General features: G+C 42.2%; 1 protein-coding gene across 2 annotated transcripts; it reads right to left on the minus strand.

The window, feature by feature from the left end:
- Positions 1-24,050: 24,050 nt before the first annotated feature.
- On the minus strand, positions 24,051-34,922 carry LOC148036658 (uncharacterized). 2 transcript variants are annotated; one of them, XM_087678698.1, is made up of 14 exons: positions 34,593-34,922; positions 34,128-34,280; positions 33,574-33,635; positions 33,324-33,411; positions 33,084-33,145; positions 32,908-32,992; positions 32,091-32,585; positions 31,512-31,985; positions 31,316-31,387; positions 30,985-31,074; positions 30,785-30,871; positions 30,481-30,640; positions 25,158-25,209; positions 24,051-25,035 (listed from the first exon to the last, which is right to left on the minus strand). In XM_087678698.1, exons 2-14 carry the CDS (start codon positions 34,224-34,226, stop codon positions 24,573-24,575), a joined length of 2,289 nt encoding a protein of 762 aa, XP_087534824.1. In that variant the 5' UTR covers positions 34,227-34,280; positions 34,593-34,922; the 3' UTR covers positions 24,051-24,572. The 2 variants fall into 2 exon arrangements, with proteins under 2 accessions (XP_087534824.1, XP_087534823.1); XM_087678697.1 differs by having other exon boundaries at positions 31,235-31,387; positions 34,593-34,920.
- Positions 34,923-72,089: the final 37,167 nt, after the last annotated feature.

The raw sequence follows: 72,089 nt of genomic DNA on the forward strand, positions 1-72,089 counted from the left end.
CTCAGTAAGAGCCTGATCTCTGTCAGTCAGTTGCACGTTACAAGATATTATGTCTCTCTTGGGGATACTTCATGGAAAATCCATTGTGGTTGCTTGGTATTAGCCAAAGGTGCTAGATATGGTAGTGATTATGTAGTGCATGTCTCTCATGTGGGAGATTCTATGGTTGCAGTTACATAGTTACCACATGCATTGTTATGGCATTGTCGCCTAGGCCATGTACGACACACTGAGATGGATGCTTTATGTGATATGGGCTTATTGCCTGCTCTTCCCCATGCTACTTGCCCTCATTGTACTCATGGTCCATGCACAACCTCTTTAGCTTATGGCGATTGTGTGAGGCATGCTCCTCTAGATCTAGTCCATGTTACAATATATGGACCTATACCTTCCCAGTCACTTGGTGGAGCATCGTATTTTATGACCTTCATGGATCATGCTACCCACCGTGTTTGGGCTTACCCTTTGGTACGGATTGAGAATATTGTTACTATGCTTGACAGGTTTATGGATTCTTTTGGTAGCAGACCTAAATGCTTGCAGATGGATTATGAGAGTAATGCTATCTCTCCCAGCTTACGGATCTCTTATCAGCAATATGCCATTGATTTCTTGTGCCCACGGTATTATGGGATTGCTCATGGCATATGCCTAACTTTACAGGTAAAGGTTGCTTCTATGCTTACCACAGCTAGGTTGTATGGCTTTTGGGCTGAGGCCCTTATGACGGAAGTCTACTTAGTTAATCAGATGTCGTGTTTCTCTTTGGATGTTATTACTCTGCATGAGGCATGGAGTGGCATGAGACCCTCCTATGATCACTTGAGGATGTTTGGCTGCCAGGCAGTCAGTATGCCACATGAGCCTATTTCACACAGATGCATACTCCTTGGTTATGGAGATGGTGACTTTACAGCTTACAAGTTTTGGGATTTAGATGCCCAGTTGGTTCTATGCAGCCATCATGCTGTCTTTTATGAGACGCAGACACCTCTCATGCGTCCTCTTGATGCGCGTTTAGTGCGCTTTATGGCTAATTCTACAACCATATGTTAGTCTTCCACTTTGCTGAGGCCGCATATTGTCTTGAGACCCCATCTGACTTGTATCCGAGATGCTGGCCCTCTTTCAATGAATGCTCTCTGATGTCTTATATGCACCATGCTGATGCTATGCGCTACTCTAAAATGATGATGTGCAGCCTTGCACTCATGAGTTGTGTTGGATTGCTCTGTTGTATGGAGCTGCGGGATCACTTGCCTCCTGGATGTCTTGGACTTGGAGATTCCTGACACTTATTGCATAACTCACTTTCCGATTGAGCATTGGGTGAAATGTCATGATTCCTCACCCTGACTCTTTTATTTTGTTTTTTGTTTTTTCACTCCCTGGCCCATTGGCCTTTTAGTGGGAGGTTGTTTGGGTAAAAGACCCTTGGGCCTGACCGTGTACAATGACCGCCCATATTCTTTATTCATATATATATGAAAGTGCAATAAGTCTATCATAACATTGTTGACAGCACCTGCATTGTGTGTGTTCTTCTCTCCCGCATCTCCTGCATCCCTTTCAATGTGCAATTCCTCCTTTGTGAGGATGCGATCTAAGTGGGGTGTTCCTAAATGTGTTCTTCCATGGGTCGGTTACGAATGGTTATCAATACCCTATTAGAGGTTGGAGCGACATAATTTGAGTCGTACTCCGATGTTTTGACTGCGCATCGTTGCTCTTCATTTGTCATGATCTAACATCCTTCGAGCTCCCATTGAAGTCAAGAGCGTACCATTTCCTTAAGAAAGGGAAGTCACTGTCAGCAAGATGTTTCAAGTCTTCTATCTCTTGATCGTTGGCATAAGTTGTGCGCTTGTCATATGAGGTGATGAGGCATTGTTTCTGTGCTTGTTCGCGGGAAATGTTGATGGCAACAATCATCTCCTCAGCTGCCTTGAAAGCCTTGACAAACACAAATTTTGATTCTTCCCAAGAACAAGGGAGTGTCTATACTTCCTTTACTATAGGCTCGTCTAAGACTCCCAAGTCTAAGCAGTCATAGCTTTTACCAAGTGACATGAAAGTGGCATCTAAGCATCTGAGACAAGCAACCAAGTCATCCCTTATGTTCTCCGATAAGTCCAGGGCCACAGTCAAAATTGATCATCTCTCATAGGAGGGTCTAAGGCCCAGCGAGGGGCTGGGGTTTGACAGAACTAGAGAGTTCAGCAACTAATGGTGGCCGCTTTGGTTGTTCTTGAGCTTGCAATTGGGCCTTTTGTATAGTAGGCTGGGTTACTAATGGTGCATTGCGACATTTGGGTGACATTCCATGAGTTGTAGGACTAGTCATGGCATGTGTGTGAGTAGTAGGCTCTAGTTTGGGTCGATAGACTTGCTCAGTATTCACTAGTTTGTGTGTTTGTGATTCTAAAGGTTTTGAATCCAGAGGCCTTTGCAGCCTTGGCCTTGGATATGTCATGTGGCCTTGTGTGGTCAAGCTTGAGGGCGGCGTTCGATTAGTACCTCTGGCCATTTTGGCCTTAGGAATCCATATCTAAGCATTATCCTTGTGATAGTCTTGCACTTGCAATAGAGTCTTGGGGACCATTGCGGCTTGACTGTACATCAATGTCTATAGTTGCCTCTTGACCTCCTAGGATGCAAGGTGGGGTTCTTAGTCTTGCAAGGTTGTGGGTGTATGCTCCTAGGTGGCGGTCCTTGCAATTTAGGCATCCATTGAAGCTTTTGCTCATGGGTTTTAGCTTTGACTTTAGTGATTTGCTGGTCTTGAGGCTTGGTGGGTTTGACGAAGCATTGCCCCCTCCTTAGACTTGGTGGGCGGGTTTCTCTATCGGTGGCTTTGCGGACTTGGAAGGAGTCATGCAACCCTTGCTAAAAGCTGTAACTATATGGATGTTGCCCATGGCTAGGTGGATACACTGTGACTCTTAGTCAAAGGTTTGTCCTAACAGCAACTCAATGCCTACATCTTTAGTGTTGGGAAACACATAGAAGATCATTTACATGCTTTCAAACTCAATAGAAATTGCAGCCTTGCACTTTCCCAAGAGTGCATATGATCACCCCCATATGGGCTGAGTTTAGCGTTAGTGAGCTATAACTGTGGTTTGTCAATTTGGGTCCAATGATCATGAGTTAAGGCATTAAATTCAGCTCCCTCATCGATCAATGCATTGAAGGTGCATGTGTGATTGGCAGTGATTGTTATGCTTAGGTAAGCTGGTTCTATAGCTTCCTCATCTCATTGTCCATCTTATTGATAGTGGCTACTCGTACATTGTCAAGGGACTCTAGCATTGGAGGCTCATGCAGTGGGTGCATGGGAGGGTAGTACTTCTTTATGTGGCTGCCATTGAAGAAGCCTATGCCCTCACCTTCTAGGCTTTCGAGTTCTACATTGCCAGTTCGACTAATGGCCTGAACTCTGAAAGGTCCTAACCCCCTAAACTTAATTTTCTATTTATGTCCCTTGACTAAGTACAGTAGTACTAAGTCGCCCTATTCAAAGTCTCACTGCTTGACATGCTTGTCAAACTAGCTTTTGTCTCTTGCCTTCTCGCATATTAGCACATGGGTGGCTAGAAGCCGAGTTTTCGATAAGCATTCGAGCTCAACCAAGCGTTCCGTCCATGCCTCCTTCCCATCCTATCTCTCTTGAAGGGCTATTCTCAGGCTAGGAACAAAGAACTCTAAGGATATAATTGCCTCAGTTCCATAGGTCAACCTAAAGGGAATCTAACCCACTGCTATTTTATAAGCCATGCAGTAGGACCACAAGGCCCCCATCAACTTGTTATCCCAATCTCACTGCATGAAGCAGAGACTTCCTTGGTTAGGACGTTCACCAAGATTTTATTTGTGAATCTAGCTTGGCCATTTGCGTAAAGGTAATAAGGTGAATATTTCCAATGGATGATTAGGAAGGTGCATAGGAGATGAGCTATCACTTTTTTGATGAAGTGTGTGCCTTGGTCACTAACAAGTTCGATGGAGGAGTCAAATCGTGAGATCACTTGCTCCCATAAGAACTTGGTAGTGGTCCTAGCATCATTTTTTCTCGTAGCTCGTGCTTCTACCCATTTCATTAGATAATCGGTGTGGCAAAAATGATGTACTTAGCTTGTGAATATTGTGTTGCGGGACTAATGGGTCCGATGAAGTCAATCCCCTATTTATCGAAAGGTTATCGTACAATAATTGGGGTTAGCTTCATGTGATCCTTATGAATAGGGACCTTAGTCTGTTGGCACTCATCACAATGCTTTACGAATTGTGCTACATCTCAAAAAAAGAGTGGGCCACCACAACTGGGACTGCAACACCTTGCAGATTGCCGTGTCTCCACTGAAGTGTCCTCTTGCGATTCCGTTGTGTACCTCTGTGAGTACGTCATGCATTTCATGGGATGCATCTGCAACAACCCATCTTGCCCCAACCTATAGAGTTGGCCTGCTAGCAAACTGATAGGGTTGGATCTTCAAGATGAATCGCCTAAGTTGGGCCTTTTCTATTAGTCGTTTGAATAGTCCGTACTCAAGTACTTGGACTATGTCATCTGCCTAATACATCGTCATTTTGGCTCTAAACAAATCTCTTTCGTTGGATAAGCTAAATAGATGCATGTCTGACAGTTCGTCTATAATGCCTTGTCCACATCAGCTTCTATGGAGATGCAAGATATATGGTCAGCCATGTAGTGTTGCTTCCCTTTACGTACCACCACGGAGAAGTCAAATTTTAAAAGTAAAAGTAGCCATCAAGTGATGCATCCTTAGCACAAGGTTTATTAACGAGATATAACAAGGATTGATGGTCAACAAATAAGGTAAAAGGCGTAGCCAAAAGATAATGCCGAATTTTCTTTATAGCAAATACCATGGCCAAACCCTCTCTCTCCATTGTTGAGTAATTCATTTCAATCCTAGTGAGTTGTCTGCTCGCAAAGCTCATTGGGTAATCTAGGTTGTGTTCACGAGGCTGGCATAACATAGCTCCTACGGTGAATTTCAAAGCGTCAATGTGCACATGAAACATGAGTGTCCAATCTGGGGGCTTGTAGAATTGGTACAATGGTGATTATGCCTTTTTCAATTCCTCATATGCGTGCTGACATTCCTTAGTCCATTCGAATAGAGATCTAGAAATCAATGCATAGTTCAACACAAACCGTTGATAATATCCTGTATGGCCTAAGAAGCACTAAATGCCCTTGTAATCAATTGGGGGTGGAAGGTCGACAACGACTCTGACATTTGAGAAGTCCGTGGTGGAAATGCCATTCTTTGACACTACGTGCCCTAGGATGCATCCATGCTTTATCCAAAACTGGCACTTCAAGGGATTCAACAAGAGACGATATAGTCGACACTATTCAAAGACTGTCACAAGTCATCTACAAAGACCTCTAACTCCTTCCTAAGAATATCTTTGAATATAGTGCACATAAGTTGTTAGAAGTTAGCTAGTGCATTAATCAAGCTAAAAGGCATGTATGTAGGCAAAAATGCCCCACTCAGTGGCGAATGTGGTCTTATGCCTATCATTAGGATGCACTTACACCTGATTGTATCCAGAGAAGCCGTCCAAAAAATTATAAGCCTCTTTTCCAGCCACTCTCTCAAGAATGTGCTTGATGTATGGCAATGGATAGTTATCTCTCTTCGTAGCAGCGTTTACCTTCTTGTAATTGATGCACACTCTAATATTTCTATTCTTCTTCAATACGATGTCTATGGGCGAAACCCAGTCCATGTGCTCAATTTTGTAGATGAATCTTGCTCTCATTAGCTTGTCAATTTTTTCCTTGATGGTGTGGACATGCTTTGGATTCATGGGATACGATCACTACTTGACCGGCATTGCGTCAGGTGTCATGGGTATGTTGTGAGTCACTACACTCAGGTCTACCCCTTTGAGCTCTTCTTGGGACCAAGAAAAGATGTCTATATACCCTCATAAGAGAGCAATGAGACTTGCTTCCTCTTCCTCCTCAAGTCATTAGATATAAAGACAGGTCGAGGTGTCTCCCCTTCCCCGGTTAAATTGACCTCCTTGACCTTGGCGGGTCCTTCGATTGGTTCACTTGCTTGCCCCTATCGTTTGGCTCCTAGCAAGATCACTACCCTATCTCTTATTTTGAATTTCGTGAATCACTTTGATAGATCTTGAGATTTTTTTTGCTCTTGTACCTGCGTATCCTTAGGTAGCTTCAGTCGTTCCTCCCTTAACCCTCGGCGCCTTAGGTAGACGGGTAGGTCCCCCTTGGTGCATCTAGTCTTGGAAGGTCAAGGTATCTCAGGATCACTATTTGAGTTGACTTCCAACTCAGAATCAAACTCTTCATCTTCGCACTGGAAGAGAGTCTCTCTTAGTGGTCTCGCAACAGCTCAGAAGGTGAGTCCATTCTCAACAATGGTGCGGCACTTGATTGGGCATGCCTGCTCATAGTTGATTGCGCCTATGTGCTCCAATCAGGTTCGATCGCAATCCATGCACATGACTCCTCTCTCTATCCTAAAGTCATTCTTCTTGTGTGGTCTGGAGTTGGCTTGTATTTGGTTGATTACACATCCCTCAGTGTCGTATTCTCTAGTGTTTATTTCCCCTTCGCTCTTATCACTGAAGGAACATCAGTTTTCATATTTGTCATCAAAGATATCTTTGTCCAACTTCTCATCATCTCCCAAGTCCTGATATGTCTCTTCTCATTGGTTGGGGACTAAGGCCCAATTGTACATCAAGTTTAAATCGTGTACCTTGGACTATCGCCACTTAGGCTCATCCAAGAGATCTTGGAGTGGCTTGAGATTCATTGCTAGATTGCTAGCCAACTTATCAGACAAATATCCTAGGATCTCAAGGAGCTCTCACATCTCTTGTTTGGGACTTGGAATGTGACAAGGTTGGGTCTTAGTCATAGGCTTCCAGTCATCATGCAGACTGGTACTGAGAGGGTGTGTCCTTGGGCTTGCCAATTATCTTGATGGCTTCTTCGTACTCCTCATTTTCTGAGCATGGCACGTCAATGGTAGCAAGAACATGCATCCAGTCTCACTTGTCCACAGGACACGGGATATACTTGGTTAAGGGCAAGTAGGATTTCCTAATCTGGCCGTCACCCTTCAGCATGGTGGAGATGGCATCTAGGTCAATGACGTAGTCTTCCAAGTATCCATCTCTACTCTTACAACCTTCGTTCGATTGTGTAGGAAGATGAGACCGTTGCCCCAGTCTTATATGAATCTCACGTTGCACATCCAGGGTCAGCCTAGTAGGATGTCGTAGTCCACTCCCTTTATGACTATAAAGTCAATAGAGAATTGGACTCATGCAATCTTCACTAGCCAATTGCGTAACACACCGAATGGTTTCACCTTCATTCCGTTAGCTAGTGTGATGTTGAATCCAGCAATCTCGACAAGTGGCTTACCCCAAGTTTGGAGTATTGCATGGCTTAACACACTAACTCCGACTCCCGTGTCTACGATTCCCTTGCTTGTGACATCTCCAAGAGCTAAGACTGGCAGGACTGTGTGCATCTATGTGCCTTCCCATAAAGCATTGATGTGCAAGGGCTTAGGCATAGAGTGCAGCGTCACACTCGATATTTGTGATTCTGCGTCATGCTCATGCAAGTTCGTGGCAGCTTGCTCATTTGATTATTCAACCCATTTTTTTAGCTCTTGCTATAGTGTTAGATGTTGCCTAAGCAGGTCTCCTAAGCTTAGAGTCACAAGGGTGGTCGCCAATGTATTAAGGAGGTTACTAGCTACTTGCCTCTCTCCTAACTCCGCGGTTCTTGGCCAATGGCCTTGACTAATTTTCCAGCCCATAGGATTTAGACTTTGTTTAAGCGACACTACTTGTGGTACAGTAGGATCCCTCGATTTTGGTCGTGGAAGTGTAACTGGCATTCTTATGCTTGAGAGATCATCAATCTCATCTTCTAGTATGGGCTCAGCATCTTTTAGGTGCTCTTGGGCTTCTTTCACCCACTCCTTTACTTTCTCGATGGCTTTGAGTTGGTGCTTCAGGTTGGGGTACTCCCTAACCTTAGCACTTCCCTTTTCAGTCGTTTTTGGAGTTGACGTTTCTATCTCTATGTTAGTGACTTTCTTTCCAGCAGGCAGTGTCGTGGCACTTTCAGTTTTGAGCGTGACCTTAGCGTATGGTCTCTTCTTCCTCCGTCTCTAAATCTTCTTTCCAATTGAGGTTGCGTCGAGATTGCTAGGCCCTAGCAATGATATGTAAGCTTGCTTTGTCTGTAAGTGGGTCATGACATGCAATGGGATAGGTGTGGCCTCCCCATCAACTATCTTGACACCGAATAACCCCAATGGGGCCGATGGCTCGTTTGCCGAACTAGTCTCCTACCATATGAGTCCCCCGAACCCCAAAATAGGGGCCCCTTTTAACTCCCTTACCCCGCAACTCGATGCAATGTGCCTCAAGTTTCTACCAGCTTAACTACTCAATCCAACCCAAAGATTAGACCCACAATGGTCACCTTTTTGCCATCCGGTCACATAGACTTCATCTGATATACAGGGTAGGACTAAACCAATATTCGGTCACATTGACTTCATCTGATATACAGGGTAGGACTAACCAATATCCGGGCTCACATTTGGCTTCTCCTCATAATGGGGGCCTTACAACTTTGAGCACCGTGGATCATTGGTGGCACCTTATGAGGGTGGGGCATTGAGCATATCTAACACCCCCCCTCAATGTCCACCCATAGGTGAACTATCTCCTCGGCCCAATGCTAAGTCTCTGAAGATGAACTTGAAGCAGATCCTTTGTAGATGCTTTGGTGAAGATATTTGCTCCATTCTACTCTATTGGATAATAGACCAATTCCACTATCCCATCCTCCATCAAATCACGCACATAGTGATACTAGATCTCTATATGTTTGGTACATGCATGAAACACTAGATTTCTGGCAATGGCAATGCAACTCTGATTTTCATATCTCAACACAATTGGTTCTTCATCTTGCACTCCCATATGCCATAGGATCCTTCTCAACCATACTGCTTTACATGCAGCAAAACAAGCTGCCTTGTACTCTGCTTCGATAGAAGACAATGCCATTGCTGGCTACTTCTTACCAATCCAAGAGAAAATTCCTAAACCCAAAGAGAAACAATAACCAAAAACTGACTTCCTGGAATCACTGTCTCCTGCCCAATCTGAGTCACAATTCCCCACAAGAGAAGTTCCGGAATTGTATGTGATACCATAGTCAAGAGATTCCTTCAAGTATCTGAGCAACCCGCATCCCAACCTTCCAATGACTCTCATGAGGTTTGTTTGAGAACCTGCTCAAAACACCAATAGAAAAATTGATATTTGGTCTGGTGTTACACAAGTAGATCAGACTGCTGACCATCCTCATGTACCTCCCAATGTCTACTAGTATTGATGTATCCTCAACGGATAACTTTGCATTCACCTCCATAGATGTAGCTATCTCCTTGCACTTGGTCATGCCAAATGCCTTCAAGATCTCCCATTCATACTTCTTCTGAGAGATGAAGATCTTTCATGGCTCTTGCTAGACTTCAATTCCCAAACAATAGTGTAGCAAGCCCAAGTCTGTCATTTCAAACTCAGAACTCAAAGCCTTTTGAGTTTGGTTGATCATATCTTCATAGTCACCTATAATAAGAAGGTCGTCCACATAGAACAGTCACTACAGACTTTTCACCATCCCTATAAACATACAAGTTAGCATCTGAGGCACATCTTTTGAAGTTTAAGCTTTAAAAAAACTTATATCTTTGCTAGTAGCATGCTCTAGGGGCTTGTTTCATAGCCCATACAATGCCTATTACACGGTGCAGGGAACAGAATCTAAGAAAGAGATAGAGAGTACACAACATATAAGAGAAGAATCAGTAAATTCTTTAACTCCAAACAACTGATACAAAGATGCCTCTGTCCACCCCGTGCGCTTCCACTGTGTGAAGCTTAGATGGCGATCTAGACAGAAGATAGGTGAAGAGCTTAAGGCTAGTTGGAACAACTCTGACTGGGTGAAAGATGAGTGAGAGATGGCTATGAAGGGGTTTAGCTTTTATAGCCCGCGAAGGTCATTAGGTCGGCCTGCTGACCGACCTACCATATGACCCTCCACTAGTCGGCCAGGGAATATTCCAAGGAATATTCCCTTTACCATCGGGCCCACAACAGTCACCTTTTTGCCATCCGGTCACATAGACCTCATCTGATATACAAGTCAGGACTCAACCAATGTCCGGGCTCACATTTGGCTTCTCCTCATAATGGGGGGCCTTACAACTTTGAGCACCATGGATCATTGGTAGCACCTAATGAGGGTGGGGCATTGATCATATCTAACACCCCCCCTCAATGTCCACCCATAGGTGAACTATCTCCTCGGCCCAATGCCGAGTCTCTGAAGATGAACTTGAAGCAGATCCTTCGAAAGTGCTTTGGTGAAGATATCTGCTCCATTCTCCTCTGTTGGACAGTAGACCAGTTCCACTATCCCATCCTCCATCAAATCACGCACATAGTGATAGTGGATCTCTATATGTTTAGTGTGTGCATGAAACACTAGATTTTTGGCAATGGCAATGCAACTTTGATTGTCACATCTCAACACAGTTGGTTTTTCATCCTGCACTCCCATATGCCATAGAATCCTTCTCAACCATATTGCTTCACATGCAGCAAAACAAGCTGCCTTGTACTCTGCTTCGGTAGAAGACAATGCCACTGTTGGCTGCTTCTTACTAATCCAAGAGAAAATTCCTAAACCCAAAGAGAAACAATAACCAGAAACTAACTTCCTGGAATCAATGTCTCCTGCCCAATCTGAGTCACAGTTCCCCACAAGAGAAGTTCCGAAACTGTATGTGATACCATAGTCAAGAGTTTCCTTTAAGTATCTAAGCACCCGCATCCCAGCCTTCCAATGACTCTCATGAGGTTTGTTTGAGAACCTGCTCAAAACACCAACAGCAAAACTGATATCTGGTCTGGTGTTACAGAAGTAGATCAGACTATTGACCAACCTCCTATACCTCCCAATGTCTGCTAGTGCTGATGTATCCTCGACGGATAACTTTGCATTCACCTCCATAGGTGTAGCTATCTCCTTGCACTCGGTCATGCCAAATGCCTTCAAGATCTCCCACGCATACTTCTTCTGAGAGATGAAGATCTTTCCTGGCTCTTGCCAAACTTCAATCCCCAAACAATAGTGCAGCAAGCCCAAGTCTGTCATTTCAAACTCAGAACTCAAAGCCTTTCGAGTTTGGTTGATCATATCTTTATAGTCACCTGTAATAAGAAGGTGGTCCACATATAGGACAATCACTACAAACTTTTTACCATCCCTGTAACCATACAAGTTAGCATCAGAGGCACATCTTTTGAAGTTTAGGTTTAAAAAGAACTTATCTATCCGCTGATACCATGCTGTGGGGGCTTGTTTCAGCCCATACAATGCCTTCTTCAGCTTACACACTTTGTTCTCAGAATGGGGGGCCTCAAACCCTGGTGGCTGAGCCACGTACACCTCCTCCTTGAGGTCACCATTTAAGAACGCTGACTTAACATCCATTTGGTACACTGGCCACTTCTTGTGGGCAGCCACTGCAAGTACCGTGCAAATAGTGGTCATTCTGGCAGTTGGGGCAAATGACTCTTGAAAATCAAACCCTTCAACTTGTGAAAATCCTTGGGCAACCAGTCTAGCTTTGTACTTTTCTAAGGTACCATTAGCCTTGTACTTTACCTTCCAGATCCACTTGGTGCCAATAACCTTCCGCTTTGCTGGTCGATTCACTAGCTCCCAAGTGTCATTCTTCATTATGCTGTCATACCCCGCCTGCATAGCAGCCTTCCATGATGGATTTGCAAGTGCTTCTTCTAAGTCAGTTGGCTCCTTTACTTCTCTCATAATCTCAACCATCAAGGCCATATTGACTATGTGAGCAGAAGCCCTCCTTTGCTCCTCTATTCTCTGAGACCTCCTTGGTCCGTCTGCCTTCTCCTCAACAGATGCAGGCATAGGATTATTGTGGTCATAGAGTTGCTTCACCCAGTGTGGCAATGGCTTTTCCGGTAGGGTGATGTCAGGTTGGTGAACTTTTTCCTCATCATCTGAAGATGATGCTTCCTCCTCCTTAAGGATAGGGATAGCTCTCGGGACAGGTTCATAGTGGACTACTTCTTCGCTTGATGATAAAGTGGAAGAACTTACCTTCTCCTCCTCCACTGTATACGGCTCCTCCTTGAACACCACATCACGACTCGTGATGATCTTCTTTGCCTCTTGGTCATATAACTTGTAAGCCTTCTGCTCATCACTATAACCCAAGAAGATACATTTTCTGCTTTTTGATTGTAACTTGTTTCTCTTCTCATTTGGAACATGTGCATAACATTCACATCCAAAAAATTTTAAATGTGAGACAGATGGTTTCTTACCAGTGTAAGCCTCATGAGTTGTTTTTCCCTTGAGAGCCTTTGTATAGCTCCGATTTAGAATGTAGACTGCAGTATTAACAGCTTCAGCCCAAAAATGGTTAGAGGCAATCCCTTGCCCTTTAGCATGCATCTTGCCATCTCCACAATGGTGCGATTCCTGCGTTCCACAACACCGTTCTGCTGAGGTGTGTGAGGCGTTGTCAATTGACGCTTGATCCCTTTGCTCTTGCAAAAGCCTTCAAACTCGTTTGAGTTGAACTCACCACCACCATTTGTTCTAAATTTCTTCACATTTTTCCCTGTTTCATTCTCAACAAGTATTAGCCATTCTTTAAACTTACCAAAAGCTTGAGCCTTATCACAAAGGAAGTACATCCACATCTTCCTACTGTAGTCGTCGACAATCAACATAAAATAAGAAGATCCCCCCAAGGCCTGTGTAGGCATCTTACCACACAAGTCAGCATGCACCAACTCTAGAGGAGCATGTGCTCTATTCTTGCTTTCTTGTGGAAATGCCTTTCTCTGTTGCTTGCCCATCGTACAAGCTTCACATGGTTCCTTCAATTCAGTTATTGTAGGTAGGTGAGCAACTCCAATGTGTCCAAACCTTTCATGCCAAAGCTTACTTGTGCCCACTCCAGCGGTGGCTGTAAGAGCACTTAGCTCATACAGGTTGTTCCTTCTTTCTCCTTTGCCAACAATTGTGCCAGCACTATCAATAATTTCTGCACCTGTCTTCTTGAACCTCACTTCCTGACCAAGATCAGTTATTGCAGCAACTGATAATAGATTTCTCCTGATTTCGGGAACAACAACACATTTGAAAGCTTTTTGACTTCACCATTTGCAGCAACAAAAGAAATAGTACCTGTGCCCGCAGCAGGGCATTTAGCATCATTTCCAACCGTCGCAGTGATGGATTCTTGTAGAGGCTGCATAGAACTGTATAGACCTTTCTTGTTGGTCATGTGACGGGAGGCCCCACTATCCAACACCCATGAGTCAGTGGTGGTAGATTCTTCTTGCGCTAAGGAGCACACTTCCTCAATGGTCGCCATGAATAATTCCAGCTCTGCTTCAGCCGTATTGGCTGTCTCTTTCCCTTTACTTTTAAGGGTACCATTCTTTTCATCTGCCTTCTTGACACGACAATCTGCAATTGCATGTCCTTTCTTCTTGCAGTAGAAGCACTCTCCTTCCGCCCTTCTTCTTTTTGTCACCATCATTTTTTGTGAAGGAACCACCTTTGCCTTTTGCATTGGCAGAGAATGTAGCATCTCCATTGTTGCTTCCTTCTCGAGCTTTCAGCCTCAACCCCTCGTCCATTAATAATGCACAAAACTCCTCAAAAGTCAAAGCTTGAGGTCTCACCTGAGTATTAAGGGCAGTTACTAGTCCATCAAACTTTTGTGGAAAAATCCGAAGACATCTCTGAGCTAGCTCTTCGCTAGTCTTTTGTATCCCAGCGCCAGCCATCTGGTCGCGCGGATTCTTAATCCGAGTGATGAATGCTTCAACCATCTCTCCTTCAGCAAACTTCTCCGCTGCTAGTTGATTCTCCAAGTTTTGAATCCTTGTTTGGTTTCGTGTTTCATACTGACTCCTTAGTACATTCCAAGCCTCTGACACTTTGGTTGTATGCTGAATCAAAGTCAGAACACTGTCAGAATAGCTTGTAACTAAGGCACACAATGCATCTGCATTCCTTCATTTCCAAGCTCGTAGAAGATCTGCATTCGGAGGAATCATCAAACTAGGATTTGATGGGTCAGGGGTAGGCTGTGGTTCTGCGTCAGTCCCTAGCACAGTCTTCAGAAGCTCATAAGAATCAAGGATAGTTGTAATTTTGAACTTCCACAAGGTGTAGTTTGTACCATCTAACTTGCCTTCGCTGAAGGTTGGTGGACGAATCCTCAGTGTTTGAATAGCCGGTACAGCAGCACCACCTCCTGCACCGCTTCCTAATGCGCCAGAACCGCTTCCGGAAGTCGACATAGTTTCTCCTTGCTGTTGAAGCCTTTGCCTCTTGCACACTCTTCGATCTCTAGAGCCCCCTGGGCTCTGATACCATGTAAAATATTACACGGTGCAGCGAATAGAATCTGAGAAAGAGATAGAGAGTACACAACATATAAGAGAAGAATCAATAAATTCTTTAACTCCAAACAACTGATACAAAGATGGCTCTGTCCACCCGTGCGCTTCCACTGTGTGAAGCTTAGATGGCGATCTAGACAGAAGATAGGTGAAGAGCTTAAGGCTAGCTGGAACAACAACTCTGACTGGGTGAAAGATGTGTGAGAGATGGCTACGAAGGGGTTTAGCTTTTATAGCCCGCGAAGGTCGTTAGGTCGGCCTGCTAACCGACCTACCATATGAGCCTCCACTAGTCGGCCCCCGGACCCCACAATAGGGGCCCCTTTTAACTTTCTTCAGCTTACACACTTTGTTCTCAGGATGGGGGGGCCTCAAACCCTGGTGGCTGAGCCAGATACGCCTCCTCCTTGAGGTCACCATTTAAGAATTCTGACTTAACATCCATTTGGTAAATTGGCCACCGCTTGTGGGCAGCCATTATAAGTATTGTGCGTATAATGATCATTGTGGCAGTTGGAGCAAATGACTCTTGAAAATCAAACCCTTCAACCTATGAAAATCCTTGTGCAACCAGTCTAGCTTTGTACTTTTCTAAGGTACCATCAACCTTGTACTTTACCTTCCAGATCCACTTGGTGCCAATAACCTTCCGCTTTGCTAGCCGATCCACTAGCTCCCAAGTGTCATTCTTCATTATGCTGTCATACTCGGCTTGTATAGCTACCTTCCATGCTGGATATGCAAGTGCTTCTTCTAAGTCAATTGGCTCATTTACTTCTCTCATAATCTCAGCCATCAAGGCCATATTGACTATGTGAGCAGAAGCCCTCCTTTGCTCCTCTATTCTTTGAGACCTCCTTGGTCTGTCTGCCTTCTCCTCAACAAATGTGGGCATAGGATTATTGTGGTCATAGAGCTGCTTCACCCAACGTGGCAATGGCTTTTCCAGTGGGGTGATGTCAGGTTGGTGAACTTTTTTCTCATCATCTGAAGATGATGCTTCCTCCTCCTTAAGGATAAGGACAGCTCTCGGGACAGGTTCATAGTGGACTACTTCTTCGCTTGATCATAAAGTGGAAGAAGTTGCCTTCTCCTCCTCCATTGTATGTAACTGCTCCTTGAATACCACATCATGACTCACGATAATCTTCTTTGCCTCTTGGCATATAATTTGTAAGCCTTCTGCTCATCACTATAACCCAAGAAGATACATTTTCTGCTTTTTGGTTGTAACTTATTTCTCTTCTCATCTAGAATATGTGCATAACATTCACATCCAAAATTTTTGAAGTGTGAGACAGATGGTTTCTTACCAGTGTAAGCCTCATGAGGTGTTTTTCCTTGTAGAGCCTTTGTGTAGCTTCAATTTAAAATGTAGACTGCAATATTAACAACTTCATCCCAAAAATGGTTAGGCAATCCCTTTCCCTTTAGCATGCATCTTGCCATCTCCACAATGGTGCGATTCTTGTGTTCCATAACACCGTTCTGCTGAGGTGTATGAGGCGTCATCAATTGACGCTTGATCCCTTTGCTCTTGCAAAAGTCTTCAAACTCCTTTGAGTTGAACTCACCACCACCTTCTATTCTAAATTTCTTCACACTTTTCCCTCTTTAATTATCAACAAGTTTTAGCCATTCTTTAAACTTACCAAAAGCTTGAGCCTTATCACGAAGGAAGCACACCCACATCTTCCTACTGTAGTCATCAACAATCAACATAAAATAATAAGATCCCCCCAAGGCTCGTGTAGGCATCTTACCGCACAAGTCAGCATGCACCAACTCTAGAGAAGCCCGTGCTCTATTTTTGCTTTCCTATGGAAATGTCTCTCTGTTTCTTGCCCATCATACAAGCTTCACATGGTTCCTTCAATTCAATCATTGCAAGTAGGTGAGCAATTATACCTTGCTTGTGCATCTCCTTCAACACTGCAAATCCGATGTGTCCAAACCTTTCATGCCAAAGCTTACTTGTGCCCACTCCAACAATGGCTCTAAGAGCACTTAGCTCATATAGGTTGTTCCTTCTTTCTCCTTTGCCAACAACTTTGCCATCACTGTCAAGAATTTCTGCACTTGTCTTCTTGAACCTCACTTCATGACCAAGATCAGTTTTGGCAGCAACTAATAACAAATTTCTCCTAATTTCGGGAGCATACAACACACTTGAAAGCTTTTTTACATCGCCATTTGCAGCAACAAATGAAATAGTACATGTGTCCGCAACAGGGCATTTTGCATCATTTTCAACCATCACAGTGATGGATTCTTGTAGAGGCTGCATAGGACTGTATAGACCTTTCTTGTTGGTCATGTGACTAGAGGCCCCACTATCCAACACCCATGAGTCAGTGGTAGATTCTTCTTGCACTGAGGAGCACACCTCCTCAATGGTCGCCATGAATAACTCCAACTCTGCTTCAGCCATATTGGCTGTCTCTTCCCCTTTACTTTTAGGGGTACCATTCTTTTCATCTGCCTTCTTGACATGACAATCTACAATTGCATATCCTTTCTTCTTGCAGTAGAAGCACTCTCCTTGAAACTTCTTCTTACCGCCCTTCTTCTTTTTATCACCATCATTTTTGGTGGAGGAACCACCTTTTCCTTTTGCATTGGCAGAGAATGCAACATCTCCATTGTTGCTTCCTTCTCGGGCTTTCAGCCTCAACTCCTCCTCTAGCAATAATGCACAAAACTCCTCAAAACTCAAAGCTTGAGGTCTCACCTAAGTATTAAGTGTAGTTACTAGTCCATCAAACTTTTGTGGACAAATCGGAAGACACCTCCAAGCTAGCTCCTCACTAGTCTTTTGTATCCCAGCACCAGCCATCTGGTCGTGCAGATTCTTAATCCGAGTGATGAATTCTTCAGTTGTCTCCACTGCTAGTTGATTCTCCAAGTTTTGAATCCTTGTTTGGTTTCGCGTTTCATACTAACTCCTCGGTATATTCCAAGCCTCTGATGCTTTGGTTGTATACTAAATCAAAGTTAGAACATTGTCAGAACAGCTTGTAACTAAGCCACACAATGCATATGCATTCCTTTGTTTCCAAGCTCGTACAGCTTGTAACTAAGGCACACAATGCATATGCATTCCTTTGTTTCCAAGCTCGTAGAAGATCTGCATTCAGAGGAATCATCACACTAGGATTTGATGGGTTGGGGGTAGGCTATGGTTCTGCATCCGTCCCCAACACAATCTCCAAAAGCTCATAAGAATCAATGATAGTTGTAATTTTGAACTTCCATAATGTATAGTTTGTACCATCTAACTTGCCTTTGCTGAAGGTTGGTGGATGAATCCTTAGTGTTTGAATAGCTGGTACAGCAACACCAGCTCCTGCACCGCTTCCTGATGCACCAAAAATGCTTCCCAAAGACGAAATTGTTCCTCTTTGCTGTTGAAGCTTTTGCCTCTTGCACACTCTTCGATCCCTAGAGCCCCCTAGGACCATGTAAAAAATTACACGACGCATTGAACAGAATCTAAGATAGAGATAGAGATAGAGAGTACACAACAAATAAGAGGAGAATTAGAAAATTTCTTTAGCTCTAAACAACTGATACAAAGATGGCTCTATCCACCTGTGCGCTTCCACTGTGAAGCTTAGATGGTGATCTAGACAAAAGATAGGTGAAGAGCTTAAGGCTAGCTAGAACAACTCTAACTGGGTGAAAGATAGATGATCGATGGCTGTGAAGGGGTTTAGCTTTTATAGCCCGCGAAGGCGATTAGGTCGGCCTGATCAACCTACCATATGAGCCTCCACTAGTCGGCCACAGAATATTCCAGCCAAGGGCCGCTTCCACAGCCCTCGGACCCCGAAATAAGGGCCCCTTTTAACTCCCTTACCCCGCAACTCAATGCAATGTGCCTCGAGTTGCTACCAACTTAACTACTCAATCCAACCCAAAGATTAGACCCACAATGGTCACCTTTTTTCCATCCTGTCACATAGACCTCGTCTAATATACAAGTCAGTACTCAACCAATATCCGGGCTCACATTTGGCTTCTTCTCATAATGGGGGCCTTACAACTTTGAGCCCCATGGATCATTGGTGGCACCTTATGAGGGTGGGGCATTGAGCATATCTAACACAATCGACAAAGAGATGAGTGATTCCACACTCAACGCATCTTAGGTCAACCTTGTCTCTATTTGCTTACTCCCTCTCGGGGCAGCACGAAGAAACATGTCCTGGGTGATCACAAGTCGATTGGATCTTGGGTCTGCCCTCCTAGGCCTCCACCTCTCCCTCTACCTAACGCCATCACCGATACTGATTGGTAGTCCATAAGCACTACATTGCCTTCTTCATCATCGTACGATACATAAGGGTATACATAAGGCTCTTTGTCGTTTGGCTCCTTCACATAGTGGGTTGAAGTGTCACTCAGTGGATGGGTTATATAGGTAGGGTCCAAGTGGCCTAGGGATACCCATAGGGTTTATCTCCATCCTAGGGATGGCCGAATTAGTGTCATTAGGTGTTGGGAGGGCCAATGGGGCTCCCCTTCCAAAGAAGTCCGACAGCCTATTCGCAAGGTAGGGTTGACCGTAAGTATGGAAGTCTCCAAGGTAATCGTGACAATGCATGGTGTCATGTCCGAACCTACCGCAATTAGTGCAAGGTCATGACCTAGGGTCTTAACACTCAGCCGGCAAGTGGTTTTCACCACAATACACGCATTGGACATGTGGGTGCATTGGTCTTCTCATCATCTCTTGCAATTTGGCTATTTCCATCTTCATCTCTACTAGCTCTTGTAATGAATTGGTGCCCTTTCCTTTATCCTGAGCACTTGGACCTAATCTCTCGCTTGGCATTGAAGCTCTCCCAGAATTCCTAGCACTGGACTCTTCTCAATTCAAGCCTTGAGCTGGTCGTCCACTCTAATAGCTTCTTCAAAGACCCTTGCCAGCACATCTCGCTGCAGGCTCAAGTTGCTTGCCAAGGCTTTGTAGAGCTCTTCACTTCGTATTCCTTTAATGAATATTGTGGACACCGCTCTTTCGATTGGTCTCTTGCCCACATGGATTCTCTTGAAGAGGCTCCTCACATGGGTCACGCAATCTCAAATGTCCTCTTTCTCTCTCTGCATGACATTCATGAGTCACACTAGCAGGTTGTCGAAGTATCCTAGTTCGGAGAATCTCTCAATGAAGAGATTTTTTAGGCCATTGAAATTGGCTCGCTCTCATCAGCATCTAAACTCATGTACCAGGTCCTATCCTTATCGCCTAAGCACATAATATTTCTTGAACAAATGCTAAGGTCAAAATAGAGCCAAGAAAATATGGTACACAAAAGCATATTAGAATAAGTTATCATAATAGATCAAAACATTATATTTATGATAAGTCAAAAGTTGTACATTGCACCTTCAAGAAACAAGCCATAATACATGTCAATTTAATAGGATCAACAAAAATATTGTTGAAATAAGCATATTCATCGGGAATCTTCTTTGTGTATTTAGTTTCATTTTCTCTTTGATGAAAAAGTATTGATCAATTGAATCTCCAATGAATGCATCCCATGCTCGTCATATACATCTAAGCCTACATGAACGAGGCAAGAACATACAGTTTTATCTTGCTACAAGCTAGTGTATTGTATATTGCCTCATATCCTTGTCAACTAACCTCGACTATATCGCAAGATATTTGAACTTTTTCCACTAATAAGATTTTGAGGACATCCATAAGACCCTCATTCAGTGGACCAAGGTAAAGTGCTCAATGTTTACACTTCAAAAGTGCCTTTAGAAGCTTGAATTGTTGATCCTCTCCTTGGCCACCTGTATCATTGAAAAAAGCTATAAAATCAAACAAAACAGTGTCAAATTTGTAGTAAGTTAAGATTGTACATGTCTATTTCATACCAATGGGGGAAAACCAACCTCAGTGCTTGCACACCTCATTTGTGCTCCATCATTCATTGATAATGATACCATTGGTGATAGTCAATGATTTTTTCATAGCCTATGGGAATTTGCTTGTGCCTTTTCAACTTCGCCTCTGAAATTTCCTTATCATTCTCCATTTTCTTCAAACTTTCTTTTTAAGAATTATTTTAATTATTTTTCTAGCTTAACTATCTTATTTTTCTAGTTTTAAAAGGCTTTTTAAAATACATTTAAAGAACCTTGTGACTACAATAAAGAGATGAGTATCATATAACATCAATTGATAATATTGATGTATGTGAACATTGGTATGTAAACATTTGAAATAACTAATAGACCTTGTTCACCATTCCCAACATGAGCAGTGAAGAAATAGAATGAAAAAGTGGATTTACCCTTAGATACAAGAAACCATGAACCCAAAGATAAATATATATATTTCCCTCTAAAAGATATTGGAAAGTTGCTATTTCATCTAAGCCATGCTTATTGTAAGGGTTCTTTGTTATAACATAAGCCTCATTCACATTAATATAGTCCACTTTCCTCTTACGATTGGTTATGTGTATAAGTGCATGCAATGTAGAATAAGAGAAGCAATTGTATTGCTTGATTTTCCAAGTGCAATATTGGTTCGGAGGGCACTAAAGGGCGAAATTAGCCCGCCCTACTAATGTGGCACTAGGCAAAAGTAGTGGAGCATTAAGTCGTTATATATCTACCTCTTGTGAAGCCCATGTACCACATGTTGGAGTGTGAAAAAGGTAACATTGTTTTGGAGTCCTTGTGGTGCAATATAGAGTATAGAAAATGGGTGGATTTCAATATCCAATATAATTGGATACCTTTTGAGATAAAGAAATCTTTTTTTAAAGAGAAATAAAAATAAGTTCTTTTTTGGGGTAAAACTAAATTGAACTTGCTAATGTGACCCTTTTGAGAGAATGGTTGAGTTACATAACTCCTCTGGTGGAATCCAACTTGGAGGGTGAAAAGAAAGGGACATCCCCTACTTTTTTGAAAGGGTCCCCCACAAAAACTAGGGTGGAGCTCAAGACTATAGGGGGGCTAGGGGACCAAAAGACATGCAATGACAACCGTGCAAATGGAATGCTAATCCAAGGCTAAGGTTTTCTAATCCATTCATTATGAGGCCCTTTTGGAGTCCATATTTCTCTTAACGTTTTCCAAAGCTTTTGAAATTGATCGATCAACAGACATATTCATCAATTTCTTTGGCTAAACAAGCAGTTCAACCTTTGAGAAGGGGTGTTGGAGATTACTCAAGTGTCTAATTCTCAATGGCTTACTTTTGCAAAGTTGTGAATCCCCCCAATAAGAAGTTGTGATGGGCACCAATCATTGGTAGGAATCATAGTTTAGCACTAAATAAGTCTTCCAATACACCAAGTGTTTAGACAAATGGTCCTTTGTGGACTTCTTCATGTTCAATTGTTCATGATCAAGAGGAAGAATAAAGAAAGGTAGTGAAGGTGGCATCCCAACAACTTGTAGCTAGAGAATAAATTTAAAAAACGAGATAGACATCTAAGGCGCCTTGTAAGGGGACCAAACGGCCAAAAGATGGCCCTTTGTGCATTTGACCATTAAATGTGGACAAGTGAGGGAATAAGTGAAGGCAAGCAAGCGTACAACACACCTTACAATGGGGGACACGAATTAACAAGAGCTCCTATTATGGGGTCTAGGAGGCCTATCAATGGGATTCAAGGGGGCCATCAACACAAGATCCAAAGTAGGCCATCAACTTCATTGGTAGTAGGGTTTTTCTTTAGGAATCAATATACATGGTGCATAGGTTGATTATTCGATTCAATCCCATCATTTATCATCTCAATTTTGCTCACATGCATCTATCATTCGGCAACCCCAAGAGCAATGTTACTCTTTGGGGTATAACAAAGATGCAAAGCACTCACACCTTCACTCACAATCCTCCAATCATTATCAAAATAATTGTCAAAGGTCATAGGAGTGCATCATCCAAGGACAAAGTCATCACCATCGCTTGTGTCTACAACTTGATACAAGACAAATGATCTATTCTTTCTTGCATTGTGTTTGTGATTAGTGTCACGCATTTCCAAATACAAGTTAAAATTTTCAAAGGAGTTTTCATTTGCATTTATGATCTTATTATTATGTAGCTTCAATTATACTAAGACAACATGGTGCATCCGTTATTCCAAGTCAAATAGGTAGTGGGATCATCAAATTGCGCGATGTACAAGTTTAAATTCAATTCCCATAGGTCATCAATAGGATAACTTTGAAGCAGCCATGTGAAAGCATGAGATTGTAGTACACTAAACTACACACAATTACATCTCAATCTTCAACATAACTACCTAATGTCAACACCCTGTGCAAGATGATCTCGCCTCCACTTTCATCACCAACTACTCTTCTAAGTAGCTAATCATGATGTTTGTAAAGTCATGATGCTTTAAGCCTCTTAGGATCAGTGGCATGACATCATGCCATCCAATAAGTTTGGGAGATCTTTTGTCGTATTTGTTCCTTCAAGCATTAAGGTGTTTCTACAGCTTTGCATTAGTACTCTTTTGTAGCTTTGAGAATTGCTACATCAATTCAATATGTAAAAACTTGCACTTTCATTTAATAATGTTCTTGATATCCTCAATTGAATGAGCTGTTATCACCACCATGGGATGCAGCATTTTAGTCTAGAGCTTGGTTCATGATAAATGAGTAGAATTATTGAAAGAAATTGTAATTGTGAGGTGAGTCCCATGGATTTGAGCCTCACGTTACTTGGGATAATGCTTTAATTTGTGTTTTTGTATCAAAGCCACAATGGACCCTCAGATTACGCTTTACTTTAAGGAACCCACAATGAATCCTCATGTGCCCTTTGTGGTCAACATATTTAAGGACACTAAAATCTCTAAGAAGTTTTTGTTTTCTTCCATCTGTATAGAGAGCTTCCACGTGCTTTGCACAACACACCTTTCAAGTTGTTGAGAATTGCAGGATAAATTTAGGATGGCATGTATGCTGGTTGAAGTGGCCAAATGAGATTGGGTATATGTTATTCTTACTTTCAGGCATCTTGTAGCCCTAATAATTTCCCTTTGATAAGTATTACGCTTTACTTTTGTCCACAGATTTTAGGTTATAACATTTACAGATGCCAGTAATCCATGCTCACAATTGCACGTAAAGGTAAGTATCTATCTAAATTATTAATTAAAGACACCAAAATTCCCAGCATGTTTTTCTGTGTTCCATCTGATGAAACTTCTGCACTCATGAACCTTTGCAAGGTGAAAATTGTAGGTCTTTAAGACTACAACAATCTAGACACAGTCAATTACCTTAGTGATATTGTCTATGGATCCTCCAGAGCAGTCTGTGAACATAATAACTATATAGTCCAAGATAAAAGTAATTCTGCAAGGTCTTACAAAGACAGCATTGATTGCATGCAAATACCATGACTCAGCTTTGAACAGTTCCTCAGAAAAATAGATGACTAGCAATTCAGACAATTGACCACAATGTTTTTGCTCATATCAAGAAAACCTTGAAAGATTCCAAACCTTATTAATACAACTGCAAAATTTTATTTAGCAGAGATGATGTCAGAGCTTCAAGAGAATATCTGACAATTAAAATCCAATAAATCAAACAAAGGGTATAATATCCTAAGTCTCTCGAGTTGCTGCATCATCTCTCCCAGTACAGCTTGATCACAGGTTACAACAATATCTATTATGCCTACTACCAGACACACAGCACCTCATAATTGTCTAAGCTCAGTACAAGCACATGGCTGCCATATAAAATCCTGAGCCTAGACACAATCTCGTGTCCATAAGAACACACATCCAACAGCAGCAGTTCAAAACTGTCAATGCTACAACCATGTGGCATTTTAAGAGGGGGAACAGTCTCACTACATATAAACAGACCAAACACACAGCCAATGTGTAGAACGGACACTCCAACTTGGAACCGTTAGGCCGAGGCAGCAGCTGTACCATCTGAGAATGGAGTCTCTACGGCAGTATACTCACAACTCACTAGCCAAAGGGGTTGCCAACAGAACCCAGAGAACTTTGAGTTGGGAACTGTGACGGAGGCTGAGGACCAAAGTGAGAATCAGGCCCGGAAATGCTGCTTAAAGATCCAAGTGAGCCTTGAGACATGAGCCGCTGACCACCTTGGACAAGAGGTTGGGTGGGGAAAAGAGGATCTGTGCCTGATGGCAGGCTGTTCAGTGAACCAAGAGACCCATAGGAGGTGAGCCGTTGACCAGATTGACCAGCAAATAAAGCATCTGTGCCAGAAGAACCGACAGGGTTTTGCAATGGTATTCGAACAGCAGCCCCCTGGGAAGGAAAATCTGTAGCTGCACCATACGCGCTCTGAGAAGGAAACTGAGAAGCACTTTGCAGAGGGAAAAGGGAGTCCATGCCTTGCTTAGGAGCAGTAACAAAACCTCCTGGCATGCCCATTCCCATGGAAGATGGACCAGGACCTTGCCTGCAGGTAACTTGAACAATGGCTATTATTAGAGAATGTAACAAATGAAAACAGTAACACTAATAGACTTGATATTTTGGAGAAGGAAAGAAAATACACAAATACAGGACTCGAGGACCTACATTGCTTGAGGTAGAGCATTTGGCAGTGTTTGACCACCATAATATCCACTCACTGCAGAGACACACAATCAGTTCTCACTAACTACGAAAACTTCAAAAGATCTCCAGACAGGTGCTAATCTGGCAAACTAACTACAGGATGTGTTAAATTTAAATGAATAAGGCAAGCATAGAATTCTTGAGTGTTGAACCAGTAGCAGCCAGTAAAGAAGTAGATCACTGCCAAAGTGCCACTGCACACAAACACACTGCAGCACATTGAAACACAAAAGGTTGTGACACACGTGCAAGCCAGCCAACAGTATTCACACATCTGGCCTGAATATGTGAAAAGGCACAATGTTTGCCTGCTGAAGAAATCTTATGGAAGGCCCCTCAAGCCAAAATGTCAAACCACCCATCCACAAATGAGGTCTCATTTTACTCTAAACTGCACATATAGCAAGGGTGCCAATTCCTGGAGCCACTGAGCAGCATAGTTTTTTCATATGTTTTTCATACACATACGCATATGGGTATGAAAGTATGAAAAAAATATTTTTCACCACTACTGTTTGAACAATTTGTGACCTGAAAATTTAACATAGTTTTCTACTAGTATACATTTAACTAACCACACTTTCCCATGACATGTACACATTTTAAAACACGCATTACAATGTGAAAGCTTGACCAAACAGTACTGATTCTCAAATATATTGTACAGAGGAAAAATTAACCTAAAACAGCCCAAAATGTTCGCTGATCTAGAGAAGTGGACTGAAGTACTCAATGGAGTCCTAAGCACACAAAAAGGGCAGCTAGTAGATGCAACCTGCACAGTGGTACAGTACCGATGCACATCATGATAATATCATAGATCATAGACAATAGAACATAGAATATATATACAGGGTTCACTCCTAGATGTAGTACAAAATTTATGCAATAAGCTTTGACTATTCCTGAGTGCCTGTGACTAAAACACACACTGTCCCAATTCCCACATGCACTGTATGAGTAGCTCATGGATTAAGGAGCTTGAGCATCATCATAAGCAACATCCTGAGCATACTGAGAATAATCCCAAGTACATTGACATATCCATTTGCTCTGCCATCATTGCATAAGTAAGCTTTAGTGTCATACATCTTACATTGACCACATACATGTCAAGTGTCATACATAGGTGTGTTGATCTCTGAGTGTGTCCAATTACGGGGTATCTCATCGGGAATGGGGTGACCATGGATTGTACATGCACTTGCATATAAGTATCATGCTCCAAATCATTGGAAGGTGGGCAAAGTTCCCCTTGGGCCAGGTTATGCACCCCTTCAGGGTCTTAACTGGTAAGGGAGGGTCACCTCTCTTTTGGCTTACCACCTTGCCTAGCATCGCTTCAAGCCTAAAAATTCAAGGATCAAGGCTTTGCACCCTCCTTGTGCCCTTCTTCTTGAGAAGACTCTGAAAGCTGATTGATTTTGGGCACCTAGGACTCTTTTTTTTTAATTTTGACAGGACAACTATGTTATGAATAACATACGTTCATTTTTTTCAAATGTTTGCAAAGTATGTTTTCTGAAACATACTTGGACCAACAGGACAAGCATGTTATGAATAGCATACTTCAGTTTTCTCAAACATTTGCAAACATTTGTTTGCTCAAACATACACATGGAAAAAACCATCTGAGCAGTCAAGAGCCCACAAAACAAAACAAAGTTCAACAATTAACAGATGTCAGATCAAGAAAGCCCACTACGCACATGTAACTATGAGAATGGATGTAACAGTGAACAGGATTTAGGGAAGAAACACTAAAGCAACACATAGAACCCTCTCTGAAGGTCGATAAGCAACCCAAGGATGGGGACACAGGGGAAAAGAACCCATGCAGCCACTGAACTGCAAGGCAACGCCAAACAGAGCAGTAACTGACGACACAAGGCAATCTATGGCTGCAAAACAGACTGCCCTGGTCAAGAACAGGCCAAAGGATTAGCAAAACATGACCAGCAGTCACCAAAAGCCCAAAACAAGCTGTCAGGTAACCTGTGACAATGAAAAGTGATATGATTTAACATAGTAGACATCTGACACAATGGAAGCAGAAGTATAAAACATGAGCACAATAGCACTGCACACTGCAAGGTGAAAGCAGAAATCAGAGGGTTCAGAGGTGATAAAAAACGAGCAATGGAGTCCTTAAATATGCATAAGATACACTATAATGCCAAATGAGTATGCAACCCTCAATCTAACCAGCAACTGTGCTCCATATATCTCCCACATAAAATGTGGTGACTGGTTCATGTATGGGACTGCACATTCTGCATGGGCAGTAGGCTGACCAGCACATTTCAGCATGTGGTGGCACACTAACAAGCTGTCCAACCTGATTCAGACTGGACTAGCTGACCTGCCCTTTTGTGTCTTTATTTGTTGCCTATTTATAGCCAGCCCTTCCTTCTGACTTTTTATCATCTGTCATGGAGATTGAGGGAGATATACAGAGTGTTGATGCCAGTCAGGTTGAGTCCTCTAATTTCTGCTTTCACTGTTCAATGATCAGTGTTGTTCTCCTTATGTTTTATGCTTCTACCTCTATGGCACACTCTTGCACTTGGAATTCTGCATGTCAGTGAGTCATTTACTCATTAGACACCCTTCTGGGTAACAGTAATCTGCCTCAGACCTTCATGTTTCATTAAGGTGACATAGCAAAATCACCAGTGTGGATGGAAAAGATCAAACAGTAAACTGCATCAGCATTCCATCCTTCAACTCAACAGTGTCTAAATACAAACCTGAATAAGGCTTCTTGTTTAAGTTCTGTGATAGTCTGATAGTTGTAACCTGAAGCATAACTGGTAAAGGACTCCTGCCCTTGGCCTCACCTATAAATCCCTTTTATCAATGTCATTGTGTAAGCAAACCATAGCAAAGCATAACTGGTAAAGGACTCCTGCCCTTGGCCTCACCTATAGATCCCTTTTATCCCTTGTCTTTGTTCACAAATACAAAACTAAGATGAAGTGCAGTAATGTGGCACATGACTCGGCCCCCTTCGAACTCACCCTTCTTGAATGTAGGCGGCCCAAAAAAAGTTAGTGAGGATTGCATCATCAATATGCACCTGTCAAATAAAAACTTCAATGATTGATTCACTGGAGCCAGAATTCAAAGCCCTCAACTTATTTCACATGGTGCAAAAAAATGCCCACAAAAATGATATGAGGGAGTGCCTGGAACAAAAAGAAACATATAGAAGCCAGAAGACGAGAGGGAATCAAGCCCTCATCGACATAATCTTGCCGCCTTCAATCTCATCCTTTCTGAACGTTAGCAGTCGAATGAAGTTACAAACAAGGGTCGTATCAAAGAAAATTTTCAACAGTTGATTCACTCCCACCAGAAATCAAAGCCCTTGATTCATTTCGCATGGTGCAAAAAATGCCCACAAAAATGATTTGGGGGTCTAGAACAAAAAGAATATGTAGGAGCTAGAAGGCAAGAGGAGATTGAGAACCCTTCTCAACCAATTAAAAGGCTCCATGCAAGCTCCATACAACACAAAAGCAAGCAAGAGGCCCTTGCTACTCGGCCATGTTTGTATCATAAAAAGCATTATTAGTTGGGGCCACCTTGTTACTGGCCTCCTTACCCTAGACTGTAAAATAAACTCGCTGGAGAAATTCATCTCTTCATTTCAGACGTCTGTTTAGACTTAGGCCCCAAGAAAGTCAGCCCCATAATTCACAGTATGGGGCATTCGAATTCAATGAATTTTGTACAAACATTCAAGACTCCCAACTTGATTTCCTAGAGATGAATCACATCCACATCCAATCAGAAATCCTTAATTCAGGACCATGGGACGCCAGAAGAATTCTGGCACATCCCAATGATTATCTCCTGACTGCTCGCTTGGGCTCATATCCCATGGTTGTGGGTTTCAAGTCTTGTTGGGCACATCATTCAATTGACATCTATGAACACATGGTCTGTTCATTAAGTCGGGGCTCCTGTTCCAAAACACTCAGATTGATCCTCCTCAATGGTAGGGTCGCTGAGGAGGAAGAGGGTCCAGGTACAAACCAGCTCCCCTGTTCAGTCAGCTTGTGGATGTGGATGTGGATGTGCAAGCATGGCTCTTGCCTTACTGTCTGCTAATGCTTGGACAGGAAGCACCCCTACCTTTTGGGGGCTCAGGTGTGTGCCTTATCTCAGGGAGGGAACAATTTCCACGCATCTAGTTTTAACTAGGTGTTCAAAGCATTTGGATCCACTTGCAGATAAGGCCATCTCAAGTTAAATTACCAGGACCAGTTCACAAAACTTCACGATTACTATGCAAAACTGCCAGCATCCCACTACTTTGTATACTAATTAAAACAAGTGATAGCATGAGAAAAATAAGCGAGTCCGACAGTGTACAAAGAAATGCATATGCCAAATCATGACAACTACCCCACTGCACGTACAAATTGACAAGAGAATTGCCTCAGAGGAACAGGATATATACAGATTGAGAAGAGAAATGCCTCAGGCAACAGGATGATCCAACACCTTAAATTACCAGACGCTACTACAAATGACCTACTGCACACACTTTGGCAGCTCAACTTCATTAGACAACTAATGACAGACCACTATTCACATGATGACTGGGTCTAATTGTACAGCTTAAACACAGAAGAAGCGTGTCAGTATAGTGTCGAGAACAAGCATCATAAAAACCTAGAAGGATACACTTGTTTCAATGTTTGAGAATTGTCAAACCACCAGAAAAACAAGTTGCAAAGCTCTAGCCAATCCACATGCATGACAATCCCAGACTCTGCTTCATGATAATGAATTACAGGCCTGAGTGTTTAATACCGCAGACAAGACATCCCATAACACCCTCAGCTGCTTAATGGCATTCAAATATGTTTGGTAGCCAGAACCTATACACCAGTGACCACCTACTACAACTAGTTGACTGGCCAGACCTTGTGAAACAGCCGTCCATCACTACCCCCAATAAAGGATGAGATATTGAACATTAGGCATAATTGGAATGAGTTCCAGTTGATCCAAGCTGATTCAGCTTCAACAATCCAACGCAAAGGACTATATCCAACACAAAATAAAAGCAAGATATTTCGCTCCCAATAATAAATGACATACTACTAACAACGCCCAGGTCATCAATAATGAAAGCTCACAACTAAAGCTCACCAACAAGAGTACAGATGGTCTACATGGGCAAGTTTTGGCATGTAAACATAACGTTCCAACCAGATTGTGAAAGTAGAATGCAAACACTACTCCAGGTTTCTCAAGGACAGCTGCTTACCTGAAGACATAGCAGCAGGAGGATATGATACCGGTGGGGGAACCAGGGTGTTAGTCTGGTTCCATTGATGACCAAAACCACTCAATCCAGATCCAGGCATTGTCATTGAGCCTATATTCATGTTTGGCAGGGCTGCTTGCAGTGGGCCCAGACTAGGAAACTGCAAAACACAACCACCAACTTACATAAACAAGTTCACAGCCAACCAAGTAACAATATGCCCAGACAAGAACAGTCCTTTACAATAAATAGTAAACACACATCCATACGGCTTTGGACACGATGTTTGCATACCCAGGATTACCTCTCCAGCAGCTGCACTCATCGATGAGTCTCCAGGAAGATCGAATGGATTTCTTGATATAGACGGTGGTCGATTATAGCTTCCCACCTAAGTCCAAAGTGTTTGAAAGTCAGTATCTTGAGAATGTGTATAAACAATATAGTTCATCAACCTGAAGGTTTGACAAGGGATGTGCATAAACAAAAAAAGAATAGGCAAACCTGCATGCCCATTCCTCCTGCAGCTACATATGGCGGACCAAATCGAGCTCCTGGCAACTGTAGTCCTGGTTGTGGTGCACTAAAAAGATCCTGCATCAAACCAGGTCATGTTAATGGTGAACTTGTAGATAAAACTCCAATCTTGAATGGTAACATAAACAAACAAGGCAACAACTTCTAATTCCCTCAACCCCACAAACTTATTAAAATGCTATCATTTCTTTTTAGGTATGAAGGAAATAAGTACGACCGATGGAATTTCTGGTCTTGAAGATTTTTGTCCCTGCAGTGCCTGCGATATTGCACCTGCAGAATTATTAGCATTACTTGCCTCCTGTGTCACTTGTACATGTGAAGTTGCAACATGTGTTGTTGCTGGAGCCGCTGGAAAAGAGCTCCAAGGCTGAGAAAAATGTGCAAAAAGGCATCACCAACTTGCCACATGACATGTGAAAAATCTACACTTACAATACACTAACTTTGACCTCGAGCAAATGTTGTAACATCACAATCTCCCTCCAGCATACCTGAGAGCTGCCAACAGAAGCTGATGGCCCCACAAGTGATGTCCAATCATCTGCAGTTGATTCAAGTGAAGGCGGTACAGATGCAGTTGGCATGGCAGGCCATTGTGTTGCCCATTGAGCATTCCCATTTGGTTGGTTAGGAAAGGCATCAAAACCCCCAGTTAATCCCTGACTTGAAACCGGAACAGATGCTGTTGAAGCTCCTGGAGCAAGTGGTGCTGCTGGTCCACTTGTTGCAGATGACATATCAAATGTCGCCCACCCTGTACTGCTCGAGTTACTGGCAGATGGCTGGACAGCTGTTGTCAACCCAAAAGGATCAGTTTGCTCCCTTACAGCTGAAGGTTCAGGCTCCGCCATGAAGTCAATCAAGCTTGCAGAATTCTCCCTTTTGATGGAAGGTGCAACAGGTGGGCCACTGCCATCAACTGAGCCAAAGCTGCTAGAAGATCCAAACCTTTGCCCACGACCATCCTTTCCAACAAGGACAAAAACCTCCAATCAACTACCTTTCAATGACGAAGTTTAACATCAACAAAGCCAAATGATATAAAGACAATGCCAGCATGGAGCTCATACCTGAGATCGGTTTGACTTGTCCAAGTCACGACTACCATTACTATGATTTCCGTGATCCTCAACTCTAAGAGGGGGAACATCCTCACCCAATATTTCCTTCACAGGACGAATGGGTGGCGGACTGCTGCCACCGTGATCTCGGTTCCCTCTCTCATTTGCAAAACGCTCCTCAAACCTTCTGTCAAGGCCTTCATTGTAGCGATCCTCATAATGTCTATCACGATTGTCATACCGAAACCTATCATCATACCGCCGGTTGTCATTATAGCTCCGATCGTATCTATTTCGATCTATTTCAAACCGACCAGGACTCCTTTTCTCGTCATAACGAATGCCTCGATCATCATATCGCCTCTCATCTTGCCCAAAATTAGACCGGCGTGCCCCCGATGCACGATCATCATATCGATCTTCATAAGGGGGGCTTCTAGAATCAGCACGATAGTTGGGCCGTGGCTCAGGCCGTCGATTGTCATGATTATCTTCTCTATCACCCTACCCAAAGACAAGACAACAGCAAAACAACACAACATATCGAGACACCGCCTCAGTTATCAACTCTCTGAAATCCTCCACTTCAGTCACTTACTTTGACCTGCCTCATTAGAAGACGTCTCAAATTCTTGTACTACAGTGCAGCCATAAGCAAGGGGACAAAATTACCTTGGCTTCTCATTCAAGTTCGTAAAATGTAATAACACAGGACAAAAAAGGCTCAGAGAGAGGGTAGTTTTTTATGCTTGAAGCCAGGTTTTTCTTTTCCTTTTGTTTAAGTTTCCTTTGTTAGAGGAAACAAGAGAACAGGGAGAGGAAGTACCCCTCTGCGAGGTAGTGGCCTTTCTCCAGAAAACCGTCTGTCCACGTACACCATTTTGATAAAATCTCGTACCCTATCCACATTGCTGCATGTGGAACACCATACAAAAGCCAAACGTGTAAATCATTTACAGAAAGAAAACTACCTCAATATAGACACTAAAACTTGAACCGCACCTGCTGTCAGGTAAAGGTTGCCGCTGCGAATCCCAGTCTTTGAAGTAGATCTCTCTTCCTCTCTTCATAAAATAATTAAAAGTATCTCATGATAAGAAATTTTAAGCAGAAAGAACACACAAAACCTCTCATTGCAGACTTTTATTTCACAATATGCACTAAAATATGCTTAGTTCCAATGTACAACTGACTCATGATATACGCACAGCACACTTTATAGATAAGGTTGTGTGTACCTACTTCATTGCCACCATTCTCAAGGCTGGTGACTTCTTGAGAGGTGAACTTTGACATTGACACAGACTTGACTCGATGTGTGAACTCGCGACTGCAATTAAGTGTTGACATTAGCTACAAAAGCAAACTCAAAACCAATGCTTAATCCCAAAGCAGAGAAAGACTTGATTCTGTTGTACTATCTCTGATCACCTCAGACTTTGGTGGTAAAACAACGTTTGTTTTACCACAAGCGGTAGATAAAACTACTTACTGTATTCCACTGCACTGAGTACAGACAAAAGTCCAAAAGTTCAAGCACACGTACTGGGGCCCCTGCCAAAACACAACGAATTTAGTGTTTTAAAAGATACTGTGAACTGCGAGAGACAATAGATCATTTTTAAGCAGCTTTAAGTAGCATAAGCAGGACAACAGTGGTATGCATGGGTAAAACATTACATTCAGACTCCTGCAAAACCAACTAATTGACCTGCGACTATCAGCCAGGCTGGAAGTAAGTAGATCCGTACTTTCATTACCATAGTGAACTCCACTATATGCTTGCAACATGAGATCACAAAAGAGTATCACCGTGCACAGTTTAAGCTCCTTGCATCCTATAACAACGACTGGATCCTTTAAGAAAAGGAAATGCGTCCTTCCATACCACATCACATAACTAGGACAGCTTTCGTCCACTTCAAGTGGAATGGTGGTAAAATGGCCGCTACACCAACAACTAAGGCTGATAGAGTACGTCTAAAAATGCAGATCCTGGATATTTGACAAATTCCAGACTGAGATTGAAGCACAGGAGAAGCTCACCAGACTATTGCAATTGATACATCGACGATTGGCTCCCTTGCGCAGCAGGTTCCGTATTGCCTTCTCATTCTTTTCTTCTTCTTTGAGCCTGCTACCCATGATTGTGACCTGCTAGATAATGCCGTGTGCTTTGTCCGTCGCGTACCTGACCTCCTGGATGTAAAGTTTCCCAAACATGGTCCGAGTCAGAAAGTTGCTGCAGAACTGATCAGTTGTGAAAGCAGGGAGAAACCCTAGCAACGGCACACGGATGCTCCAGGCAAGTCGTAGATTTTTTAAAAACCCTAGCCAGATAGACGCGTTGGACAATCACGGAGGCACAGCGTCAAAATCGACGTGTTCTGATAGCGTGGCATGAAGAAGGCATCGAGGAAACAGAAGATCTCTGCCAGGGCAAGCAAAGCGACATCTCCGAGGATTATTTGGAGGGTAGGATCGACAAGGAAGGCGGGATCGTGGACTTACACAGTAGATCGATGTGGATGCTATGGCGATGGCGAGGAGCCGAAAGGCAAGATATCGGCAGAGATCCGAGCAGGCTGTCGGGGTCGTGCAGGGATAAGGTCGATGGACAGGGAGGGACTCCCACGCACGCACACACGGACACGCTCTCTCCCCCTCACTCTCCAAATTTGGACAGGCCACACCGAAGAACGGGAGGGAGGGAGGGAGGGAGGGAGCGAGAGAAGGGAGGAATGATGAAGCAGGTGTAAAAGGAGGCAGGAGGAAAGAAGAGTGTGATGTCACATAGGTAGGAGGAGCACTAGCGCGGCCCCGCCATAGCTTCTTCTTCTTTCTCCTGTGTTGATGTCAAACATCAGACGAGAGAGGGTAGGGCCTTTCACCCTTTGCTGCCGGTCACCGCCAATCTGGCAGTCGGTTGCCGGTTGGCCTCCGTTTCTCGCTCTTTTTTGGGCAAAAAATGCAGCCAATTCTTTTTTTTGAGTCTGGAGTGCAGTTTTCACGATTCTTTTGACCTTGCCTCTTGAACGGACAGGAATTTGGAAAGCTTGAAAACATTCGTAAGTTTCTCCATCGTTCTCGTCTGATTGTACTACACTTGGAATCAAAGGTGCCATTACGACTTCTTTCATGACCTAATGTAAAGGTACAAATTTTTCCAAGGTTGACGTTATTTTAGTGTATTTGAGTGTTCTGAAAACTGTAAAGCTCTATGAAGCGATCATAATTATGAATAAAAATATGCCTAGAAGTTGCACTGGTGTTGCGCCACAGTTGTGCAATCGATGAATTTCGAGGCAAAACTTTGCACAATTGCGCTAACAATGGTCTGTGAATCGCAAACAAAAATAAAAGGCCATTTCACTCGTGGCATTTAAAAATCTCAATTGGATGAGAAAGATGACGAGTTTTGAACTCTCATTGCCCAATGGGAGAGCTTGTAGATTATTGTTCTGACCACAAAGGCAACCCACTCAATCACATAACTAGCCCAAACTGCTGTTATCAAAAGGGGCTCCACACATTCTTAAAAGTGTTACTTGACTAGTATCCCATTTGTTTACTGGGTACTTTACCCTAGGATGAGAGTGAGAGTACAACTTTTAAGTGCTTCAATCTTGAAATCAACACTCAACTTGGTTTTAGTGTGTATTGAGTATCGCATTTGGGTGAGTTCAAACATTGGGTTGCGCTTTGCAACACAATTTTATTTCTATCCCAAAATCAGCTAGTCTAGAGGCTTGCAAGTATTTCGATGGGTTTAGGAAAAAGTTGTGTAAGCACTCCTCTTCAAGCCACGCACATGAGGGCAATGGGGATATAAACGAGTGAGATAAAGGAATTAATCCACGTCTCATTTTATGCACATGACAATAAGGTAAGTATGTACTCAAGGCTTATTGGGAAGACACTAGCACAAAAACATGATAAGATGTGAGTTTCATAAAGAACGTGCAAAATATTCAACATTAAACAAACTAATGCATGTCTTATTATTATTATTATTATTATTATTGAAAGGTTTGGGGGGTCACCATGTGTCCCACACATACCCCCCCACCCACAAAATGTGCTCCTACACTTGCAATCTAGCTCGTGGGCCTGCTTGCCTATGCAAACCCAACACCCGCTCAATTCACCTTGATGCGAAGTGCTTAGGATTAACTAAAGAGAGCATTCCAACACAACAATTTGTGTTCTGAACTCATCTTTCATGTGTGAGCTATCTAAATGGGGATTTTAATAATGTATACCTAAATTAGACTCATGTTTATGATCTTAATAACCTTCTCTTAGAAATCCTTAAAGGCTCTCTTCTTGTAATGCACTTGACATTACATTAAGACTTTTTGTGAACCTTGCTCTAGTGGTGGCTAGTCCAACACTCTACAGTGCTAACCTTAGGACACATCTATACCAATGTCATTTGCTTTGCTAAGTATAATTTGTGAGGAGAAAAGAGGGCAATTTTTATTGCATCTATTGTGAAGCATCTAACTCTCATCATGAAATGACAAATAATGCTACCCAAATGCATTTTGTTTTGTTATTGATGAAACATTTGCAATGTCCTCAGAGATGGCATCTAGGTCGACCGGTGAGGTCTTCCAAGTGTCCATCTCTATTCTTACGGCGTCTGTTCTATTGCCAAGGAAGATCAAGTTGTTGCCCCAATCTTCGATGACTCTAGCATTGCACATCCAGGGTCGGCCTAATAGGATATCATAGTCCACTCCCTTCATGACTATAAAGTCGACAGAGAACTGGACACCTGCGATCTTCACTGGCCAATTCTTTAAGACCCCAAATGGCTTCATTCTCATACCGTTTGCCAGTGTGACGTTAAACCAAGCAGCTTCGACAGGCGGGTTTCCCCAAGTCTGCAGCACTGCGTGGCTAAGCACACTAATGGGAAAAATGTCCTCTACATCATTTGCCTTTTTTATTGCAATGGTGATCAAGGTGTTCCTCTTTATCAAGAAATATGTGATAAAGTTTACACAATAAATAAAATCATTAGAGCATTGGTCAAGATGAGAATTTTTAGTCTTGCATGAAAAATATAATCGATTAGAGTAAAGAAAAATAATTAGTGTTATTTGAGTAAAAATACAATGTGCACCAACTATGTAAGTGCCATGGATGATGTATGGTGGAGAGATGGCATAATTCTCTCAAAGGGATGTGCCTTGCCCCATAGTCAAGGTGGATGATGACCTAATAGTGCTCAAGGTACGAATCTAAGATAGAAGTTTGGATGTTGAAGCACATTAACATTGTACATCTTCCAAAATTTTATTTTTGTACATTTGCTAGCCCTACCAAGTGTCACCCTAAATTGGTAATGATGGTTAGAATGGCTCCTCTCATAGTATAATTATTATGTAATTTCATTAGATAAGAAGAAACTCGAACAATTGTATAAAAACATCAAGGACACGAATGTGCTGATGTTGACTGTGGCCCACAAAGAGCTTGAAAATCAAATTGTAAGCAAACTAGTGGCCTAGATTGAAGAATAAGGTAGATTGGAGAATAAGTGGTTAAGTGGATGGAGATCAATTACTGGAGCATATCAATGTATGATATTATTAATTTGATCCTAAAAGGACAATGGCCACGTGCCAGGGCACTTCAAGAGGCGATCTAGTCATTCACAATACCCATAGACACACTATAGGTTGAAGAAATCAATTGAATGTCAAACAAAATGTACAGGTCATGATGTGTTGTTTGCATGCTCCCTCACAAGTCCATTCAAGCATGGCACCATGTCATTCTCCCTCTAATGTGCTCCATAATGATCCAAGGCTGTGTGAAATCATCATAGCTTATTGAAAGCCCTTATTTAGGTGTAGATGTTAGATTGATATTTGGAAACTTGGCCATGTTCTAGTCTACTCCTGGAATATTCTTCATACACTTCCATGAAGGTATCCAAGATGAGATCCATGGGTTGCTTTAGCCAATATATCTAAGAGGTAGGGCTTTGCTTATCATAGACATTACGAATCTTATCCCATAATTGCCGGGTAATCTACCCATCAGAGATGACATTATAATAGACTTACTTAGAGAGTGACAAAATAATTATAAATTTACATAACTCATCTAGTTCAATCCAATCCTTTGGATCAAAGCATTTGGGCTTTACACCCTCATGTCTCAATGGCTTAATTTGCAATTTTTGCACTAGAACATGCTAGATGCATGCCTTCCAATAGCTGTAATTTGTGCCATCCAACTTCTCAATGTTAAAGATAGCGTCGTCATTTGATCCAGTAGCTATAATGTAAGAGATGAAAGCACAATCAAAGACAAACAAGTTGCTGTAAATGACAGCAACATGGTCCCAAAATCACAATGAAATTAAGTGCTACGAAAGAGAAATTGTCAAAATAGTGAGTTGTCCATGAATTGTAATAAAGTAATTGTCAAATCAAGTGTCTGCCCTTAGATAGAGTGTATACAACCAAAATAACATGCTACTGTAATAAACTGTAGCAATACGCCAACAACCAGGTGTAAGCAACCAAGAAAGAAAGACTAGGAACAATTGACATTCATGGTTGTCACAACTCCAGTGTATCAGTAACCATACATGTAGTAGGCATAAACATTATACATATAGGAGGTCTAAAAATAAAGAGAGAAGAGCTGTTAAATGCATAACCCTCTCAGCAAAGCTCAATACATAATCCAAAAGCATATAAATATCACTAACAACACACTGACAGACATAAGTGCCAGGTCCAAAATAAGTGATCAAATCAGCCCACTATAGGATAACTGCATCCAATACATATTAAGAGATCATGTCCATGAAGTAAGTGTCCCATGGTCTCAGTGAAAGTAATCTCAAGTTCAACTACATAAATCCAAAGCTTTATGTAGCATCCAAAGTAGTGTATATAACTCCCACTAGAACAAAATTGAATGCCAAATGAGCAATGCAAGCTCAAAACATCAAGTATGTGACATCTGAGTATCCAATATACATGATAGGAGCATAAAACCCAATAGATTCTTCAAGCTCGTAACTATGCAAGCCACTAACGTAATCAAGGCATATAATCACAACCAATATCAATGTAAAAGAGCCCAAATCTCAACTCAAAAGCATGCCATAGCATATCGGGAAGCATATATAACAATCAAAGTAGTGGTACATCCTTTTAGTATCCTGTAAAATCATCAATTAGCATTAGGTATAAGCTTTTCACACTGATAAATACTTGCTACCCTCTCATTATAGCATTGAAATGACAATGAAATCTAAGCTATTTCAAGTAAAATCAATCCCAAAAGCATCACCATCCCATCTGGGCACCAAATAAGCATCCTCGAAGCATCAAACATGCATTATGGAATTTAGTATTTGTTGTCCAAATCGAAACTATTCTATTTTGTGTGAAACAAATAACAAATAATGGTGCACAGATCGGTCGCCGTATGCACGCGTAGTGAGCGTCAGAAGGTCCCCAATAACAAAAAAACTCTACTTTTTGCACACCAATCAATGAAGAAAGCTTGCATGACATGAACAAGAGACCAATTGGGTGCAATCTCCTCCCATGCCTTTGTGTGAGTGCTCCACAAAGCATGTATTTCATATATTATTCATCTTCAAGCTTAAATAATAGCCCAGATTACAAAATAGCACGCTTTAGCTTTCGAGTTTACTTTTGTGCCAATAAAGAATTAAAGCTAATGGGCGCCCAAGAAGTCAGGCGGTGCCCAAATACAATGTCTAATACAAATATTTAAATCGTGTGCCCATGCACATACAAAAATAATAAATAAATATCAAACGCTTTGATAAATAAGCGCGAAAAAATATAGGCGCCATGCCTAAGATACGCGCCCATCAAAATATTGACGATAACTTGAATACACGCTATCCTCCAATGCTTTCCACAGCCACCGCTGCTAGCTCTACACATCAACTGAAGCATTCACAATTGTTAGAAAAATAATACAATCAAACTGACAAAAGTGAATATCTGGCAGTCTTCAGCTACATAAATAAATTGGTTAGAAATCAATCCTAACCTTAATTTATCACGTTGGCCTCTAAAAGGTCGTAATAAACTAATATGGAAGGTGTTGTGGATTTTCCAATGTTGTGGTAGTTGTAATTTAAATGTATTGTCATTAATTTTGTGTATGATCTTGAATGGTCCATAAAATCTAGGTGCTAATTTCACAATTGGGTGCTTATCTACACTTTGTAATCTTCGTTTTTCTATTCGTAACCAAACATAATCATCAACTTTAAAATTCATAGCCTGTCTTTTCTTATTTGCTTGTTTTGTATATGATTACTGGGCTTTGGCAATCATATCTTTAACTTCATAAAAAATAGTAGCATGCATGTTAGCAATATCATCAACAGTTTGAATTTTGTTTGATAATGATGCAACAGGTGTAGGCAATCTATATCCATAAATAACTTCAAATGGTGCTTTCTTTGTAGTTGTATGTGGTGTATTATTATATGCAAACTGAAGTAAATGTGGATGTGTATCCCATGTGTGTGGTTACGAATAGAAAAATGAATATTACAAAGTGTAGTAGACACCCAGTTGTGAAATTAGCACCTAGATTTTATGGACCATTCAAGATCATACACAAAATTAATGACAATGCATTTAAACTACAACTACCACAACATTGGAAAATCCACAACACCTTCCATATTAGTTTATTACGGCCCTTTAGAGGTCAACTACCTATACACCCTGTCTATGAAAACCCTCCTTTACTAGATGATGAAACTGAAATCCTTGAGCCTAAAACTATTATAGATATTGACTTTATGATCACTAGAACTGGCCGTAGATATTCTAGATATTTGGTCAAGTTTAAAAACCATCCTGTTGAAGAGGCCCAATGGATGCACGCTAGAGACTTAAATGCTTTCCCCACTCTGTTAGCTCCACATTGAGCTAATAGCAATTGAGGACAATTGCTATTCCACCCCAGGGGTATGATGCCATGAGGCATATTCCACGGTGGATTCCGTGCCACGATGGATTCCGTGCCATGGTGGATTCTGTGAGGTTTTGCGGTGGATTCCGTAAAATTTTATTACCGAGGCTCATACACAAAGTGGATTCTTTGTGCGAGAAGTCAATGGGGATGTCTATCCTTTTCGGGCGTTTTATTAATTTTATGTGTACATGGGTGATTCCATAGTGGGTGATTCCACAAAATACATATTTAAATTAATAAATATTTATGAGTTTAGAGTGCGCACTCGTGATAAATTAAGGCTAGAATTTATTTTTAACTAATTTATTTATGCACCCAATTGGTCTCTTGTTCATGTCGTGCAAGCTTTCTTCATTGATTGGTGTGCAAAAAGTAGAGTTCTTTTGTTCTTGGGGACCTTCTGACGCTCACTACGTGCGCATACGGCGACTGATCGTGCACCAATGGTATTAGAGCAAAGCTGAGTTCGAGAGCTTCCAATCGCTTACCATCTTGCGCGAAGGCAGAGCTCTTGGAACGATCGAGCTCTACAGTCAATTTCGTCACGAACGGTCGATACCAGCGTGTTCCTGGTGGTCAAGAACCCCCTTCTACACCCTCTGATTGCGAAGGACCAGCCTGTGTAGGCAGAGGACCACGTGTATATCTCCTTCTTCAAGTCGTCTTCATACATTAAGCTTACATAGCCAAAAGCTTTAAAGCTTTAACTCAAAGCTTAATAAGCTTAATAGTAAGCTTTAAAAAGCTTACTCAACGAATTTATCAATCGGCGGCAGCGGCATGTCCTGGATAGCGTCAAAACGGCCGCCAACATACTCAGATACCCGAAAATCACGTAGGCTACATAAAGCTTAAAGCTCTTTAATCCTCTAAGTCTTCCAAGTCTTCTAAATCTTGCAAGTCACAGAGGTCACTAAAGACTTACTCCAACAACTCTCATAGAGGTAGTTCACACGCAGAAGCACAGAATTAGCCTATTACTCTCTGGTAGACCCTGTTCACACTTGCAAACTTGTTGAACTAGTTTCAGCAAACGCAGAAGTTCATACGCAGTTTCTACACAGACGCTTGTGAGAACGAATACCGCAATCGTAAAAGAGAAAAACTATAAAAGCCAAACAAAATATACAAGCCTTGTATACTCGCCTTTGAGCTACGCTCATCCCACTAATAAGATTTCGAGAGTGTGAGGTCTTTTGGATTTTGCAAGATGACTGAACAAAACATGGACGATCTTATGGGAGCTGAAGGTGATTTACCCGAACCAACGATGGAGCAAAAGTTGGATTTGATTATGATGCAGCTTAAAGAAGAACGAAGAGCCCGACAAGCTTTGCAAGTTCAATTGGCCAATTTGCAACAATCTACCACCGACTAAGACGGATCGCAACACAAATATCTTATATGACGTACCATCGACGCAACACTTGAAGCCCAATCTATTCACAAAGAAACAAAGATAAGTAAAAGAAACTTCAAATTTCGTACTTTCAATGGATCACACGATGGAAAGACTGTACTTGCTTTTATCAGTCAATTTGATGATTACTTCCATGAAGAAACATATGCTGAGAAAGAAAAAATTAAATGTGTTACTAACCATTTAGTTGATCGAGCATCCTTATGGTGGACTGTGGTCCGCAAGAGCGTTGATTGTCCCACTACCTGGGAGACTTTCCAAAAGAAATTTTTGCAGAATTTTCTTCGTCCTCAATTCCATGAAAAAGCCATCAAGCAATGGGATCTTCTACAACAAAGAGATCGCGAACCTATTTCTCAATACATTGAACGTTTCTGGAATGCTCTACTGCAACTCCGAATGCTCGAAGATATACCTAAAGCAACTCACAAATGCAAGTTTATGTCTGGCCTACTTGGACATTTCTATGCGGAAGTCAATATGTTCAAGCCAACAACCCTTGAAGATGCAATTTCCTTGGCTCATGATACTGAAGACAAGATTCGAGGAAGAGACAAGCGACTACAACAATTTTCAACTAATGGTAACTATGGTTCCAAACAATTCAATTCAAATTTTTGAAGATTAAATCAAAGTCGTTTTCTTCCATCTTCATTTTGTAAATCTTGGACACGACCACCTGCTTTGCCATCAAACACCAATCCAAACCCTAAGCCATCCTCACAGTCAAATCCCAACATTCCTAAACTTCCTGCCATTCCCAACAATGTATCTAAAGCCAAACCCATAGTTTGTTACAAATGTCATCAACTTGGACATCTAGTAGCCAATTGTCAATCCAAAAAGCCACCTGTCCATATCAATTATCTTGGCGCAATAGAATAAGAAGAACGTGAGGAAATGCCGAATTTTACGGAAGATGATGATGACATTGGTACTAGTTCGGATACTTTGCCAGGTATGCCAACTCCCCATTCTTTGTTAACAATGAAATGTTTTGTGCATGGTAAAGAAAAGACTATTTTACATGATGATGGGAGCACATATGACTTTATTTCTGCAAAATTAGTCAAAGAATTGAATTTACAAAATGTTTCTATACATTATCGCATCAAGGCTACATTCCTAGGCACAAGATATAATGGAACACAAGAGGTGCATAATTTAGAAATTAAAATTGGTGAATATACTGAACGAAGAAATTTCCTAGTTGTACCTTTGCAGTCTAGTGACATTATCTTAGGAATGCCTTGGAGTCATGAATACAATCCTGACATAGATTATTCTACGCATTTAATTAAAATTTATTCTCGAGGAAAACAAATCACATTGCATGGTATGCACGCCTTCAATAATTTTCCATTGCTTACTCATACTCAGGCTAAACGTGCATTACGTAAAAGTAGCAAATCTTATTTAAGATGGGTGAATGAACTTCAAGCTAAAGAAAAACAAATGCATCCCAGGCATACACAATTTCTTACCCAAAGATTGTTTTACTGTTGATTTACCACCCGGATTACCACCTTCACGTCCTGAATATCACAAAATAGATTTAATTCCTGGAACACAACCACCATGTAAAGCACCATATAGACATAACCAAATTGAACAGAAAGAAATTCAAAATCAAATAGAAGAATTGCTTAACAGAGGATTCATTCGACCTAGTAGTTCTCCATTTGGTGCACCTGTCTTATTAGTGAAGAAGAAGAATAATACTTATCGTATGTGCATTGATTATCGTGCCCTAAATAAAATTACTGTTAAGAATAGATATCCAATTCCTAGGGTAGATCATCTTATGGATAAACTACAAGGATCTGCCATATTCAGTAAGATAGATCTTAAATTTGGTTATCATTAAGTAAGATTGGATAAATCTGATATATTCAAAATTGCATTTAGAACACAATTTGGACACTATGAATTTCTAGTTATGCCTTTTGGTCTAACTAATGCACCAGCTACATTTAGTCGTATGATGAATCGCATATTTCTGAAACATCAACATTGTGTCATAGTATTCTTTGATGACATATTAGTATTCAGTAAAAATGAGAATGAGCATTATGAACATCTGTCTTTAGTTTTCAAGTTATTAAAAGGCAATCAATTATATGCTAATCCAGAACAGAGTGAATTCTTCCAAACAGAAATTGAATATCTAAGACATATTGTTTTATCAGAAGGTATTAAAGTTGACCCTAAAAAGATAGAAGCAAATTTAAATTGGCCCATACCCAAAAATGTGCATGAATTACGTTCTTTTCTAGGTCTTGCTAGTTTTTACAGAAAGTTTGTGAGGAATTTATCATTACTTACATTACCTTTGACAAAACTTTTAAAGAAGGGTATTGTGTATAACTGGTCTGACAATCAACAAAAATCCTTTGATTTATTGAAACATACTTTAACTCACGCTCCTATATTACAACTACCTGACTTCAATAGACCATTCTTTTTAGTAGTTACTGACGCTAGTGGATCTGGAATAAGAGCTGTTCTTATGCAAGATAATCATCCCATAGCCTACTCTAGCTGTAAGCTCAAACCATCTGAACTTAAATATTCTACATATGATAAGGAATTGCTAGCTGTAGTACAAGCCTTACGTCAATGGAAACATTATTTAATGGGATCTGAATTTATGATCAAAACTGACCAACAAAGCATTAGACATATTCTTAGTCAACCACAAATATTTGACCGACACATTAAATGGGCCGCCTTTATTCAAAGTTTTCATTCCCTTATACAATATCAACCAGGAAAAGAGAATGTTGTAGCTGACGCTTTGAGTAGAAGATCGACAATTCATACAATATCAACCAAGAAAAGAGAATGTTGTAGCTGACGCTTTGAGTAGAAGACCGACAATTCATAATATTTATGTGCTATCATTTGATTCCCTTATCCCTATGAAAGATACTTATCAACAGGATCTTACTTTTCAAGCTGATTGGAATCAATTAGTTGCAAATAATTGGATTCCTATTGATTCAATGTCTTACAATAATGGATTCATGTTTTATGAAAAAAGATTATGCGTGATAGTTCCATTTCGATCATTTGTTTTGAATGAAACTCATTGTCCTCCATATCAAGGTCATAGAGGAATTATATCTACTTTGCGTACATTGATTGAATATTTTTATTGGCCACATATGGACACTGATGTATCTAACTTTGTATCTTAATGTTTAGTCTATCAACGAGTTAAAAGACACCATGGTAACAATATGGTTTACTAATGCCATTAGCTATTCCATCACGACCATGGGAACAAATTTCAATGGACTTTATCACTGGTTTACCTAACACTAGCCCAAATTACAAAATAGCACGCTTTAGCTTTTGAGTTTACTTTTGTGCCAATAAAGAATTAAAGCTAATGGGCGCCCAAGAAGTCAGGCGGTACCCAAATACAATGTCCAATACAAGTATTTAAATCGTGCGCCCATGCGCATAGAAAAATAATAAATAAATATCAAGCGCTTTAATAAATAAGTGCGACAAAATATAGGCGCCATGCCTAAGATATGCGCCCATTAAAATATTAACAATAACTTGAATACACGCTATCCTCCAATGCTTTCCACAGCCACCGCTGCTAGCTCTACACATCAACTGAAGCATTCACAATTGTTAGAAAAATAATACAATTAAACCAACAAAAGTGAATACCTGGCAGTCTTCAGCTACATAAATAAATTAGTTAGAAATTAATCCTAACCTTAATTTATCACGAGTGCGCACTCTAAACTCATAAACATTTATTAATTTAAATATGTATTTTGCGGAATCACCCGCTATGGAATCACCCATGTACACATAAAATTAACAAAACGCTCGAAAAGGATAGGCATCCCCATCGACTTCTCGCATAAAGAATCCACTTTGTGTATGAGCCCCAATAATAAAATTTTACGGAATCCACCGCAAAACCTCACGGAATCCACCGTGGAATATGCCTCCTGGCATCAAATAACTATATAGAATCAACTCTATGAGTGCCCAGATCTATAGCTCTTGCCGCGCTCTCCATTTCTAGCTATAGAATGCCTAAATCCAATATCGTATGCAAAAGTTATGGCCACAATATGACAACGTTGTCAAGTTGCCATAGCTATCCATGACTTCTATAGCATGCTTTGCATCCACTCAATATGGATAAAATGGCTACTCCTTAGCTCAATAAGCACTCAATAAGGCTCAAAAAACCCTTGGGAAGCTTCTCAACACGTGCAAAGCAAGCTAGAACAAGTCAATAGAAGGAAAGAATCAATGCATACCGCGAGAGGAAGAAATAATAGCTGCCATGGATCCTTGAGTTGAAGCTTTGAATCTGAGCTAAAGCAAAGGATGAAGAAGTTCCTTGAATGGTTGGCTCTAATACCAATTTAAAGGTAGAGATCGAGTAGAAGCACACAAGCGGAGGTAAGAGCTATGGCAAATAGAGCAAGGGAGCAAGAGAGAAGGAGACACTTATGTGGGAACTTCAACGGTCACAATGTATAACTAGCCTTTTCTTATTCAAATGTCACTAAAAGAATAAAGAATGAAGTGACAGTGATGAGCACTTACCACTTACAATGTATAGGTGTGTAGATATTGTCAGTGTGATGAATACACAGGCAGTTAGGCACATGTGCCTTTACCCCCAATATATAATGGCAATGAAGGAAGTTGTAGCTACATGAAATTTATTACCTTGGGAGAAAGGAATGAGTAGAGAAGAGCTTTTTGCCCTACATATTCAACAACTAGAGAGAAGACCTAACAATAAAGAGCTTGCAAGGATGATATTAAAGGAAGATAGGTTAAAGAATACATACAAGTTTAATAATGAAAATCATAGACATCGACTAATAGCCATGGAAGAATGAGATTGGGTGCTTGTATATGAAAGTAGCTTGGATAATTAATATAGATTTGTTAAAAGGTTTCAAAGAGATGGCTTGGTCCTTACATTGTGAAGCATGCATATGACAATTCTACTTATTCTCTTTGCTAGCTTGATGGGATAGAGTTGAAGATTCCTATAGTTGAAAAGAGGGTCAAGCTATTCAAAAGAAGGGATTCTACCACCTATGAAGAGGACAAACATGAGATTAAAACTACTTAACACAATATTAGTGAGTTTGAAAATCTCCCAATTCCCATTTTTTGAATACTAAAAAGGCGACACCCAGATAACATGCCCATAAGTTTCTCAAAACCATATGATGTGACCTACCATTGAAAATCACTTGAAAAATGGAATCTATTGAGCTATAGAGCGCTCAATTTGGAGTTATAGTGTTCAAGTTATGACAAATCCAAAGATTTGACCACGTGTCCCAAACTTATGGAAAATTCCCATATTCTCCAATATGATGTTACTTATGATAGCATAGAAGAAGAAGGGGATGACAATGAAGATGAAGAAGATGAACTTAAATCTGCTAAATGTTAACATTCAACGAACAAGGTGGAAAATCCAAAAAATTGAAAGTAGAAGACAAAGCCAAGGTAAAAGCGGAATGGGGAATGAAGGCACGCCAAGAAAAATTGGGGAGAGGCGCTCAGGAAAATTCACAAGTCAATACTTTTGCAAAAGAGTGCAAGATGCACCATGATTTATTTTAAAAAGCGCCATGGGCCTTGACTCGTGCAAATTGTAAATGTAGATGGGCAGTAGGAGGGAAACTAGGAAGATAAGAGGACAATGGAAAAAGGGCCTAGGCTATGACCGGCCATGTAAAAAGGGGTTGACCACCCAAATGGAATTTAGGGCTTGTATATAACATTCAAAAAGTGAATGAGAGCTCATTCTTTGGCGTGTGACAAAATGGACTCTTCTTTTTCTCTCATTCTCTTCTCTTGTTTGCTCGTGAGTGCTTGAGGGAGGGAGTGAGCTTGTGAGAGTGAGGGATCTTAGAGATGAAGCTCTCCACCTTCTCCTCTCTTCTTCTTACCTTCTCTCCTCTTCTCTTGTCTTGCACATGGCTATGGCGGATGGAGCTTGGAAGAAGAGGCTTAAGGATGCTTGAGCTTGCATCACGAATCGTGGAGCTATCAATGTGCTTGAGAGAGGAAGCAACCCAATCAGGCATTAAGGTAAGCTCACTACATCCGTAGAGGGGCAAGGTGCGTCGGCTACGTGAGAGGTAGCCATTGGTGCTAGCTTGGAACACTTGAAACAATAAGCGCCTGTGGGTCTTGGCAGTAGAGCTTAAACTCACCACTACATTTTGGTTCTATTGTTGGGTCCAACGAATTCAAGCTTGAGCACTTGTACGCTTCGAATCGAGCATTGAAGTAAGAGTTTCATCCCCCTACCGAAGCTTGAGGTAGATAGGAGGTTTTGGGTCTTTAATCCGTGCTATAAGTAAGTATTTTTTATCTTTGATGGTTAGTTTAGTAAGAGAAATTAGTTCATTACCTTACTTTCGATTCTTGTTGCATTTAGAGTAGGTTAAGGTTAGAAAATTGATTGGAAAAGTGTAGGGTTTGCTACTATAAAACAAGCCAAACAGGGCACAGATCTGTGAAAAACGGGAGAAAGGAGAGTTGAAGGGGGTTGAGACCCCGACTGGCGAGGGGACAAGAGTGGCAAGAACTTGGTGAAGGAGAGGTTTAACAGCGAGGAGACCCAGGGAAGCTCATTTGAAACCATGGTTTCCTGAGAGAGAGAGAGAGAGAGAGAGAGAGAGAGAGAGAGAGAGAGAGAGAGAGAGAGAGAGAGAGAGAGAGAGAGAGAGAGAGAGAGAGAGAGAGAGAGAGATTCATTGTGTGGACTTGATTCAATCTCATCATCGATGAGCTCATTGCCCATTATAGGTATTCCCACACCTTCTCTTGCATGTGTAGTTAGGACTTGGAGGTGCTCAAGCAGTGTGAAGACTTTGATTGCTCGGCGCGACGAATTTTGTGTCAACTCGACAAAAATGTGTTGGATAAGCATGGGGGGAGGAGGCATGCAAGTAAGCCACATGAGTGGCTATCTCCACCCCCCCCCCCCCCCTTCCCATCCTATATAACCTCCCCTTAAGCTTGGGGGAGGGAAGAGAGAGGTGAAGCCGTGCTGCTGGAGGAGTCGTGGAGCCTGTCGTATTGCTGCCATGCTGCCACCACCAGGCTGCTACTGCGCCACGCTGCCGCCTTCCTCAACCACACCACCATCATCATCATTATTATCATCATCTTCATCATTATCAACGTCATTGTGATCCCCTCCAACCTCTCCCAATCATTTCTCTCTCCACATAATCCTCTGCCGCCACAAAAGCTTGGAAGCTTCCATTAAAGGCCTCCTTAAGACTTGTTCTCACGTGCTTCCCCCGATCTTTTTAAAACCAAGTCTGCAAAGGCCCGTGTCCTGCGCTAGAGATAGAACTCGGTCGGAGAGGATTCGTAGCACGTAAAGGACCCAAGAGGAGTTGCTGAATCGGGATTTGAGTCGTCAATGGATCCCAAGAAAATGGCGAGAGGCGCACATGCGGGAGCTTCCACTCTAAGTTCGCGTGTGGATAACACCCCGAACCTCAATGTCCAAGTTTTAATTGTTTTCTCGCATGAAATGAATGCGTTAAGCACGATGGTTTTTAGGAAAATTTAAATGCATTTATCCATTCGTTTTACAAAGTTTAGTGTATGCCGATTAATTGAAATTGCTTGCACTCCCATCAACAAGGGTAGTTGCAATCTCTTTGAATGTATAATGCATAAATTAGAAGAGGGATCGTGCTAAGAAGGATAGAGCTTGTCGCATGTTGCACTTATGATTTAAATTCATGGACGTGATTTGTATAGAGGATAATGCATAAATTAGAAGAAGGATCGTGCTAAGAAGGATAGAGCTTGTCGCATGTTGCACTTATGATTTAAATTCATGGACGTGATTTGTATAGAGGATAATCTTAGACGCCATTGAATGTTGTCCAAAGAATTGCAATGCATGGAAGGAAACTATGAACTTTGCCAGTTGCATACGAGGATGCTTGCATTTTAAGTCGAGTTAAGTGCTAAAGGAGAGATAAATTAAATGTCGAACTCATGGTATTCGCTTATGCATGGACATCTTCTATCGAAGTTGTATTTAGAAAAGGATGCATTTCATATTAAAGCTTGAATTCAATGCATTGAGCGAAGGGTTATGAGTATAGTTCTTGATGAAATTCAACGTAGGTTTTTATACGAATTAGCCCTAAATTGTCAATCATTATAGTTTAGGCAAGAAAAAGAAACGGTCACTGTACATTTTATAGTTGCATAGAAGGAAAAAGTCAACGAATCGCATATTTGCATGTAATGTCATGTCTTGCAACTATTTACACCTTTTTAGGAAAAATATTAGTGTCTCCAAGAAAAGACCACCTCTTGTCGCAAGACAATTAGATCAATTTAGGTAGATCACTTGTAATGGCATAACCCACATGGGATTCAAAAAAGCATAAATAGTTGGTACGACGAACACCTCAAAGTGCTAGGTAGGGTTTGTTTACGTTAAAAATTCTGCTTAGTATCGCACTTGGGATGCCGAGTCAAGACTTTCGATCCCAAACGTCCTACCCACATTCACAGAATGCTAGGGTTAGCTAAAAGCTTATGTAAGAACGATTTAGGGTTTTACCCTAAGGTTCAATTAGCTAAATACTAGACCTCCGTATGGATTTAGAAACCGTAGGGCCAAACGTGGTCGGCCTAGTAGGGTTAGGGTTGGGTTAGGTCAAGAGGACACCCCAAACCCGACACCTTGACCAAAGGTATTCTTGACCAAGGAATACCGTGCGATGGGAGAAATGATCTCGTAAGTTAGGTGCGACACTTGTCTCGTGCAACAAGTTGCAACGTTGCATGATTTTGTGACTAAACCATAAAATAGTATTGCCACTCCTTAAACAAGGTTGGCAGATTCTAAGGACAAGTTTAATTTGCAGAGGATGGGTAGTCATCCTGCTACATCTCCCTTCCTTGAGGCTGATTTGCCAAGTTAGGGAAGTTATGTATTGCCTAGCAAGAAATTGACCAATCAAAATAGGACAACATGATTGCCCATGATTTACTATCTTAGTTTAAGGAACTTGACATTTCGTGGGAGTGCCGGGCGGCGCTTTCTGGATTCTCTTCCCGATGGGCTACTAAGACGTGTCCTACGAGTGAACAGGTGGACACGTTAGAACTTGGCAGAACAAGAAGCCCTAGACATGAAAGGAGGCAGCTCAAGCCATAGAAGTAATAAGGAGCTTAACCTAGGGGACTTCCCTGGCTAGAACACCACGATAGGTCGGTAGAGGACATCATAGCAAACCTATAGGAAGAAAGAAAACTGGCCTGCATGGCTATGCAAGGCCTAGCTGCGTATAACCAAGATCAACAAACTAGGAACTTACACTAGAGTTTAGAAATGTGGGAGATCCAGAGGGTGCTAGCACTAGTAAGTAGGAATTGGTCAGAGAGCGAGAGAGTGCTAGAAGAAGATCTCACACTGATGAGCGAGCTCCTGACAAAGTGGTTGCTAAATAACACGACTACTAAATGAAGCATTGCAGCATTGGCAACATCGCTACTAATAGGGTTAGGAGTCAACCAAGACTCTAAGAGCCAATCAAAAATCCATGTGGTAGCAAAACAACTAGACAAATACAAAGCTACCAATGACCCATATAGCTTTGTGGAACAATTCGAGCAGGTCTGTGAGGCCAATGGCCTCATTGATCCTACTCAATGCTCCCAAAGCCTTCGGATTGTGCTTAGGCGACAAGGGTTGACCTGGTACACAAGTCTAGATGTTGCGGAGCGTGCCGATTTCAATGGCTTGAAAAATCTCTTCAAACCTGGATACTCCGATAACCTATTGGTGCGACTTATGAACATCAAGCAAAAAGAGAAAGAGGATATTCGGGATTATGTGACCCATGTGATGAGCCTCTTCAAGAGGATCCCCATGGGTGAGAGACCAACCGAAAGGGCGATATCCATTGTATTTGTCAACGGAATACGAAGCGAGGAGCTCTACAAAGCCTTGACTGGCAACTCAAGCTTGCAGCGAGACATGCTGGTGAGGGTGTTTGAAGAAGCTATTAGAGTGGATGACCAACTCAATGAAAGAAGCTCCAGAGGCTCAAATCAAGAAGAGTTCAGTTGGCAAGAGCTCCAAGAGAGCCTCAACACCGAGTGAGAGAGCAGACTCAAGCACTCAGGACAAAGGGAAGGGCACTGAGTCAGGACAAGAGCTAGCTGAGATTAGGATGGACATAGCCAAACTACAAGAGATGATGAGATGACCAACGTGCCCACACGTCCAATGTGTGCATTGTGGCGGAAACCACTTGCCATATGATTGTTAGGACCCTAGGTCACAACCTTGTGCTAATTGTGGTAGGTTCTATCATGACACCATGCATTGTCGACTACCTCAAAGGCTCCCATACTTGCAGCCTTACAGTCAATCCTACCTTGCGAACATGCCACCAAACTACTTTGGAAGGGGAGCCCCACTGGCTCTTCCGGCACCAAATGATGCTAAACCTACCATCCTTGGGATGGAAATTAATCCTACGGGTATCCCTAGATCGCATGGACCCTATGTGACCCATCCACCAAGTGATATCCTAGTCCACTATGTGGACGATCCTAACAATGATGAGCCATACATAAACTCGTATGTGTCATACGACGAGGAAGGCAATGCTATCCTCATGGACTATAGACCAGTACCGGTGATGGCATTGGAAAGAGGGAGAGGTAGGGGCCTAGAAGGGCAAGCCCAAGAGACAGACCTACGGTCACCCAAGACATATTTCTTCACGCTGCCCTGAGAGGGAGCAAGCAAACATAGATAAGGCTGACCTAAGATGTGCCAAGTGTGGAATCACTCATCTCTTTGTCGACTACCCTAGGTGGAGACTATCCTCTAGTTTGGCAAATGAGCCATCGATTCCATTGGGGTTATTCGGTGTCGAGATGCTTGACAGAGAGCCCACATCTATCCCATTGCATGTTATGACCCATGTACAAACGAAGCAGGTTGGCATATCATTGCCAGGGATCAACAACCTTGGATGCAACCTCAGTTGAAAAGAAGAGTTGGAGAGGAAGGAGGAAGAGATCGCATGCTAAGGTCACCCTCAAAATCAAAAGTGCCACGACTCTACCGGTTGGAGGGAAAGTCATTGATGCAGAAGAAGAGACATCGGCACCCTAGACAACTGAAAAGGAAAGTGCTAAGGTCGGGGAGTACCCCAACCCGAAGCACCAACTCGAAGCCATCAAGAAGGTGAAAGAATAGGTAAAGGAGGCCCAAGAACACCTAAGGGATGCTAAGCCCATAGTAGAAGATGAGATCGATGATCTCTCAAGCATAGGCACCCCAGTCTCTCTCCCACAACCAAAATCAAGAGAAATGATAGCACCATAAGTAGGGCCACCTAGACAAAGCCTAAATGTTCTAGGCCAACAAGCCAATCTAGGCCATTGGCCAAGAACCACAGACTTAGGAGAGAGGCAAGTGACTAGCAACCTCCTCAACACACTGATGACTACCCCTGTAACTCTAAGCTTGGGCGACCTGCTTAGGTAGCATCCTACGCTATGGCCAGAGCTAAAACGTTGGGTCAAAGAATCAAATGATCCAATTATCGCAGACTTACATGAGCACAACACAGAAACTCAAATACCAAGTTTGACGTTGCACCCCATGCCTAAATCCTTGCACGCCAATGCCTTTTGGGAAGGCACAGAGATGCATGCAGTCCTCCCAGTCCTATCTCTGGGGGATGTCACAAGAAAGGGAATTGTAGACACAAGGGCAGGCGAGAGTGTGCTAAGCCATGCGGTACTCCAAACTTGGGGCAACCCATCGGTTGAGACTACTAGATTTAACATCACATTGGCAAATGGAATGAAGGTGAAGCCGTTCGGAGTGTTAAAAATTTGGCCAGTGAAGATTGCAGGAATCCAATTCTCGGTTGACTTCATAGTCATGAAGGGAGTGGACTATGACATCTTGCTAGGCCGACCCTGGATGTGCAACACGAGAGCCATAGAAGACTGGGGCAACAGGCAATCAAACAGAGGCTGTAAGAGTAGAAATGGACACTTGAAAGACTACACCAGTCGACCTAGATGCCATCTCCACCATGCTGAAGGGCAATGGACAGCAAACTAAGGGATCCTATGGGGCTCTTACCAAGTATATCCTGTGCCTTGAGGACAAGCGAGATTGGATGCACGTTCTTGCTACCATTTACCTACTATTCTCAGATATTGAGGAGTATAAATAGACTATCAGGGCAATTGACAGGTTCAAGGATACGCCTTTGGTGCCAATCTGCATGATGACCAAGAGTCTATGTGGGAGACCCACTTAGGATGCATTCCAAGTCTCGAGTAGTAGATGAGAGCTCTAGGAGATCCTCGGATACTTAACCAATAAGTTGATTGGCAATCCAGCGATGAACCTTAAGCCACTCCAAGATCTCTTGGATGAGCTTGAATGGCAATGGTCCAAGGTGCACGATTTGAACTTGAAGTATAATTAGGCCTTACTTCTTAACCAACAAGAATGGAATTCTCAAGACTAGGAAAATGACAAGTGATCGAGCAAAGACAACTCAGATGACGAATATGAGGACTATTGTTCCTTCAGTGATGAGAGCAAAAAGGAAGTTGATACCTTGGAGTAGGACACTGGGGGGCATATCATTGAACAAATACAAGTAGACCCCAGACCACGCAAGTAGAGTGCATTTGGAGAGGGGAAAGGAGTCATGCACAGGGGTTGCGATCGAACTTGGTTGGAGCATATGGATGCAATTGATTATGAGCTGGCAAGTAGGGCCTAGCTCTGCCAAATGATGCACCACTGTTGTGAACGGACTCACCTTCTGAGCTACGACCACCAGGGGAGAGCCCCTCTTCTAGTGAAGATGGAGAGTTTGATTCCGAATCAGAAGTCAGTCCAGATAGTGACTTGGAAATATCTTAGCCTTTTAAGACCAGACGCACTGAGGGGGACCTACCCTTCCACCAACGACGCTGATGATTAAAGGAGAAATGACATGCATTGAGCAAAGAAACACGGATGGATGAACAACGAAAATCGCAAGACCTATTGAAATGATTCACAAAGTTCAAGAAGGGAGATAGGGTGGTGATATTGCTGGGAGCCAAACGATAGGGGCAAGCAAGCGAACCAATCGAGGGACCCACCAAGGTCAAGGAGGTCAACTTAGCTAGGGAGGGGGAAATCCCACGACATGTCTTTATAGCCGATGATTTGGCTGAGTAGGATAAGGCAAGTCTCATTAATCTCTTGCGAGAGTATATAGATGTGTTTGCTTGGTCCCCATAAGAACTTAAAGGGTTGGACCCTAGTGTGGTGACCCACAACATACCCATGACACTTGACACAACACCGGTCAAATAGCAACCATATCCCATGAATCCACATGCTCATGTTGTCAAGGAAGAAATTGACAAGCTAATGAGGGCAGGATTCATCTATGAAATTAAACACATGGATCGGGTTTCCCTCATAATCATCATATTAAAGAAGAATGGAAAGATTAGAGTGTGTGTCAATTACAAGAAGATAAATGTAGCTACGAAGAGAGATAATTACCCATTGCCATACACAGAGCACATGCTTGAGAGAGTAAGTGGCAAGGAGGCCTATAGTTTTCTAGACGGGTTCTCTGGGTACAATCAGATGCAAGTGCACCAGAACGATAGTCATAAGATGACATTCGCCACTAAATGGGGAGTCTTTGCCTACATCGTCATGCCTTTTGGATTGACTAATGCACCTGCCACTTTTCAACGATTGATGTGTACAATATTCAAAGACATGCCTTTTGGATTGACTAATGCACCAGCCACTTTCCAATGATTGATGTGTATAATATTCAAAGACATGCTAAGGAAGGAGTTAGAAGTCTTCATGGATGACTTGTGCATTCCCTCTGCTTGGCAAGAACATTTATATAGGCTTCAAGCGGTCTTTGAACAATGTTGGCTATACTTGAACCCATTGAAGTGCCAGTTATGGGTGAAGCATGGATGTACCCTAGGACACTTAGTATCAAAGAATGGCATTGCCATAGATTTTTCGAAGATCAAGATCATTGTCGACCCTCCACCCCCAGCTTATTACAAGGGTGTTCAATGCTTCTTAGGACACATTGGGTACTATCTACTCTTTGTGTTAAACTACCCATTGATTGCTAGACCTCTATACAAGCTGTTGCTTGTATTCGAATGGATTGCGGAGTGCTAACACGCATATGAGAAACTAAAAAATGCATTGACCACCGCTCCGATACTACGAGCCCATATTGGACACTCACGTTCCACATGCACATCGATGCTTTGAAATTCATTGTAGGAGCCGTATTGTGCTAGCCTGGTGAGCACAATCTCGATTATCCAGTGAGCTTTGCTAGCAGACAACTCACTAAGACTGAAATGAATTATTCAACAATAGAGAGAGAAGGCTTGGCCATGGTGTTTGCTATAAAGAAATTTTGGCACTATCTTTTGGCTACGCCTTTTACCTTCTTGGTTGACCATCAAGCCTTGTTGTATTTGGTTAATAAACCATGTGCTACAGGACACATTGCTAGATGGCTTCTTCTACTTTTGGAATTTGACTTCTTCGTGATAGTGCGTAAGGGGGAGCAGCACTACATGGCTGACCATATGTCTTGTATCCCCACAGAAGAAGTGGCTGGCCAAGGCATTGTGAATGAACTGCCAAATGCACACATATTTTTCTTATCCAGTGAAAAAGATTTGTTTAGAGCTAACCTGACACCATATTGGGCAGATGACATAGTTCAAGTGCTTCAGCACAGACGGTTGGAGTGACCAATAGATAAAGCCCGACTTAGGCAGCTCATCCTAAAAATCCAACCATACCAGTTAATAGCAAGCCAACTTTACAGGCTGGGACAAGACAACGGATTACTGTGCAAATGTGTGTGTAAACATGAAATGCATGACGTGCTAACAGAGGTACATGGTAGAATCGTCGGAGGACATTTCTATAGGGAAGTGGCAGCTCACAAAGTATTGCAGTCCCAGCTGTGGTGGTCTACCATTTTTTGAGATGCTATACGCTTCGTGAAACACTGCAACAAATGCCAAAGGACCAAATTTCGGATTCATAAGGATCACATGGAGCTAACCCCGATTATCGCACAACAACCCTTCGAGAAATGGGGGATTGACTTCATTGGACCCATTAGTCCTGTAACACAATATTCACAAGCCAAATACATTATTATGGCCACCGATTATCTAACAAAATAGGTAGAAGTGCGAGCTACAAGAAAAAATGATGCTCAAACCACTACTAAGTTCCTATGGGAGCAAGTGATCTCATGATTCGGCTGCCCCATCAAACTAGTTAGCGACCAAGGCACCCACTTCATCAATGAAGTGATAGCTCACCTCCTGTCCTCTTTCCTAATCATCCATTGAAAATCCTTGCCTTATTATCCATAGGAAAACGATCAAGTTGAATCAACAAATAAAATCTTGATCAACATCCTAAATAAAGTCGTCTCAGCTTTACGCAGTGATTGGGATAACAAGGTGATGGTGGCCTTATGGACCTAATGCACTGCTTATAAGACAATTGTGGGATAGACCCCCTTTAGATTGACATATGGCACAGAGGCAATCCTCCCCTTGGAATTCTTCGTACCAAGCCTTAGGATCTCCCTTCAAGAAAGATAGGATGGAAAAGGGGCATGGACGGAATGCTTGATTGAACTCGAACACTTGACGGAAACCCGACTTCTAGCCACCCATGCACTTATATGTGAGAAGGCGAGATGCAAAAGCTAGTTTGACAAGCATGTCAAGCAGTGCAACTTCAAACAGGGTGACTTAGTACTGCTATACTCAGTCAAATGACATAAGCAAAAGCTGAAGTTTCGAGGGCTAGGACCTTTTAAGGTTTGAAACATCTGTCAGATTGGCAACGTAGAACTCAAAACCCTAGAGGGTGAAGGCATAGGCTTCCTCAATGGCAACTGGATAAAGAAGTACTTCCCTCCCATGCACCCATTGCATGAGTCCCTAATGATAGCACCCCCTGTCCATGTGCGAGTAGCCACTATCATGGAAATAGATGGTGAAGATGAGGAAGCAGTACCACTAGCTTACCTGCGCATGACGGTCACCACTAAACACACATGTACCATCAATGATCGATGAGGGAGCTGATTTTAGTATCTTGAATCATGACCATTGGACCCAAATCGGCAAACCGCAGTTACAGCCCACTAATGCTAACCTCACCTCTTATGGAGGCCAACCCTACATGCTGTTAGGAAAGTGCAAGGTTGTAGTTTCTATCGAGTCTGAAAGCGTGCCGATAATCTTGTATGTGTCGGCCAACATTAAGAATGCAGGCACAGAATCACTATTAGGATGGAATTTCAAAAAGCAAACTCATACACTATCGACTATGAGTCGTAGCATATCCACCTAGCCATAAACACCATTCATGTTGTTACAACTTTCAGCAAGGGCAGCATAACCCTTTCCAAGTCTGCAGAGCCACTGATAGAGCGACCTGCAGGCACACTTAAGAAGGAAGGTCGTGAGTTGTCACAACCTATTCAATACGAGGCCAATGACCCACTAGAACCACCATTGAAGCCCATGAACCCCAGTTCAACAGGGTACCTAAACAAGGATCGCCACCTAGGACGAGAAACCCATGGTCTCACGAGGCTAACAATCTGCACCCAAAACATAGGAGACCAAGGCAAAACCATAAATGTCGACGCATGGTCAAGCCGTGATGGGTCCCTAAGACCTTATTGCGCGTACAAGGCTACTATGAGGGTAGCACCTAGATTTGGATGCCTAAAACCAGAATGACCAAAGGCCCTATGCAAGCACCTCCCTCAAGCTTGATCACCCACAAGATTATGCCAGAAATGCTCAAACCATTGGTGAATTAAGCCATTGATCCCATAGTACCTTTGAAGCCTAGCTTCGCAAGGCTTGAACCAGTCTATCACCCACAGCCGCCCACTACCACTAACAAAATAACTAGTTCTAGCGCACGTGCTGCCACTCAGATCTCACATGCATCTAGTGGCATAACAACCGCAACCACCACCAAAACCGTCGAATGGGAAACCCAGCTTCAACCTAAAGAGCAAACCACATAGCGACCATTACCAGCAACTGAATTATCTAGCCCTATTAAGCCTCGACCACCCCCCAGCCCTTCGACCCTCTTATGAACGACGATCAATTCTAACTTTGGCCGTAGACTTCGCTGAAAATACGGGGGACGACTTGGTTGCTTGCCTTCGATGCTTATACACTACTTTTTTGACCTTGGCTAAAATCTACACACGACTAGACTTAGGCCTCTTGGATGAACCCGTAGCAACAGAAGTACAAATACTCCCTTGCTCCTAGGAAGAGTCAAAATTTGTATTTGTGGAGGCTTCTGAAGGAGATCAGGAATTAATTGCAACTGAGATATCCCACGAACAAGCCATCAAGCAACGTCTCATTATGTCATATAACAAGAATCCAACCCCGGCCACAAATCAAGAAATTGTGGAGTTGGAACAGCTTGTCAACCACAACTCCTTCTTCTTATGGAAATTGTACGCTCTACAATTGGAATGGTAGCAAGTAGGACACCAAATAATGACCAATGCTGAACATCGATACGCAATCAAGGCATTTGAATATGACCCAACCTATGTCGCTCCAACTTCCTATAGGGTGTTGTCTTCTATTTGTAATCGACCCCTAGAAGAGCACATTGAGGCACATCCATTTTTAGATTGCATCATCACAGAGGAGGAGTTGCACGTCACTAGTCGAACAGACTCTAGTGACTTCTTGCTTGACGTCCTCACTTATATTACGCACTTAGGCATTCCCCCTTTCGACATGGACAACTTGCTAATCTCAAGTATACTCTGAATTTCTATGCCTGGCTCATGCAAAGGTAACACTCTCACATTATGTGTTGAACGCCCGTCGCCCTCTAACCCTTTAATCCTAGGAAGGATTTTTCTGAATTCAAAGAGGGGGAGGTATGGGACAATAAAACCTGAAAGCAATGGACTTAGACTCTTGAAGGAAAAAGTCTAATCATGTACTAAAAATAGATTTATTTGCCTAGCATGAAGTCTTGTCTTTCAGTAAAGCTAGGTGGAAAAGCACTAATGGCAAAATATGGCTTATGAGACAGGAGCGGAAGATGTCACAATAGAACCGAGCCCATCACCTACCTTTCAAGGAAGAGGAAAGGGCTAAGTACAGCCTATCCTAGGAAAATTGGGCGTACAACCAGCTTAGGTTTAGGAGCATCCACAATATCAAAGGAGTGGTGACCAGCGAAGAAGCTATTAGGAGGATTGTGGATAAGTGCAACCTTGCCACGTATATTGAAAAGTTCGACCACACTAGGTGTGTGGAATTCGTGAGGGCCTATGACCCTGACAAGGAGAGTGGGACAGTGTCCTTGACAAGCATGGAAGGAACTAAGCAGGTGCAGGTCCCGCTCAGCAAGACCCTAGTGGTAAAGGCACTAGGAACCAAAGGTGGAGAAGCAGCACAAAAGAGATGTCTATGCCATGTTGGGGATGAAGAAGGAAAGTGTCTTAACAAATGATGGCATAAGCATCTAGGACATCCCCGACGTAGAGATTAGATTGCAAGCAAAGGTGGTCCACACCCTCTTCTCCAACCTAAGGTACAATTCGCTCATGCATAGAATCACAGTACCCGTGTTGGAGAATGTGGCAGCTCACTTGTTGCATGAAGTGGATTAGAACGGCTATGTTAGGAAAACCATAGACCAATCAGCCAAGATGCTTGACCTCGGAAGTAGACCGGGGGGTGGGGAATCCCCAGCATCAAAGGGAATTGATAGGAAGAAGCCCTCGGCCAAGGTCACATTCATAGTGTATGGAGGAGTCTTGACTGCCCTTATCCGAGAGGCTATAAAAGAGGCACAAGATGGAGAAGAGGGATTAGATGAAACGCCTGAGAAGTCACCTCCTCCTCATGACAAAGAATCATCAAGTGAAAGGACGATTAGTGAAGAAAGGAAGAGCAAGAGTCTCAATCTAGCAAACGGAACGTGAAGACATCTAAAAAGAAGGCAACAAAGAAGAAGAAGGAGAAAGAGATAAAGAAAAAAGAACAAGCAGACCTACTTAAAGCCAAGGCTGAGTCAAAAAGAGCTGCGGAACAAGAAGAGTTGAGAAGGAAAGAAGAGGAGGACCTGGCACAAGCTGTACACATGTCCATTAAACAACAGTGTAGGCATGAGGAACTAGTAGCAATGAGCCCGCCTAGGCAAGATAAGCCGGGAACCAGTGCCCAAGCGGTAGAAGACTTGCCTCCACCCATCCTTGAAGAAAAGGGCAAGAACACACTCTACCCAACCCCGCCTACCCTCTTGCCCATTACCCCAACCCTTACAGCAAGGCCAGGTACCCTTGCCATAGTGGACGCCAGCAACCTCATGGCATGGGTGCAGTTCTTAGTCAATTAGACACATACCCCAATGCCCACCTCCAGTGCAGGCACCCCAACTATAGGAGTGAAAAGATTGGTTGTTGCAGACGCCAAATCTCAACAAGGGCCCAAGCGACCAAAGGTAGAGGCTATCACCACAGAGCCACATGCCACAGACTAGGACGAGCATGTCAAGGAGCTCTATGCTCATTTGGAAAGGGCAAGGGAGGAGAAGAGAGCTGCATTGGCGATGCTGGAAATGGAAAGGGAAGTGGCAAATGCCTCCCAACTAGAAAAGACCCGCCAGGTGGCCTTGCAACACAAATAAATCCATGCGCTGAAAGTAGAACCAAGGGCTAAGGAAGACGATGAAAAACAGTGGCGAAAGAGATTGGAGAAAGAGAACCAAGAGCTAGTTGCAATTCAAAGGGAATACAAGCTCCTAGTTCTATAGCAGGTGGAGTTCAAAGCACATGTGAGAAAACTTCAAGCGGGCATGGAGAAGCTTGCCGCGCTGGAAGCAGAGAGAGCACAAGAGAAGGAAGAATGGAGAAAAGAGAAGGAAGATCTCACTCACATAGGAAAAGAGCAAGAATCAATCATAACATCTCTAGCATGTAGGCAGGAGGAGAGCTCCATGGAGATGGCAAAGAGAGCGGATAAGAACTCTGCCATGTCGTTTGGCTCAAGTTGAGAAAGACAAAACACTTGCGAAAAGCACAGTAGAAGCTGCTCAGATGACCTTCCAAATGCAACAACGTGCCTTCTTAAATACCTTGTTGGGCATCACTCAGACGTAGGAGGGAGAGCCCATGATGGCCGTAAAGAAGAAACTGGGAATGGCTCATAGAGCATTGAAGGCCAGACTCTAGATGCCATCACAACCTAGGGGAGCAAGCCCAAGCCAAGATGAACAACGCCATTATCTCCTCTTGGTGGGCCTAACCTCGCAAGAAGTGGACACATTCAGGTTTCTCCAAGAGGAGCAGCAAGAGCCAAGCTGGTAGAGGGAGGTGGAAGTGAACTTTGAAATGGGATCACGTGAAGACAAACTTGTCCCACTGCCTCCTTCCCTGAGGCCTGAAGAGCAACAACATGTAGATACCTCCACGAAAATAAAGGCGGCATTGAGAGAGAAAAAAGAAAGTGACTGGTGGAGGAGACACAGAAAAAATGGAATACCAAGGGAGTAAGGGCGCTGTTGGTAACTATCCCACCAACGAGGATGATGACCTGACAAGTTTCCACACCGATCTTATAATTTGGGAAAGGCAAGAGATGGCCAGGAGCCCCTTTGACCTCAACTTCCGATTTCCCACCACCCTGTGAAGAGTGTTACCCATCAAGGTGGTGGAGGAGGTGATTAACATCGGCAACAGACTTAGATAGACGTGGCTGGAGGAGAGAGAGAGTAGAAACCCACCTTATGGGCTACCAAAGATGTCGAATTTTGGCAAGATAAAGTTTTCGAGGTGTCGAGGGTTGTGCCTAGCTACGAATGCTAGCCCACATGGAGAATAAGAATCTACGACACCAACTTGGACACGTGGGTGGCTTTTTGCAACACTCAACCCTTCGAGAGGAATGACCCAACCTTTATGCCCTATCCTTGAAGGGTTGGAATAGATTTCAACCCTAGTGTCCACAGCCACTACAACTTCCCGGTAATCTATAATCCCCATTGTATTACATATGAAAATGCCCTCACCTTCACATCAGAAAACTTGTATGATACCCTAATCCAATTTACTAACACATTCTCCTAATGCCCTCATCCTGCTTTTATTACCACTTGTAATTACCTTAGATTGCTTAGGATACTTCTTAGGCAAGACCCGACCTCGTAGGAACGCGACCTCCTAGTGCTCCATTTTGATCCTAACATTATAGATAGTTGCACGATGCTTCGACTAATGATGCATGCCACTCTATTGCCTTCATTTTGCTTAGCTCTCCTAGAGATATGAATGATAGCTGCTTCACCCACTGTAATCATCCATTCCTCTCCTCCACCACCCTTTAAGTCTGCCTAAACCTCAAGGGGTATCTCCAAAGCCGCCAATTCCTTAGTAAATCTATTAAGCCTCCTTTCCCACCTCACTCCAATGACAAAGATTGAACTTCTGTCACACAACTATGTAACTTTACTATTATTATTATCAGCGTGGCCAAAAAAAAAAACACACATCACTGCACCTAGGGATCCTCAAGTTAGGTGCGCCCGGTGGCCCCGATTGATCGGCTCCGTCCCTAACCCCCTAGCTAACCCCCTAGCCTCATTCTGATACCCCACTTCCTACTTAGGGCACATCAAGGGCAGGACACACCCGGGGAGGTAACACTTGTGTTGTCACCCTAAGCTCCATCCTAGTAGCATGCACACAATGCACCACACATGACAATAGCACACACCCACACAAATTGTACCTTTCTTTCCTTTCTAGGTAAAACAGAAGATCCCACCACCCGTTTCAGTGATCCTTTCATCCATGCAATGTGCTCTCCATGTTGTGAAACATCCTGCCATGCCGACCCACCAAACCAAGGGTCGAACACAACAACCATACTCAAAAAGTGAATAAAGAAGCTCATTTGGAACACCGTAGGCGAACTTGGCCATGGAGAGTTAAACGATGGATCTGTCTAGCACCATCTTCAATTTCAAAGAAGGATTTGTCCACAAGCCATCCTCCAAGTGTGGATCCATCTAACATCGTTTTGAATTGCAAAGATGGACCCACCCCTCAACGTCCCCCCAATACCAAGGATCATATCTAATGCCAGGGCCCCTTAGTTGGCCCCTACCCAACCAAGGGCCTTCTAGTTCCCTAATCCCTCTAACAAGTCCATCAATCCCTCCAAGACAAGGGATCATCTCCAACTCAAGGGCTGTACAGTTCCATAAATCCCTCCAACATGACTCATACCCAAACTCAAAAAGCTACTTGGCCACTCCAGCAACAGAGTCCGACTCATCCCCCAACAAGTGCTATGGGACTGGCACTCATTTAGGAGGGGGGTAATGTTAACCCTCAAACAAACAAGGTGGAAAATCCAAAAAAACTAAAGCAGAAGACAAAGCCAAGGTAAAAGCGGAATGGGGAACGAAGGCACGCCAAGAAAAACCGTGATTTATTTTAAAAAGTGTCAGGCCTTGACCCATGCAAATTGTAAATGTAGATGGGCAGTAGGACGGAAACTAGGAAGATAGGAGGACAATGGAGAAAGGGCCTAGGTTATGACCGGCTACATAAAAAGGGGATGAACGCCCAAATGGAATTTAGGGCTTGTATATAAAGTTCAAAAAGTAAATGAGAGCTCATTCTTTAGTGTGTGGCAAAGTGAACTCTTCTTTTTGTCTCCTCCTCTTCTCTTGCTTGCTTGTGAGTGCTTGAGGGAGGGAGTGTGAGGGAGCGAGCTTGTGAGAGTGAGGGATCTTGGAGGCGAAGCTCTCCACCTTCTCCTCTCTTCTTCTTCTCTTCTCTTCTCTTCTCTTGTCTCGCATGTGGCTATGGCGGATGGAGCTTGGAGGAAGAGGCTTGAGGATGCTTGAGCTTGCATCATGAATTGTGGAGCTATCGACGTGCTTGAGAGGGGAATCAACTCAATTGGGTATGAAAGTAAGCTTACTACGTCCATAGAGGGGCAAGGCGCATCGACTATGTGAGAGGTAGCCATTGGTGCTCACTTGGAACGCTTGAAACAATAAGCAGTCCATGGGTCTTGGTGGTAGAGGCTGAGCTCGCCATACACTGAAGATAAAGAGATGTGGTACATGTTAAAGGATGTACAAGTTTAGAGGGGGTGGATGTCATGTGGATGAAAGTACAATAGTTGATGGAAGACCATTAGTGAAGGATGGATTCTACCTGCCTACCTATGGGATTGGACTTGCATGTGTTTATGTTGAATGCATGCATTTAGTGACCATTTATCAACGAAGTTAAGGTTGATTTCACACCTCAAACAATAGAGTTGAGTCATGAATCTTTAGAGGACCTAAGAGCAGACTATTTTGGGAATCTTGGACATGATTTAGAGTAAGAATCTTAAATAGGGATAGGTCCACTTTTTAGGATACAAATCACGAGTTGATATGGTGCCTACAAGTTGAGCAATTTGGGACAATAGGAAAGGGGAGGAAAAGCACACATGTTTTGCATGGTTAAAATAGGGAAAAAAGTAAGAGATAACAAGAAGAAGAGAGGGGGAGAAGCAATCTTGGATGGTTGTGGTTTGATTCATGAAGAATAATACTATTGTGGATTAATTTGGTCAAGGTTCTATGCAGGCCACTATTGTCCATAGAGCTCTCTCTTTGATCTATGCTAGAAAGTTACTCTCGATTGTATCAAGGGATTTTATGAATTGTTTTGATGTATCTTGCTTTATGTTATAACATGATGCAATATTGGTGTTTTGGGCCTAAAGAAGAGTATTTTGGTATCCCAAAACATAGATTTTCATGTCTATTTGTGTCGCATAGGTTTTGGACTATTCATATGAATGTTCATGGCAGCTGAATTGAACTATAGACACATTGTTTGTTGTTTAAACTCATGCACGGTGATTGAAATTCATATGAGCTAAATATAATCGAGTTTATATTGAGCCTAGATCTCAAATCTTGGTCTATATGCTACTGCGCATGCTGTAAGGTTTGGATATAAGCTTTTATTCCATAATCATAATCTATAGTTGGGTTTTTACATATATTAGATTTATGTTGTTTCATATTGTCTTCTTCTACGAAAATTCTTCTCTGTGTGCTATGAACTCGTATTACCATAGTCCTTGCGACTTTTAGCATGCACAATAAATCCCCAAATAGCACTCTCACATTGTGCTTTGAGGGGTAGAGTACTACCTTGCACTAGTTGTGTCACAAGCTCCTTGGTGGCAAATAGACTCCCTGTTTACCTTCTTCCCTTTAATTTGATTTTTGGCTTTTTCATGGTCTACATTCCGATTATGACATGCTTTAACAAAATGGTTGTATGACCTACACATGAAATGTGTACTAGGGAATATGCAAACTTAACTTCTATGAATATCTTGAGACCATTGGCATCGAAGAGTTTTAGCACTTTAAGGATCTCCTTGCACCCATCCCATAAGATGCATGTACACTTCAAGGATCTCCTTGCACCCATCCCATAGGATGCGTGTACACTTCAAGGATCTCCTTGCACCCATCCCATAAAACGTGTGTACACTTCTATGTTTGCATGGTAGTTGGGACCATTAGAGGGAATGCACGACACATGTCCCAGGATACTTGCGATAGTTCCAACCTCCTCTTTCATAGAGGAAGCAACTAGTCAAATACATAGAGGAAGTGTACCTTGGTAGGACACTCATGCACAAAGACTTCCTTAGGGACAAAGGTTGTAGTCCATGGAATAGAGTAAATGAGATTATTGGTGAAACCAACAATTCCCTTGAGTATAAAATCACACTTTTTTATTAAGCACTAGAAGAGCAAAGAGGAAGCCTTTTTTCAAAGGACAGATATTGGTACATTTTTTTTTTCTAGAATGTGTACATGAATTAGCATCCAAACTCAGCCTCACTTGGCACATGTTCCATGAAATCCAAGTAGATGCTTATAATAGAGTACAAGGTGAATGTGCTCTTGATATTAGGGAGGGAGAACATAGCTAAGGCACATAGGGTCTTGCAGTTTGAGCTTGGTCCCTTTTCTCCTCTCGTTGAGCTCTTGTAGGTTCTTGAAAATATCATTCTCGGGCCTCCATATTCATCTACGTGTCATACACAACCATGTCATAGTCCACTTCCATGCCATTTCCAATCTCCTTCAACATCTTCCTCTATCCTTTATTTGCACCATCTCTATAACATGTGCTAGCTAGAGCTACTTCATCTGCAGAGCTCTCGCTCTCAAGAATCGCGTGATGGGGAGATTTGCTTGAGCTGTTGCGCCAAACACACACTGTATACACAAGAGGAAGCTCACTCAAGAACACAAGAAGAGAGATGGAGGCGAAAACATTTTCTTGCTGATTTTTTATTCTTCTTCCACACACTATACAATATACACAAAGTATAGATAAGATACAACATAAAGGAAAGTGGCCTTCTAAGTCAAATAGTGCATAACTGACTACACTAATCGACTGACGCTATATCTTTGCTAGCTGTAGGTAGGTGTAACAAACTAAATATAATAAGTGATAAGTCAGTGGCCATGTGAGTATCATAATGACCACTAATGTGCTAAGTGTAGATGTGTGGACCCATCTAGCCAGGTGGTCCATCATCAATGTCCGCACATGTTGAGCTTGCCATCTCAACACTCCCCAAGCTCAACTCTATCTTTGCAACTCCAAGTAAGCTTCAAAACTTTCGAAGCTTCTCTGTACCCAATGCCTTTGTGAAAATGTCAGCTATCTGATCCTATGTGTTGACATATACCAACTCAATCTCTCCTGCAAGTACCTTCTCTCTCACAAAGTGCTAGTGCACCTCAATGTGTTTTGTCCTAGCATGGAACACTGGATTCCTAGCTAGCTGTATGCTGCTCATGTTGTCATAATGAATGACAACTAGACCATCTCCCTACACATCCAAATCACCTAATAACTTTTGTAGCCATACCACCTCACATGCTGCCATAGCATCACCTCTATACTCAGCCTTTGTACTCGCTAGAGCCTTGATAGAGCAACTATAGGTTACTTTTTGCCGCTCCATGTAACTGCTACACTACCAAGGGAAAACATGAATCCACTTGTAGATCTTTTGTTTGACATGCTACCAGCCCAATCTGCATCTGTATATCCAAAGACCTATATGTCCTTACCTACCTCATAAAAAATTCCATAATGTAAAGCGGACTTCACATACCTCAATATACATCTAATTGCATCCAAATGACTCTTTCTAGGTATCTACATAAACTGACTAACAAGGCCAATAGCATAGCTCAAGTCTGGTCTTGTGATAGTCATGTAAATCAAACTCCCTACTATCCTCCTGAACATAGTAGGGTCTTCTATCTCATCCCCAACGTAAGCACTCAACTTCACATTTTGCTCCAATGGTACTGAAAGAGCCCTACATGCTGTCATACCATACTTGGATAACATATCCAAGCCATACTGCCTTTGGGATAGCTATATACCATCATTACATCTGATCACCTCAATACCAAGAAAGTATCTCAGCATCCTCAAAACAAGTGGGCTCAACATCCTCAACTAGTTTCACCATATAAGCATAATGGTGAATTGCACAACCTTCAAAACCAAATCTTTTAACAGGGTATCTGACCCTGCTAGATTTGCGTACCACCGGATCACTCAATGGAGCCTTTATATTACTATGAGCTCTTTGTACACCTGGTGTCTTGATTGAAGGAATACCAAGCTCATCATCCAAACTCTCTGAACCACTAAAATCTCCATCAAATCCCAAATGACTGGTAGATGCATCATTACCATCCAACACTTTCTTCTTTCCTTTGTCCTTCCCTGCAACACTTATAGATCCACTTGAAGATGTGGGGCTACTCCTTAGTCTCCCAGACCAAGGGCTCACTATAGGTATAGTACCAGATGATGTTTCTGGTCCATTAAGACTCCGTGATTCTTGTTTTTCTTTCTACACATAGCTGCCCTGATCATTATCATAATCTAATACATCACCATCAAGTGCATACCAGCAGCTGCCCATCTCATCAAAGATAATATCCCTGCTCACTCTGAACTCACCTGTGACAAGGTTATAACAGCAATACCCTTTCTGCTCTAAAGAGTATCCAATAAAAATATTTTTTTTTGCCTTTGGATCAAGCTTCTTCCGCAACTCATCTGGCACATGAACATATGCAACACATCCAAATACATTCAAGTGTGATACATCGGGCTTCTTGCCAATAAAGCATTCTTCAGGAGTCATCCCATGAACTACAGTTGTGGGAGTTCTGTTCATAATGTAGACAGCAGTATGGACAACCTCAAACCAAAAATGTTTGGGCATATTCTTTTCAGCCATTAATGCCCATGCGACTTCTGCAATATGCCTATTTTTTCTTTCTGCAATCCCATTTTGTTGTGGGGTATACCTATAAGTAAATGGCCTCTTTATCCCATGAGTCCTCAAGAAGCCACTAAACTCATTAGAGAGGTACTCTCCCCGTCCATATGATCTCAAGCACTTCACTTTTAAGCCTGTGTGTGTTTCAACAGCTGCCTTAAAAGATTTGAAGTGCTCAAACACATCACTCTTTTCCTTCATGAAGTATACCCATAACTTCCTTGAACAGTCATCAATAAATATGACAAAGTATTTGCTGCCACTAGGAGATACATTCTGTGTAGGGCTCCAAACATCTATATGCACTACATCAAGTATTTTTCTACTGACTTCTCTGTCATGTGAGAAGGGTTGTCTTGCCTGCTTACCAAACTGGCATGCTTCACAGACTTTATACAATTCTGCAACTCTAAAAGAAGGCAACCCTGTAACCAATCCTCTGGATTGCATTAATTTCAGCCTTTGTACATTTGCATGTCCAATATGTTTATGCCATATTTCAATATCTGCAACTACTCCTTTTCCTTTAGCACATATAGCAGCATCCATTGTAGGAATTTCAGCATCTAAAGTGAACATGCAGCCAACTCTACTTCCTTTTGCGACCAACCTGCACTTATAATTAAGGTCTTCTACAAAACAAACTTTTGCATTGAATCGGATGTACAACCCCTGCTCTACCATTTGGCCAATAGACACTAGATTCTTTGTGATTGATGGCACATGTAATACATCTGCTAGACTCTTTGTCTGGCCATCATATAAGGAAAAGGAAAACTTTCCAATGTGTGAAATTGGGTGGCATGAATCATCACCCGTCTGCGCATAACCTGGATTTTGTAAGTCCTGTATCTCTCCAAACCATTCAATGCGATTGGTCATATGATTAGATGCACATGAATCGACATACTATACATCATCATGTGTCTCCTTTCTTGTAACTGCATTCATCATATGTTACATAACAAACAAGTGCTCATTTTTGTCTTCATTCTGTCATGAAGACCATGCATAGTTTCCTTGTTGCACTTTCCCACTACGAATATCATCCTTCTTAGCATAACAATGGGTTGCAACATGGCCTGTTTTGCTACAATAATGACTAACAATAACAGAATTTCCAGAACCTCTATTCTGCCATCCACCTCTTCCTCTAGAGGTCCCCCTGCCTTTAAAGTTTCCTCGGCCTCTTGAAACCTACATTTCACCAAATTGCTGATTGAATCTGTTTTGATGGTTATCTTCGGCACATCCCATATAGCGGCCTCTCGAAGAGAATCTACCATGTCCCCTTCCTGAACTTGAGTAAAATGCTTGAACCTGTTTACCATTTTTTCAGATGAGTCACCTTGCATATTGATCTCTTCGGTAATCATGAGAGAGATCAGCTCATCAAAATCTGAAAATGGCTTCTGTAGGAATACTGAAGTAACAAATGATTTCCATGTCTTCTCATTATTAAGGCCACTCAAAGTGGATGAAACCAAATCATCATCATCAGGCATTGCATCAATCACTGCTAAAGCATATGCAATGCTCCTCACCTTCAACACATACTCATTGACATATATTTTTCCTTTCTTCAAGGCATTTAACTCTTGCTTGAGTTGAATCTTTCGTGCCTTTGTATTTACTGAAAACATATTCTCAAAAATTGTCCAAGCTGCATGTGAAGTTTTTGCATTCCTGATATGTCCCAATATCGTATTATCAATGACTGTAGATAATCAGTACATCATCTTTTTGTCTTTCTCATTCCATTCTTTCCATGCTTTTAATTTATCTGCAGTCGGAGGGATACCCAGCTTTGGTTCCTTTTCTTCACCTGAAACAAACTCATAAAGCCCCTTTCCAATGAGAAAGTTCATCACACGGAACTTCCATGAAGGGTAGTTGTTCTTGTCAAGCTTCTCAATAATGGGATTTCCATTGTTCTCTGCCATTATCATAAAAAAGGATATAACATAGCAAGGTAGTCTTCTGTAGCCTTTCACAACAAGTGGACAACAATACACCAAGCAACTTTTTTC

This window comes from Lygodium microphyllum, chromosome 5 (assembly GCF_053477565.2).
Source record: "Lygodium microphyllum isolate KBCC chromosome 5, Lygodium_microphyllum_v1.1.10, whole genome shotgun sequence".
Classification (NCBI taxonomy): domain Eukaryota; kingdom Viridiplantae; phylum Streptophyta; class Polypodiopsida; order Schizaeales; family Lygodiaceae; genus Lygodium; species Lygodium microphyllum.

Coding starts and splice junctions, on each gene's coding strand:
- LOC148036658 (XM_087678697.1), bottom strand. CDS start 34,226: ATGGGTAGCAGGCTCAAAGAAGAAGAAAAGAATGAGAAGGCAATACGG. Junction 32,993..33,083: donor CAACCTTTACCTGACAGCAG/GTGCGGTTCAAG, acceptor TTCCACATGCAG/CAATGTGGATAGGGTACGAG. Junction 25,036..25,157: donor AATGCTCTACCTCAAGCAAT/GTAGGTCCTCGA, acceptor AGTTACCTGCAG/GCAAGGTCCTGGTCCATCTT.